The 72,089-nt window shown below is 43.2% G+C and overlaps 3 protein-coding genes and 2 pseudogenes across 3 annotated transcripts; 1 reads left to right on the top strand and 4 right to left on the bottom strand.

Annotated features, from left to right (window-relative positions):
- The first annotated feature begins 10,681 nt into the window (after window positions 1-10,681).
- On the top strand, window positions 10,682-12,086 carry LOC125621464 (olfactory receptor 10A7). The gene is given in 2 exon segments (XM_075119468.1): window positions 10,682-11,352; window positions 11,355-12,086. Coding segments are annotated over 2 exon segments (969 nt in total). The 5' UTR covers window positions 10,682-10,844; the 3' UTR covers window positions 11,816-12,086.
- Window positions 12,087-22,733: 10,647 nt separating this feature from the next.
- On the bottom strand, window positions 22,734-38,086 carry LOC142069097 (olfactory receptor 6N1-like). Its single transcript, XM_075119467.1, has 2 exons — window positions 37,972-38,086; window positions 22,734-24,067 (listed from the first exon to the last, which is right to left on the bottom strand). Exons 1-2 carry the CDS (start codon window positions 38,020-38,022, stop codon window positions 23,096-23,098), a joined length of 1,023 nt encoding a protein of 340 aa, XP_074975568.1. The 5' UTR covers window positions 38,023-38,086; the 3' UTR covers window positions 22,734-23,095.
- Window positions 38,087-38,945: 859 nt separating this feature from the next.
- On the bottom strand, window positions 38,946-52,105 carry LOC125621463 (olfactory receptor 5AP2-like; annotated as a pseudogene).
- A 3,636-nt stretch (window positions 52,106-55,741) lies between these two features.
- Window positions 55,742-56,671, bottom strand: LOC125621462 (olfactory receptor 10A7). Its single transcript, XM_075119048.1, has one exon. It carries the CDS (start codon window positions 56,669-56,671, stop codon window positions 55,742-55,744), a length of 930 nt encoding a protein of 309 aa, XP_074975149.1.
- Window positions 56,672-59,662: 2,991 nt separating this feature from the next.
- On the bottom strand, window positions 59,663-60,595 carry LOC125621830 (olfactory receptor 5G9-like; annotated as a pseudogene).
- Between the last annotated feature and the right edge of the window lie 11,494 nt (window positions 60,596-72,089).

Here is a 72,089-nt window from a genome sequence, read left to right on the forward strand (position 1 = left end):
CGCTTAGTCCAAGCGATCCTCCACAAGACAGAAAGGTACACAGCAGCAGCGCAGTCTACGCTATTAAACTTGTTGGTTCCCACTCTGTTCGGGTAGGGGTCTTTGGATCCAGCTTCTGGAATCAGACGTCTCAGGTAATTATTATTTTTGTGCTTTAACTGGTTTGAGGACTGTCTTGTCTTTGTGTCTATCCGTCTTCCCCGTGGTGTGTGTGTGAATCTGGGAGCCATCTCTGTCCGGAGACTGGCTGACCAAGGGGTCCCCGTCCCCATGGTATGAATAAGTGGAATCTGCACAGCTGCAGCCGCACCACGCCTTGGGTATAACCCCTGGTGTGAAAGCAAGGGCAGTTGAGGCAGTAGCCTGTGGGCTCCTTTCTGTATGTTGCACCGGGTACCGCTCTGCTGAGCCCGAATTTCCTTCTTGTGTGAGTGCTGTGTGAAGTCCTCCTGGATGGGTAATCAGAAGTCTAAGGTAGAACAGTTCCCTAAGGGAACTCCAGCTTATTTTATGTATTTTAGGAGGGGTCCGGACTCTGGTAGGTTTCTTGAAAAATGGTCCAAATTAGCTCTAGAGAACCCCAAATTACAGTGGCCACTGTTAGGTTCTTGGGACAAGGATCGAGTGGACGCTTTAAAAAGCAAACTCGTCCTCCCAAAAACCAAATTGGAGAGAGGAGAAGTAGACAGCTTCATGCAGTGGTGAGAAGAGGCAAATCGTAGATGGACTGAGTCAAAACTCACCTCACTTAAAAATTCTATCAAAAAAAACTAACAGTTCAATTGGATGCAGTCTCTCCCACCACTAGTCCGAGCGCTCCCCTTTGCCCAGTCCTGTGCAATGATCCGGATCAAACCCTACCCCCACCATACTCCTGCGCAAATAAGAAATCAGAAAAGGAAAAATCTTCAGTGACTACAGATAATGAAAGTGAAGAAGATACCCTCATTGGCCTCGCAGCTCTGCAAAATATTATGAAGAAGAAATCCAAAGCAGACTGCAAAGATTCTCTTGACGTCTCTTCTTGGAAAAGAGAAACTGACGGGAGGTTAATGAGAGATCTGACCAAACTGTTGTGGCACCCTTACGAGTCCTTAAGATGGGAGAAAGTGAGTCCATATGGGATTATAAGCCCTGGACTCGTACGGAACTTTTATCTATAGTTAAAAGTTTTCCCAAACCACAGGAAAACTCTGTCAAATTTGCTGAGGAGTCTCTGTTAATCTGTGAAACCTATGAACCCCTGAGACAGATCTCCTCCAACTGTGTAAATTGTTAGCTCCTGCCAGTTATTATGAAAAATGGTTGGCTGCCGCAGACTGGCCAACTGAGGCACGCCACTCAACCATAAAAAGTACTGGCCCAGATTCGGCATACAGAGACCGGTGTATGGCTCTTTGGAAGCGCCTGCATCAAGCCATTCCCAAAGTGTGGTCTCCTAAAACAAACTGGACAGCAATACGTTGCTGTAAGCAAGGGCAAGGAGAAAGCCCAAGCGACTATAGGTCCCGGCTAACTGATATTTTCCTACAACATTCAGGAATACAAGATCCCGATGTAAATGGGCAGGGGGCCTTGGCACATGCATTTGTTGATGGTCTTCTCCCTGACACAGGCAGCATGTTAAAATGAATAAGTGTGGGATGGGAGACTGAAACCATGGACAAATTGCTGGCAGTAGCAGAGCATTGCCACCGCACTTTAAAAGGAAAGGAGGAACAGTCCTCCCAAAAGTTAATGGCTCTGCAGATACAGCATTATTCAGGACTAAGCAGACCACACCGGGGACAGGGACGGGGTTGCGGAAGGGGGCGGGGAGCTGGATTAACTGGGGTTTGTAACTACTGTAAACAGCCTGGACACTGGAAAAAAGAGTGTCCAAGATGACCTAATAATTGTATAGGAAATCAAGTCACCCCCCCCCCCGCTGGTTCCTCCAGCTGATCCCCAACCCTATTTTTCACCCCAACAATGACGGGATGCTGGGGAACCTCACAAAGTTTTAGCTCCCTTATTACCTCTGTCCCCTACTGGAGAATGTGTCCTGACTGTAAATGATCTCTCTTTCCCTTTCCTTGTTGATACTGGAGCTTCTCTTTCTACAATCCGCACCACTGACTTGCCTGAGGTTCCCCGATCTGGAAAATCTGTGTCTGCTGTTGGCATTACAGGGATCCCTACCTCTTTTCCCCTCTCAAAACCTTTGTCTGTTCAGGTCGGTCCCCTCTCTGAGGAGCATGCATTCCTCCTCTCTGATTCCACCCCTGCAAACCTTCTGGGACGGGACTTGCTATGCAAACTTGGCTGTTCTATTTACTGCTCCCCAGATGGTGTCTATCTGCAAATCCCTGAGTCTTCCTTATGTGATTCTGTAGCCTCCCTGCTGTCTGAAACTTCCCTCTCCACTCCGGTCCCTTGCTGTTCCTTAACTCCATCCCTAGAGCACCTAATCTCTCAGGTTCCTTCCTCCCTATGGCCATCTCACCCATCTGAAGTGGGCCGATTAAATACTGACCCAGTTCGGATTACTGTAGACAATTCCAAACCTCTGCCTCGCCTGTCTCAATATCCTTTGAATCCTGAGGCAGAGGCTGGGATTGCTCCAGTTATATCTGCATTAAAAGAACAAAGAATTATTGTCCCTTGTTCCAGCCCCTGTAACACCCCTATCCTCCCAGTTCAAAAGGCTGATGGCAAATCGTGGCGATTTGTTCAAGACCTTCGAGCTATTAACCATATTGTCATACCTTCTTTTCCAGTGGTTCCTAACCCTGCTACAATACTAGTGTCTATTCCTCCAAATGCAACCCACTTTACTGTTGTAGATTTGTGCTCCGCTTTCTTCTCTGTCCCAGTTCACTCTGAATCCCTGTATCTCTTTGCCTTCTCCTACAAGGGTCAGCAATATACATGGACTACCCTTCCCCAGAGGTATACAGAGAGTCCATCCTATTTTTCTCAAGCCCTAGCCAGGGATCTCGCTGATCTGGTTTTCCCATCAGGATCCACATTGATCCAATATGTGGACGACTTACTCCTGTGCTCCCCCTCTCTGTCTGCCTCAGAAACTGATTCACTAACACTTCTCACAGCTTTAGCAAACAAGGGTCATAAGGCTTCTCGCACAAAATTGCAGCTCTGCCAAACCTCTGTCACATAGCTAGGCTTCCTTCTCTCCCAGGGCTCCTGTACACTTTATCCAGCCTGGGTACAAGCCATCCTTAGCTTTCTTTGGGTTGCTCTTTGCATTCTGATTCCCTTTGCCCATCGGTACCTTTGTAGCCCCCCTCTCACTCTACCCGTCTCTAGCCGCCCTGCTACATGGTGTTTCGCATGTCGGCAAGGAGGGGATGGTCTCTGCTATAAGTAAGGCGGGGTGGTGGGCTCCCCATTTCAGCTCCTTTGCAACCCGCCACTGTGCCGCTTGTGTTACTTGTCAAAGCCACAATGTAGGCAAATCTGTAAAAGTAACACAAGGGTTCCAGGGTTTGCCTCAAGCACCTTTCCTACACTGGCAACTTGATTTTGTACAAATGCCAAAGTGTCAGAAATATGAATTCATTTTAGTTATAATATATCTGTTTTCGGGTTGGATTGAAGCCTTTCCCTGTCGCAAAGCTGATTCATTGTCCATTGCAAAATGTCTGTTAAACCACATTATCCCTATCAAGGGAATTCCTGCCACTTTGTCTAGTGACCGGGGAACACATTTTACTGGAAAAATTGTTCAACATCTAAACCAGATATTACATGTCACCCACCTGTTTCACTGCCCTTACCATCCACAGAGTGCAGGGGCAGTTGAAAGGCAAAATGGTGAGCTTAAAAATAAGCTGGCAAAAATCTGTAGTTCCACAGGGTTAAACTGGCCAGCTGCTTTACCACTGGCCTTTATGGAAATTCGGTCATCCCCATCCCAGAGACACAAATTGAGTCTATTTGAAATCATCATGGGACGCCCTATGCAAACAATGGCTACTATTACCCCAGCCCCAGACCTAAACCTAACTCACAGCACGCTCCTCCAGTACTGCAAAGGGTTAATGCAAGCTGTGAGCTCCTTCCATTCGCAGGTGCGAGCAGCTTGGCCGACGGAACCCACCTCTGCTGCCTGTCACACTCTTGAGCCTGGTGAGTGGGTCTGCCTGCGGCACCACCTTCGGAAGAATGCCTTGGAACCCCGGTGGAAGGGTCCATACCAGGTACTGATCACCACCCAGACAGCAGTGAAATTATCTGGCATCGCTGCATGGATCCACGCCTCACAGTGTAAGCCAGCGCCACCTCAAGGGGACCAAGCACCTCTGCAAGACCACGCAGAACCAGCTTCAACCTCAGAAGACAAAGAGGAACAGCCTGCAATACCTTACAATCTGCGCTCTCATAAGGGTTGCCAGAAGCAGAGGGTAAGCAGACAGCAGGACCCAACAAACAAGAAGCAGTAGTGAGCCTAGCGCCTGCTGCCTGGTGGACGTAAAACTGTGACTGCGGTTCCCTCGAAAGGGGTTGTTGGAACCAGAAAGGGTCCTGCTTCCAACATGTGTCCTTTGAGAAGCTTAATCCTCAGCTACTGTGTACTGAGGGTCTGGGGAATCCAGAGTGACAGTGACAATTCTTTCATCCAACAACAGGTGCAGATAGCCCAGATCCTGAATATTTCTAATTGCTGGGTCTGCAGCCACATCCCAGCTCACTCACAAGCTAGTATCCCCACCATGGCAATCCCTTTGAATTCCTCAGAGCTTGCTGGAGAACCCTATCCACTTAAAAGGATATGGAAGGAAAATGACACTTGGGGGCTGGGAAAAACATATGTTCCTAAACTTATAAGTGTGGTGAAAGGAAAGGGCCACTGGTGCTGGGTGTGTAATGGGACAGGGCTGAATCTAGGGAGGAGCAGCTGTCTCCAATACATCGTGTCCCATGGTGTATGGGACTATTCAAACAAGGTTGGAGAATGGCGAACCGGGTATGGAAAGATAAACTTCCTCTCAACCTGGGATCAAACCAAAGATTCAATCTCTTGCTCCCCCTACAGCCTCCCTGAGAAAAACAGCATCATCTACAAATGTCATGTGAATGCTACCTCTTCTCCCAGTGAAAATCATCCTGTGCCCTTTGGGGGATACTATTCCTCCTTCGTAAATTCTTACATGTCAAAGGGTAGCAGTCAACCCTTCCCAGCTTTAATGGGACATCATTGGGCTTGTGGGGAAAATGCTTACACTGTGTTACCAGCAAATTGGTCAGGTATCTGTTATCCTGCTCAGCTTTTCCCACAAGTCCGGGTGCTTCAATCCCTCCCACGAAATCGCCTCCGTAATTTCAGGCGAAAAAGGAGGGACTTGCCAGATGCTAAATGGTATGTGGATAACATAAGCCCCCTAACTTGGGAAGAAGCTGTTGGCATTTGTTTAGTCCCAGTGGGGGGGGGGGGGGGGGTAATCCACCATGCAAAAAGGCTTTTAAGGTTACAAGTGGTGGTTGAGATCATGGCCAATGAAACAGGAGAGAGCTTAAAAGCTCTAGCCAAAGAAGCAGGAGCGGTCCGACAAGTGGCCCTCCAAAACCATCGGGCATTAGATATAATACTGGCAGCCAAAGGAGGGACCTGTGCTCTAATTGGAACAGAATGCTGTGTATACATACCTGATAATACTAATGAGGTAATAAATCGTGCTAGCCATCTGGAGCAAATTGCATACCTTACCCATGAAGAACCAAGTTCCTTGTGAAAATGGATAAGTAACTTATTCAATTTCTCTAGTCTGGGAAACTGGTTGTTTCAAGGAATCCTGACTATCCTATTTGGAATTCTAATAATCTTTGTGCGTTTTCAATTGATTTCTTGTTGTATCCAAAACTGCACAAGACACACCATCCATCAGGTTACCCCTAACCAGAGTGCTAATCTAATGTTGTTTAATGTTATCAGTGAAAGTAATGAAAAAGAACGATTGATGTATGGAATCCAGTAAGTCATTGGTCATGGGCGTAGCCTTGACCAAAAGGTGGGATTGTGGAAGTATAACATTGTATAAGTATAACGTTGTATAAGGGGACATGCTGGATACATTGTATATGAGAGAGCATGCCAAAACATGTTACAAAGTATCTGAGGGAGCACACGTAGGGACAGTTAGCTTTTGAATGCAGAAGCAATTAAGATAGAGCCAGCACATCTAAGAAGCAGGCATCAGAATGGAAGGTGTGAAGGGCAATTAGTTAAGTTAACTGGAAGCTGTTAAAGGAGATTGTTAAGGGTGGCAGGTAATTGAAGATACGTGACTGGTCTCAGGGATCTCGAAGGGTGGTGACTAAAATCTTTTTCCTTCTTTTGTCTGGTTTCAGAGGAACAGCCGTGTTAGTCTGTATTCGCAAAAAGAAAAGGAGTACTTGTGGCACCTTAGAGACTAACCAATTTATTTGAGCATGAGCTTTCGTGAGCCACAGCTCACTTCATCAGATGTTTACCGTGGAAACTGCAGCAGACTTTATATACACACAGAAATCATGAAACAATACCTCCTCCCACCCCACTGTCCTGCTGGTAATAGCTTATCTAAAGTGATCAACAGGTGGGCCATTTCCAGCACAAATCCAGGTTTTCTCGTGGAGGGTGAGAAAACCTGGATTTGTGCTGGAAATGGCCCACCTGTTGATCACTTTAGATAAGCTATTACCAGCAGGACAGTGGGGTGGGAGGAGGTATTGTTTCATGATTTCTGTGTGTATATAAAGTCTGCTGCAGTTTCCACGGTAAACATCTGATGAAGTGAGCTGTGGCTCACGAAAGCTCATGCTCAAATAAATTGGTTAGTCTCTAAGGTGCCACAAGTACTCCTTTTCTTCTTTTGTCTGTAACTTCTGTGTAACTTGTTCTCCAAAACACTGTATAAATTAAAAGACACAAGCCCCACTTGGGGGGCTCACTTCTAAATGTATTAGCAGAGAAGCTTTGCTAATAAAACAGAGTGGTCTGATAAATTGTGAGTCTGAGTCAAACTTTGACACTAGGTAAGCAGATAGATAGATAAGATCTTATTTAATGCAGTGACTGTTCAAAAATTAAGCCAAATCAGATTAATTAGCAGCAGCATCTAGCCAATTAACAGGAGTAGCAGGAGGAGTTCAAACAGGAATTAGAACTGTATACAAATAAGATAAAGTCATTGGCCAGAATGAGGAAATCACAGGCTCAAAAAGAGATTCACTCATTCTGTATTTATGTGAGTGTAAATGAAGTGAATTTCTGAGAGCTGATGCACACTTTTGTTGCACAAGAGGTGAGACTAGATGATCACCATGGTCCCTTCTGACCTTGGAATCTATGAATCGATAAACCTCAAAATCTTACTGGCCCAAGGAGACCCCTTTTTGCTCACTCAGACAGAAACAGATACACCCCTATGTAAATCATTGATCACACACCCACATCTCACACATCCACACAAACCTCTGCTGTTCTCCAGCTTTATGGTGATATGTAAAGAAGCTGATGGCAGCCAATCTGAAAATCAGAGAGATGTGGTTGTGTGTCTTTCAGTGAGTGGTTGTGGGAACAAACACATAAGTTATTCAGCTATAGAGTCCACGAAGCATACCTGGGCTGGAAGACGCATATGTTCGCATATGGAAGACCTCCCTGATTCTTCACCAGTGCAGACTGCCTAGGTTGCTGAAAGGAGACTTATTAATAAAATGTGTGCTTTAAAGGGCTTTTGGGGAAAGGTCCCTGAGGTCCCATCATGGGATGTATGATGCTCACAGAAGGCAAAATCAGAGCTCTGTTTATTTTTCATATTATCATAGCTATGCACAGAAATGACAATGAAAGAAACATCAGGCCAAACTAACTCCTGGAGTTACATTGATTTCAGTGGTGTCAGGGTGGTAGTGGTGTTAGTCTGTATCAGCAAAAACAACGAGGAGTCCTTGTGGCACCTTAGAGACTAACAAATGTATTTGGGCATAAGCTTTTGTTGGCTAAAACCCACTTCATCCGATGCATGGAGTGAAAAACATAGTAAGCAGTATATATATATTGCAGCACATGAAAAGATGGGAGCTGCCTTACCAAGTGTGGGGGGGTCAGTGCTAACAAGGCCAATTCAGTTAAGGTGGAAGTGGCTTATTCTCAACAGTTGACAAGAAGGGGTGAATATCAAGAGAGGAAAAATTACATTTGTAGTGCTAACGAGGCTAATGCAATCAAGGTGGATGTCATCCATTTCCAACACATTTTCTTGTCAATTGTTGGAAATGAGTGACGTTCACCTTGATTGCATTGGCCTCATTAGCACTGACTCCCCACTTGGTAAGGCAACCCCCATCTTTTCATGTGCTCTAATATATATATATATACATATATATATATATATATATTGCTTACTGTATTTTTTCACTCCATGCATCTGATGGAGTGGATTTTAGCACATGAAAGCTTATGCCCAAATAAATTTGTTAGTCTCTAAGATGCCACAAGGACTCCTTGTTGTTTTTGCTTATTTCAGTGGCTTACTCCTGAATGATGCCACTGTGAAACAGATTATATGTGTTTGAATGAACAGATAGGAAGTTTGAAGTGAATATGGTCCAGGAGTGTTTTGCACGTGGGAGAGGTAGAAAGCTCAAGGTCAAAGAGAGGTGGGTTGACAAGAGAAATGTAGTATTAATTATTAATAGCAGATCTATTATGTTAATGGCTGAGTGAGAGGAGAATCAGCCCTTGGAAACCGTGACCATAATGTAATTAAATGTCACATCCTTGTAGGGGGGGAAATGCCAAAGAATTCCACCACAGTAGAATTAACTTCAAAAAGGGCAACTACACAAAAACGAGGAAGCTAGTTAAACGGAAATTAAAAGGAACAGTCACAAGGGTAAAATCCCTGCAAAGTGAATGGAGACTAGTCAAAAACATAACAGAGACTCAAACTAAATGTATATACACACACAAAAACAACACCATGGCTAAAACAGCAGAGTAAAAGAAGTGATTAGAGGCAAAAAAGGCATCCTTTAAAAATTGGAAGTCAAATTTTACTCTGCTAACTTTGGAAGTAACTCTGAGAGTGCCATAAATATAAAGGGAAGGGTAAACACCTTTAAATCCCTCCTGGCCAGAGGAAAAACCCTTTCACCTGTAAAGGGTTAAAAAGCTAAGATAACCTCGCTGGCACCTGACCAAAATGACCAATGAGGAGACAAGATACTTTCAAAGCTGGAGGGGGGGGAAACAAAGGGTTCTCTCTGTCTGTGTGTTACTTTTGCCGGGACCAGAGCAGGAATGCAGGCCAGAACTCCTGTAAAGGGTTAATAAGCAATCTAGTTAGATATGCATTAGATTCTGTTTTGTTTAAATGGCTGATAAAATAAGTTGTGCTGAATGGGATGTATACTCCTGTTTTTTTGTCTTTTTGTAACTTAAGGTTTTGCCTGGAGGGATTCTTTATGTTTTGAATCTGGTTACCCTGTAAGGTATTTAGCATCCTGATTTTACAGAGGTGATTCTTTTACTTTTTCTTCAATTAAAATTCTTCTTTTAAGAACCTGATTGCTTTTTCATTGTTGTTAAGATCCAAGGGTTTGAGTCTGTGTTCACCTATGCAAATTGGTGAGGATTTTTATTTTCCCCAGGAAAGGGGGTGTAGAGCTTGGGGGGATTTTTGGGGAAAAGACGTTTCCAAGTGGGCTCTTTCCCGGTTATATTTTGTTAGACGCTTGGTGGTGGCAGCAATAAGGTCCAGTGACAAAAGGTAAAATAGTTTGTACCTTTGGGAAGTTTTAACCTAAGCTGGTAAAAATAAGCTTAGGGGGGTTTTCATGCAGGTCCCCACATCTGTACCCTAGAGTTCAGAGTGGGGAAGGAACCTTGACAGAGTAACTGTGCTGCCATGCGCGATGTCCCCACAACAGCTAACAGCGCATAAGAGAGAAGTACGGGATCCATCCTGTGTCACTGCAGATTCTGGTGTGCACTACAAAAGAATGACAGTTGGAAAAAAAGCACAAAAGGAAGCCAGAGACCTTTGGAGGGGTGGGACAGAAAGCGATGCACGACGTTACATTTTGCACATCCCAGGATGCGCCATGCTCTGTTTCCGCATTCCCACAACACCTAGTGACGGATGGTGTCGGCAGGCACTGTGGGATACATACCCACAGTCCATTGCTCTCACTGTGGACAAAGATACCCCAAATGTGGACATGATCTGCTGACAGAGGGAGCAAATGTAGACACGCTTTGGTGACTTTGCTTTTGTCAATGTTTCCTTGGTGACATTAGTTTCATTGAAAAAACTTGCCAGTGTAGACAAGCCCTTAGACATTGGTGTAAAAATCAGCTCTCAGTGTGACAAGGTGATGTGTATGGATTTATTTGTGAGTATGTACAGAAAGCTGTCAATGGTCTCAGAGCACTGTGAAGATGTTAAATACTTTGTTTATCAGTAGATAACAAGCCATTTTACAAGGTACCATTAACCTCATTTTACAGCTGTGGAAACTGAGGTACAGAACTACATGGCTTTCTCAAGGTCACACTGAGTCAGGAATAGAACCTTGCTTTCTTGACTCCCAGATTTCACCCATGGCACTAGATTACACTACATAATGGGGGATAATTGAGGTACCAGCCCAGCTGGAGGTGTGGGGTTACAGTATCTATAAACATGGTTTTGGAAGGAGAAAGATGCCTAGAAAAGCAGAGATCCTGCAAAGCTCATCCACAACTACATTTAAACATCAACAAAATTACAATGACACCACATAACCCCAAATTATCTTTTTTTAATGTCATATTTCACAGGTTATTTATTTAATTACATTTCTTGATAGGGCCCATGGCAGATACAGATTGGGGAAATCAAACTTCCATCACAGAATTCATCCTCCTAGGATTCGGGAATCTCCCTCAACTGCAGGTTCTTCTCTTCCTGCTGTTTCTAGTGATCTACATTGTGACCACGGCCGGGAACATCCTCGTCGTTGCACTAGTTGCGGCTGATCAGCACCTTCACACCCCCATGTACTTCTTCCTGGGGAACTTGTCCTGCTTGGAGACCTGCTACACCTCCGCCCTCCTGCCCAGGATGCTGGCCGGTCTCGTGACTGGGGACAGAACCATTTCTGTCGGTGGCTGTGTTGCGCAACTTGATTTCTTTGGTTCTCTGGTAGCTGTGGAATGTTGTCTCTTATCAGTGATGTTTTATGATCGTTATTTAGCGATATGCAAACCACTGCATTATGCAGCCCTTATGAATGGCAGGCTCCGCTGCTGGTTGGCAGCTGGGTCTTGGGTAAGCGGTTTTGTGGCTTGCACCATCACTACATGTTGGATATCACAAATGATTTTTGTGGCCCCAATGAAATTGACCATTTATTTTGTGATTACACCCCATTAGTAAAACTGTCCTGCAATGACACCAGCCTGATGGCTCTTGTGAACTTCCTGTTCTCCTCCATATTAACACTGCCTCCCTTTATATTAACCCTGGCATCCTACATGTGTGTCATTGCCACCATCCAGATAATTTCTTCCACAACTGGGAGGCAAAAGGCATTTTCCACCTGCTCCTCTCACCTCATTGTGGTTACACTCTACTATGGGACACTAATCATTGTCTATCTGCTACCAGACACCAACTCCTTGAGAGACCTGCACAACGTGTTCTCTCTCTTCTACACTGCCCTGACTCCCCTGGTCAATCCCCTCATCTACAGCCTGAGAAACAAAGAGGTCAAGGTGGCCTTGAGAAAAGCTGTTAGTGAAATTATGAATTTCATGACAAATAGCAAACTATTTTGTATGTAATTATTGTATTGTGCAATAAAATCAAGATAAGGGGAGCTCATCTGATGGGGTGATGCTGTGAATCACTGCTTGTGCTGGCAGCCCTTACCCATTAGAGCAGTTCTATTAAATACAATGGGACTCCTGATGTGAGGAAGAGCTACATGTCTGAATAAGGGCAGCAGGGCCAAGCAACCTCTGATTCATGTTTCTCTCTGCTGGTGTGGCAATATCAATTAACATGGGCTTGTTTGTCATAATGAGTTTTATTATTTATTATTATTATTGTTGTATGATTTAGCACAGAAATATCTCTCTTTGTTTCCATCTGAGGCTGTCATTCACACTTCCATGGGGTTCTAGAAATGAGAAATCAGAATGATTTGCTGTTTAACCTTCCCTTTCTTCAAAATGGGGATCATAATAGCTACCCCCATCATGTGGCCTTGTGAATATGAAAACATTCAGATTCAGATTGGACTCTGTGTTTACTCTCCATGATACAACACCTTGCTGTGTAATAGCTTTGACTTTAGTGGGTTTACACCAGTGTAAAATCACAGGAGCAGGTATGGTTTGCTACCACTGTATGAGAGTGTGTGGAAATATTATGATAGGTAGCAGCAGGGTAGCTAGAAATGAACCTAAATTGGTGGTATCTGAGTGGCTTCCTTTCCAGTCAGTAGAATTACATTGGTGCTACTGTGAACAGAATCAATGCAACTGTAGTGTAAGTGGGAGGAGTATCAGACTCCATAATCACGTTATCCAGGTAACGAACCCTCATGGTGTGAGAAAATTGCCTACAGGGTCAGGAAGAATCAATTTTAGCCCACACTATGCGGTCTGGTTATCCTCTCACTTATTTCAGTTTTACACCAGTGTAACTGTGATGACTTCACTGGTGTTACTCATAATTTACACCAGCATAAGTGAGAGGTAGTTTTGGCCCATTGACTTCAGTAGAGTTACTTCTGATTGATATTTGGGTGAGTGAGAGGGGAATCAGCCCCACTGAATCCCATTGAGTTACTCCTGATTTGCACCAAGTTGCATGAGAAGAGAATGAGCCCACATGATTATAGAACTTTGCACAAACAGTGAAGTTTATTATGTGGATTTCCCTATTCGCCAATGCCTGCAGGAGCTCAGTCCATAACAACCCCAACTGCTGCCTCAGTATTGGCCACTCCCACTGAGATTTCCATAGCAACCCAGCAGACTTAGATGCCCCGTGCTCAGACTTCCAATGGGAATTGGGACCTAATTCTCCTAGGCTCCTGCAAAAAACAGAACCTCAGTGAATATCAGAGAGATAATATAGCATTCCCATTAGAGAAATGGGGAGCTAGAGACACAAAGTTTATAGCCAAAATGTTCAGACTAGCTAAATGGAAGCTGAGGAGCTTGGTGACTTTGAAAATCAGGCTTTGTTTCTTTAGGCCTCTCAGCAGATATTTTGGTGCCTATGCTTAGCAACCCCAAGTGTGGAAAAGTTGCTGTTTAACGTTCCTCACTTGAAAACAGGGGGCGATAATATTCCTGCTTTTGTCTGGAGAGCTCAAGATGCTGTATGATGTGAGGCAAATATTATACTACATCTGGAAAACCTTCATTATTATAGTTGAGGCCCTGACAGGGGTGAAAAGTATCATTAAGGTCACCCATGACCTTACTGCTGTTGTTCTTGTTTATGTTATGGTAGCATATAGAAACTATGGCTCTGTTGTGCTGGGTGCTGTACAATCACAACAATGGGACAGTCCCTGCCCCAAACAGCTAACAATCTAAGAATAAACTATAGACAACAAGTGGAACAGACAAACAGATGAGGAGAGTACAAGGAAACAATTAAATATAACTGGTCAACATAAATGTCATAAATATAAAGGGAAGGGTAAACCCCTTTAAAAACCCTCCTGGCCAGAGGAAAAATCCTCTCACTTGTAAAGGGTTAAGAAGCTAAAGGTAACCTCACTGGCACCTGACCAAAATGACCAATGAGGAGACAAGATACTTTCAAAAGCTGGGAGGAGGGAGAGAAACAAAGGGTCTGTGTCTGTCCGTACGCTGCTTTTGCTGGGGATAGAACAGGAATGGAGTCTTAGAACTTTTAGTAAATAATCTAGCTAGGTATGTGTTAGATTATGATTTCTTTAAATGGCTGAGAAAAGAATTGTGCTGAATAGAATGACTATTTCTGTCTGTGTGTCTTTTTTGTAACTTAAGGTTTTGCCTAGAGAGATTCTCTATGTTTTTAATCTAATTACCCTGTAAGGTATCTACCATCCTGATTTTACAGAGGTGATTCCTTTATTTCTATTTACTTCTATTTCTATTAAAAGTCTTCTTGTAAGAAAACTGAATGCTTTTTCATTGTTCTCAGATCCAAGGGTTTGGGTCTGTGGTCACCTATGCAAATTGGTGAGGATTTTTACCAAACCTTTCCCAGGAAGTGGGGTGCAAGGGTTGGGAGGATTTTGGGGGGAAAGACATGTCCAAACTACGTTTCCCAGTAAACCCAGTTAGAGTTTGGTGGTGGCAGTGGATATTCCAAGGACAAAGGATAAAATTAATTTGTACCTTGGGGAAGTTTTAACCGAAGCTGGTAAAAGTAAGCTTAGGAGGTTTTCATGCAGGTCCCCACATCTGTACCCTAGAGTTCAGAGTGGGGGAGGAACCTTGACAATGAAAAACATGAAAAACAGTGTGTCCAGTGACACAGCTGCCTAACCATTGCCAGGGTATTTTTGCTGGCATCACAGCAGAGAAGAGTTTTAAGAAGGAGATTTTTGTGTCATCCACAAACTTTACCAGGAATGATTTTATATTTAAAATTCTTCACAAATCAAAGGGAAGAACTTCCTTCCCATAACTTTTCTCAGGGCGGTTTTTATCTCCTCAGGCTGTAGATGATGGGATTAATCAAGGGTGGCACCACTGAATAAAATGCAGCCACCAGATGCTGCTCCAGAGCAGAGTCAGAGGTTGATGCCATTGGTGAGGAATAAAACAATGACAGTGAGGTGGGGTAGGCAAGTGGAGATGGTTGTACGGTGACCTTCCACAGAAGGGATTTTCTGCACTGTTTAGAAGATCTGAACATACGACAACATTATCAAAACAGCTTGAAGCTAAATACACACCAAAGGCGATCAGTGCAATTTCACCAGTGTGAGATTCAGAGGATGAGATCCTCAGCAATGGCTGGATGTCACAGAAGAACTTGTTGATAATGGACCCACAGAAGGGTGATGAAAATGTGTTAGCAGTGTGCAAAACAGAATAGAGACCACCATCCACCCATGACCCGCAGGTTAACTTAACACACCTCCTCTTGTTTATGATCATTGCATAGTGGAGAGGATTGCAGATGGCAACATATAGGTCAAAAGCCATGATTGTGAGGAGGAATAGCTCTGTAGCTAAGAATGACATAAATAAAAATAAGAAAAGGAGTACTTGTGGCACCTTAGAGACTAACCAATTTATTTGAGCATAAGCTTTCGTGAGCTACAGCTCAATTCATCGGATGCATACTGTGGAAAGTGTAGAAGATCTTTTTATACACACAAAGCATGAAAAAATACCTCCCCCCATGCTTTGTGTGCATAAAAAGATCTTCTACACTTTCCACAGTATGCATCTGATGAAGTGAGCTGTAGCTCACGAAAGCTTATGCTCAAATAAATTGGTTAGTCTCTAAGGTGCCACAAGCACTCCTTTTCTTTTTGCAAATACAGACTAACATGGCTGTTACTCTGAAAACTGTCATAAATAGAAATAGTTGTGCAACACATCCCTGGAAAGAAATAGATGAGTTGTTCATGAGGGAGTTGATGAAGGACTTGGTTACCATGACAGAAATGAAGCAAATATCCAAGGATAGATTTCTCAGGAAGAAGTACATGGGGGTGTGAAGTAACCATGGGGCAGTCCAGGGTTATTGCCATGATGATGTTAAGATTCCCTGACAAGGATACAATGTAAATAAACAGAAACACCACAAAGGGTAAAAGCTGCAGCTCCTGAACATCAGAGAACGCCATTAGAAAGAATTCACTCATGGCGATTTGACTGGCCATGATTTTCCTGGCAGTAACATTTTCTCTCTGCAGAGGGAAGGATAAAGAGAATGGTATAATATCAATAACGAGAACAGCAGGAGTCATACATACAGATATCTCCAGGTCTTAAATTCAGCTGGAGCTGTCCAGAGCCGACCTCCGGTAAATATTTTCAAACCCCTTGGAGTTTTTATAGAATGTTGGGGGTGGAGGATATGGGGGGCTTTGGGAAATACTCTATAGAATAAGCCCTGGATATCTCCCTATATTCTACTCCTGAACACAGTCCTTCAAACTGCTGCATACAGCCAGCTGGAAAACAGAGTAATCACCCAAACTATTTTCTGTTTCGCATCCAGGATTGTTTTGATGGAAATTTTCCAGTCATCTCTAATGCTCAGTGATTCCTAGGTGGAACCCACTAACTACAAGGAATCTCCCTGTTTATTATTAATTTTTTTTGTAAGGTTCTCAAAAACTAAATGAGTGTGAGGTAAATGCCTGGAGGATTCATAGAAACAGGAAAGATAGATCTAGCTATCCATCTATCTAACTATCTGCGCCACTCTTTCACCTAGCACATTGAAACATCAGTAGATGGCCCTACTGTGGGTGGGTAAACTAGTTCTAGCAGGAATCATTTAAAGAATCTAGAGTTCATTACATCTTATGGTCCTTCAGTTTGCAAGGGGATGACAAGGTTTTCCAAAAATAAATTGCCAAACCCTCTGCTCTTTACCCTGTCCTTTCTTAAGTAATAATTAAGGATGCCAAAATGTAAGTACAGATGGCAGGTCTTGGGCCAATAATAATAGCAGAACTAATAACTGAATCAAAATAATAAGAAGGTAGCGCATACAGTAAGAAAATGAACAAAAGTTATGAAGACTATGAGTAGGAAATATCTGAGATTGCCTGCCTCCCAGAGGTTCTCATATCCCACACCTCTCTGTAAGTGTTAAAGAGCTGGCTTCTGTTCTCAGCAACACTGGTGTAAACCTGGAGTCACTAGAGGAGTTTGGGGTTTACATGTTTGGTGTAAGTGAGGTCACAAACTGGGCCAATATCTTATTTCAGTAACAAATCCTGATTACTGCTTAGCAACTCCAACTTCAACAGACACAAACATCACGCACCCTCTCAGACTCAGCAACGCAGAATAGAGGGAGTTCAGCTCTCGGAATTTCCCCTGCACATCTATCTAATCTGTCTATATATCATTTCTGGGATGCCTAGCAGTATGTTATCTATGGGGGGTGGGGGTCTTGTCTGGGCCAAAAAAATAAAGCTAGATCTATTGCAGTGGAGCTGAAGATATTGTACGTTCAAAAGTCTGAGGGAATCGTACCATGCTAAAACAGGTGTCTTCCTCTCCGTTTGTGACAGTCTCATTCTTCCTCTGGCTTCACGCTATTTGCTAAGAAGGAAATAATGGTAGCATAGACATGCCCTTATATCCCAAGGCTGAAATAATGCTGTGGACCAATATATGAGGAAACAAACCCCAACAGAAGTAATTTAACTGCACAAACCATGCTACATACATGCAAACAAGGGTGCCTATTCTCCTCCATAATCCACCTGCATGGAGTGAATGAAGTACCCCCATGGAGATAACTGTTGCCATATAGCCTTCAAAGGGCCTTGGGAAAATGTCTCTGGGGTCCCGTAATGAGATGTATGCTTACAGCAGACACTTCCCCACCCTGTATACTATTGTATGTTCACAGCAAGGCACAACAATAGATGTAGGAGCTAACTTCCTCCTGGGTGTAACTCCATCAACTTCTGGGGCGTTATAGCAGAGAAAACTCTGGGCCATGGTTTCTTGTAAGCCTTTCTGCAGTAGCTTAAACTGACTGATTCAAAGATTCATAGATTTGCAGAATTCAAGGCCAGAAGGGGCCATCATGATCTAGTCTGACCTTCTAAGTGTCTGTTGCATTTGGGTCCACCAGATTCTTATCACTGGGGTCACTCAGGAATAAATAGCCATGAGGACAATATAGTTACTCTGCTTTTAAACTGCAGAACAGGATATGGCCCTGTCAAGGTTCCTTCCCCACTCTGAACTCTAGGGTACAGATGTGGGGACCTGCATGAAAGACCCCCTAAACTTATTTCTACCTGCTTAGGTTAAAACTTCCCCAAGGCACAAAGTCTTTGCCCTTGGATTAGGTAAAACGCTGCCACCACCAAGTGATTTAACAAACAATCCGGGAAAGGACCACTTGGAGTTCCTATTTCCCCAAAATATCCCCCCAAGCCCTTACATCCCATTTCCTGGGGAGGCTTGAGAATAAACAAGATGAGCACAAACCCCTTGGATTTTTAAGACCCAAAAAACCCAGTCAGATTCTTAAAAATAAGAACTTTATTAGAAGAACAAAAAAAGATAAGAGAACAACTCTGTAAGATCAGAATGGAAGATAAGATAATTCAAAACACCAAGTCCCTCTAGGCAAAACCTTAAGTTACAAAAAGACACAAATACATGAATACACATTTCCTCCAGTACAGCGAATTTACAAGCCAAAAAACAAAGAAAACATAACGCATTTTCTAACTAGATTACTTACCATTTTTACAGGAGTTGGAGAGCTTGCATCCTTGATCTGTTCCTGGCAAAGGTATCACAGACAGACAGAAAACTTTCCCACCGCATCCAGATTTGAAAATATCTTGTCCCCTCCTTGGTCATTTTGGGTCAGGTGCCAACCAGGTTACCCGAGCTTCTTAACCCTTTACAGGTAAAAGGACCTTGCCTCTGGCCAAGAGGGATTTTATAGCACTGTATATAGAAAGGTGGTTACTCTTCCCTTTATATTTATGACAGGCCCTGTAGCAAATTGCCAGCACTGTTGTGGTGGGTCTCATGCTTTTTCTTCTTATGGGAGGGGGGAGTCAGGGCATTATCTCTCGCCCTGTTCTTGGGCATCAACTGCCTCGCTAGTGTCCCAGAGAAGGGGGAGGGACCTGAGCCCCACCCTCTACTCTGGGTACCAGCCCAGGGGTCCTAGGAATAGTGGCAAAGTGCTTGAAACTGTGATTCCTTCCCCTGAGCTACTTCCCTCTTCGTCCCTTCAGTTTCTTGGGCTTCCCGCCCTCTCTCCACTTGGGTAGGGTTTCTCCCAAACCCTTGTGTCTGGGGTAACCTGATGAAAGTAATAGGCAACAGGTTTAAAAGAAACAAGAGGAAGTGCTTCTCCACTTAACGCACAGTCAACCTGTGGAACTCATTGCCAGGGATGTTGTGAAGGTCAAAACTATAACTGGGTTTAAAAAGAATTAGATAAGCTCATGGAGGATAGGTCCATAAATGACTATTAGCCAAGACAGTCAGAGATGCAGCTTCAATTCCCCCGTCTCTGCCAGAGGTGGAAAAAAGCATTTGAATGGGGTGTCCCAGCCTCAGTCTCTACTGTTGAAGCTCTTCAACTGTGGATAAATAATGAAAGAGTCATTGGAGCAGGGGAACTGGATCTGAGGTCTTCCACCTTCCTGGACTACAAAATCATTCAGACTCTCAGTCTCTCTCTCTTTGGCCCAAGGACTATTTAAATATTTATCCACAATGGAACAGTCATTGGGCCAGAGAGAGCGATGATGGACCTATTTATGTTACTTTACATTTTGCCAACACAAAAAAAAGGCATCACCAGGAAAAGCTTTACTCATCACCATTGTGATGAGATTTGATAGTGAAGTAAAAACCAGGAGCTTACAGGAGCTTGATCAGGCCTGCACTGCTCGGGCATCCATACAACACTGATGGAAGTCTCAGGCATCAGATCTCCAGATTGTAGGGTAGTTCTTTAATGGATCTACTCCAGTTCACAACAGCAGAGGATCTGGGCTCATACAGTCTATCCATCATGCTAGGGAATTTTGCCATCAGTTAATGTTAACATGATTAATTACTCACTGAGTTAGTGGTCCTGATTCCCCACTTTGTAACACCTATTTATAATCAAATAATTCCTAATTTACACTGGTGGGATTGTAAAGAGAATCAGGCCACTTGAAGTCTTTAAATCAAGATTTGAGGACGTCAGTAACTCAGTCAGAGGTTATGGGTCTATTAAAGGAGGTTCTGTGGCCTGCGATGTGCAGGAGGTCAGACTAGATAATCACAATGGTCCCTTCTGAACTTAACTCTATTATGGAGTTAGACCATCATCGCCTCTCACCTATTACTTCTCTTCTTCATCATTTCAGGATCTCCCTCAATCTTCTTACATCCTGGAGGGAAGGAAGCTTGTTTCCTCTCTATCTTCCTCCCCTTGAATGCTGAGTATCTTCTTTCTGCTGTCATCTCCCAGCCCCTTTTTGGGTGCAATTTTCCCACCACAATGCATGAATAGTTCAAACCACATTGTACACTGTGGCAGACAGGAAGAACATGGTCCCTGGGCGGTATCTGGGTGGAGCTGGGCTGTTTCCTCCATGCCCCCTGTCCATTCCCATATATCACACTCGATAATAGGGATTGGTTCTCTTTAACAGCCAGTCATTACTCTGCTTCAATTCTGCCATGGCCTGGAATGAGGCTCTCCATGACAGCCATGTATGGCAACTCCAAATCCTTGAAAAAGTAAATACCAAACATTGAGGGACTTACTGAATTCTTACTGAGACAAAATTCCAATGACGTTAATGGGGCTACTGACATGGGTCATGATGATGCCCAGTGATTAACAAACAATTGAATTTAACCCCTGTCCTGACCCTAATCCCCACACCTAATGTAAATAGATTTATAGCATGGAGTGACATCACTCAGCTCTAGAAACTTATTCCATAGCTGAGTGCAGTTGGAAATGTCATGCATGCTGCAACCATGCTGGCTGCCATCTCTCCTCTTTGACAGATCAGTAAGACCTCAGCAGTTCAGTGACTGTGGTATCCTAGTGTAAATATACACCATCTATGTGCAGAAGATCAAAAAGTCTGCTGCAGTTTCCACGGTATGCATCTGATGAAGTGAGCTGTAGCTCACGAAAGCTCATGCTCAAATAAATTGGTTAGTCTCTAAGGTGCCACAAGTACTCCTTTTCTTTTTGCGAATACAGACTAACACGGCTGTTCCTCTGAAACCTGTCTCCCTCTAGTGTCTGGACAAAGCAAGTATAGCAGCCTGCCATTAATTGACATGCAAAGATGTTATTCCTTTAAGTCAAGTGGCAGAGTCCTCAGATTTTATTACAAATGATTCTGGATTTAATATCTTAGAACTAGCTAGCTAGCTACCAAACAATTTATCCTATACATATCTATCTTATATGCTAAGTGTTAAAATATTTGCAGATGACACCAAACTGAAAGTGGTTGCAAGCACTTGGGAGAACAGGTTTAGAATTGTATGAGTCATTGGAGCTGGCATTGTCACTCTGGGCATCTTATTGATCTGGGTACTTTTTAACCAGGTCCTTATTGACCCTTCATTGCACTCAGACAGGGAGATGACACAAACATCTATGTTTTTTAGGCTGCCCTGAGCGCAAACTTAACCCTTTCCCCCTGACTGGGTAGTCATGAATCCTATAGGGGAAAATGTGGTAACCTAGTACAAATATGCACCATTTATGTGCACAAGATTCTGTCTCTGGACAAAACAAATATAGAAGCCTGCCACGAATTGACATGCAAAGAATGTTATTCCTTTAGGTCAAGTGTTAGAGACCTGAGTTTTTTGTTACCGGTGATTCAGGACTCTATACGTTTTGTAGATAGATAGATAGCTTCTACATATCCCCATACACATCAGTCTTATATGTTTTTGTTTATAAAATATAAAATAAAATATCAAATATGACACCAGACTGGAAAGGGTTTGCAAGTACTTGGGAGGAATGCTTTAGAATTCCATGAGTCATTGGAGCTTGTATTGTCTCTCTGACCCCCTTGTTGATCTGGGTCAGTTTCAACCAGTTCCTTAATGACTCTTCATTCCACCCAGACAGGGAGTGACACACACACCTATGTTTCTCAGGCTGCCGTGAGAGCAAACTTAACCCCTTTTTCCATGACTGGGTAGTCGTGAATCGTATAGGGGAAACTGAGGCACACATAGGGCTCATAAAATATTACAAAAAATCCCACTTCATCACAGGCATACTAACAGGAGTATTATATGCAAGACATGAGAAGTAATTGTTCTGCTCTACACGGTACTGGTGACCATGCAGATGGAATATTGTGTGTGCATTTGGGCACCACACTTAAAGAAAGAAGTGGACAGTTTTGGCAGACAGTGGGTGGAAAGGATCCAGGAATGGTAGAATTTTAGTTTCCAGCCCCAATGACCTGTCCAGAAGCAAATTTCTGCTGCCAGGGAGCAAGAGTGGGGAAGCAGAGAGGAAGAAACTGCATCTTCCTGAATCAGAAATCCTTCACATGGCTGGTTCTGGGATAGAGTAGCAGAGAACCACCACCTCTCTCATGAAGCATAGGAACAGGTTGCTTGTAGCCATGGAGCCTTGAATAACACCATTGGGGGCCAAGTCATCAATGAGAAGCCTTGGCCCACCTGTAGAGTTACCTTACCTAGGAGTCATTTCACCTAATAGAACTGTAGTATGCAAATTATCAGCAGGGAAAGACTGAGGATTGGTTGAGTTACCTCTGATGTCACCATGGCCCAACTTTAGAGGAACCTGATCTACTGACTTGGCCATGTGGAAAACTTATTCTGAATCTAATGATTAGACACAACTTTTCTTAACAATTTAGCTTCATTAAAACCTAATATCTTCAAATGTAGCCTACAAACTTATTTGAAATGAGGATGAACACTGTGGAAAGTGTGAAGAGTATGTTTATTCCAGTTTTAAGATCACTTGGGAGAAAGCAAGGAGATGGCAAAAGCTCAGTTTCAAGCAGACCACTGTCTTAATTATAATATACTCATGAACTAATTAAGGTATTTGCTTGCAAAGTCATTCAAACTCCAAGAATAAGTAAGCCAAGATCAAGGAGGATACACAGTATTCTTCAGAGCAGGGGTGCAGTGTATTTTTAAGGCTTTGGCTTGGTGTTCTAATTTTCCTCCAGAATGTGTCCAATGGCCAGAGGTAGACAACACCGAGACTCTGCACTGCAATTCAGGGAGTCCTGATTCTGATATGCATGAGTTCAACAGGCACACAAAAGGAAGATGGACTATTCATGTGAGTCAGTTTACAAGCTCATATTTCCATGATTGGTCCATATATATATATATATATATATAGGTTTAAAATATCTGTATTCTTGGGAAAGAAAAAAATCTACAGACAGCTTTTCTGAAGGCTTCCTTCACCTCCTTGTTTCTCAGGCTGTATATCAGGGGGTTGACCAATGGAGTCAGGACTCCATAGAAGACAGAGAACACTTTGTTCCGGTGCCTCAGTGTATCAGAGTCTGACACCAAATACACAATGACTAGTGTCCCGTAGAAAATTGTCACCACAATGAGGTGAGAGGAGCAGGTGGAAAAGACCTTTTTCCTCCCAGTGGTGAAAGGAATTCTCAGGATGGTGGAGATGATACAAACATAGGATGCCAGGATCAACAGAAATGGAGGCAATGTAAAAATGGAGGAATTTATGAAAGCAGTAACTTCCACTGTGTGGGTATCACTGCAGGACAGTTTTATTACTGGGCTTAAATCACAAAAGAAATGGTCAATTTCATTGGGGCCACAGAATGTTATCCGTGAGGTCATAGATATACAGATGGCCATACATATAAATCCACCTATCCATGACCCAACCACCAACTTGATACAGAACCTGCTATTCATAAGGGATGCATAATGCAGAGGTTTGCATATCGCTAAATAACGATCATAGGACATCACAGATAAGAGAGAACATTCAGCGGCTGCCAGAGAACCAAAGAAATATAATTGTGTCAGGCAGCCACTAACAGAAATGGTTCTGTCCCCAGTCAGGAGACTGGCCAACATCCTGGGCAGGATGGTCAAGGAGTAGCAAGTCTCCAAGCAGGACAAGCTCCCCAAGAAGAAGTACATGGGGGTGTGAAGGTGCTGATCAGCCACAACTAGTGCAATTATGAGGATGTTTCCGGCCAGAGTCACAATGCAGATCACTAGAAACAGCAGGAAGAGAAGAATCTGCAGTTGAGGGAAAGTCCCAAATCCCAGGAGGATGAATTCTGTGATGGTTGTTTGATTTCCCTGGCATCTGTTCATTGTTGGTTTCATCTAGGGGAAATAAAAGAAATTCTGCAATTTATAGCGTAACTTCTATTTCAAAACACTAAGCATTTCAATTCCGACTTCTCCCTGCTGGTTCCATCCCAACGGGTGAGTGAAGACACCAGATGGTGATGACATTTTGGGAAAAATTTTCCTAAGGGCCTAAGTGTAATCACCTTGAAAACGTTCCTATTGTCTGGTATCTCTATGGTTGAACACATCTCAGCTGCAGAACTCCTGACCATACTTGTATATTACTTTAGCCACAATGTCTGAGATTATAGGTGAAGACTAAGAAAATTAAATGCCACTTTCCTGGCCTCCTATGAAAATCCCAGCCAAAGGCTCATACCTAATTTGGTATGTTGGGCTCATACCTAGTTTAGCCATACTTACATTTCAGAGTCCAGCAGATTCCAGGGGAGCGGACACTAGAATTCAATTTCAGAAACTTGGGTTTTATTCCTGGCTCATCCACTCCCAGACCTTGAGCTTGTCCTTTCCTCTCTCTGTGCCTCTGTTCCCTCCTCTGTGAAATCGTTGATGACAATACCACTTACCGTTTTCTTAATGTGATTTGAGGTTTATGAAACAAGAGCTCTCAGCATATGCTCCATTGCTCTTGTGTAAAATAGAGATGCTACTTAAGACACTTGACAAAGTTCTTTAATATCTCTGTTCATGAGTGCTGTATAACTTAAATGCTATAAAACTGCTATGCGACCATGCATAACTTTCAATACAGAATAGGAAGAGAACCTAACCATGCCTCACAGTCACAGCATATGTTTATATTTCCATCTCAATTTCTGCAGAAATGGCATCAATTGTTCTTTTAACAGCACTGAACATTTCTAGACATTTCCCTTTTTCCCTTCATTCTGCAGGGATATCTCTCTCAAATCTCTCCTAAATAGAATCAGATAGTTTGTTTGTTTATCTTCAAGGATATGCACCATTATTTCTGAGAGCCACACATCAATAAAAAATTGATGGATAACATTTTCAAAAGTGCCCAAAACTATCCATGCACATAAACTTGCAGACAGGACCCTCAGTACCTTTGAACATCTGGCCCTGAGACAGCATGCTAATGAGCATAGGGGGGATAACTACATTAAGGAGGTCTGCCAATACTTCCTTGGCTAAGGCTGCTGTGACAGTTTGGGGAATATATGCTTTTCCAGTTGTTAATTCCATTTGGTTTTATGAATGTTATTTCTACTGTAATCATCTTTCTGGATGAGATCATCTCTTTGGTACCAGGAAACATGTACCTGGTTGTGGAGAAGCTATGCCTGGAAAGCAGTGAGAAAGCCATTAAGGACCATCAACACTGAATGGCTCACCGCTGGTGAAGCAGTGGGAGTGTGCTGAGAGATACAGAGCTAGGAACAGTGACCAGTTACTACCTAGATCAGGGGGCTCAGCAGCACATGGGATTCAGAAGCTGGAGCCAACGACAACAATCCAGTGTCAGTTCAGAGCGGGGAACAGGACCAGGATGTCACAGTTGCATCTAGGTTTCCGCTGTGACTAAAATTTGAAATTGTCCCGTAGACAAACCCATAGGGAATTCTGTCATCCAAAGAAGAGAACTCACCCCTCGCAGGATCTGCTGATTTCTAGAGTCACCTATGAGACACAAGGATTCTGATGACCATCAGAGATTTGCTACTAAAAGCACTGTTGTCATGGTTTGTTATTTGACTCTCACTGTTTTTGTAACCTCGTTGCTACTGCCAGAAAGCACAGATAGGGTTGAAATTTGGCAATATGATGGAATGACGTCACATATGTGGAAATATGTTCTTGATCTGTTCAACATAACTACAGATATAATCTGACACACAATTAATGCCCAAGCCCATACATGCCCTCACCCACCACTCTCTCTCTCTCTCTCTCTCTCTCTCTCATTCAGGTGTATATGCCCTAGTCATGAGAATCTAATAATTTTCCAGTGGGTGCAGGAGAATGACTCACATACAGTGGGAACATGAAATGCAAGAAATGGGATCACTCAAAAGGAAATTAACCCAGTTTGGAATGTTGCTTAAACTAGAATGAATGGACTGAGGTTTCTGAAATGCTGAAAGTGTTTCAATGGGACTTATTCACCTAATTGACATAAAGGGAGATTTTCAATGGCAAAAATAGGGCAGACAGGTTGAAATTCCAAACATTGGCCATGACTGACTCAGTTGAACGTAAAATCTATATAGTAAGATTCCAGGAGAGTGACTCTGTGTGTCACTCTAAAGCATACTAAGCCTGAAAAACCAAAGGGATCCTGTAAAAGGTGGCAGCATAGACCAAGAGCTAAGGATGAATACAAAAGAATACCGTAAGTACGTAGGGACAAAATCAGAAAGGCTAAGGCACAAAATGAGTTACACCTAGCAAGGGTCATAAATAAGAAAAGGAATTGTAAGTACATTAGGAGCAAGAGAAAGATGAAGAAAAGTGGGGGTCCTATAGCTGTCAGGAAAGGAGAGCTAATAATGGATGACATCGAGAAGGCTGACATATCAACACAACCATGTACACAATAAAACAACTACCACACACAATAACCCCAAGCACACATAGCCCCTCACTGCAGTGCACATCTACAAAAATGTCCCAGTACAACACGAGAAATACACAAATGAACACAACCACCCACACAACTCAACCAGCACACACAATAACCCCAAACACCACTCTGAACACTAGAATTTCCGTTGAATCCATATGAAATGATGGAAATGGTTACAAGCATGGTTCACAGCTCTTTCTGTTTAGATTATCACCTGGTTCCATTATCATTGGGATAAACGGTCTGTTATTGTCCAGTTTTTAAATTCTCAGCCATTTGGGTTTTTTTATCACATGTGAGTTTACAAATTACACTCTTGTGACAGCACAGGCTTTCAGATAGTAGAGAAGAAGTGACCAGATTGCCTCCAGGAATAGAAGCTTGACAAGCGACCTGGCTGACATGGCAGCTAAATGGCAGGTAACATTTAGAAGAAGAAGGATCTCAGACATATTCGAAAAGATTAGCTATAACTTTTAAAAGCTGTTCATTTATCCCTAGTGGATAGAGATCAAGATGTTGCCCTCCTTTGCCCTCCTTACTCTGATTCCTCCCTTCTTTACCCTCACACTTTTCTGTTCTTTTTTTTTTATTCTCCCATTACCTTTGTTTGTGTGTGTGTGAAATCAATAAAATATAAATAAATCAATAAATAAAAAGAAATGTGCACACTTAAAAGTGAATTACTGTAACTCAGTTAACATGAAAAATAAAATGAAGATTTAAGCTTTTTGAGGAGTTAATAAGGAAACAATTCTCCTCTCACTTACCCTAATATAAATCAGGAATAATTGCACTGAAGTCAATAGAGATGCACTGCTATAAACCTGGGATAGATGAGAGAAGAATGACACCAAAAGAGAGGCATCGTCTTCAATTTTTAATGTCTCTCTATAAATTCATGCCCAATGCACCTGCACAGACACAGATTATCACTTCCACAGCACCATTCCCCATGTGCTGTGTTGCCATCACCTCCATATATAGTCTGGTGACCACGTGGGAATTATTCCCAAAAAGCATCTGCTGCGATGTTGCCCAGCAACTGGAGCCATCCTTAGTAACAGCTGACCAAGAGGTCAGCCTTCCATAACAACACAAGGTTTTCTTCTCCATCTGATACAGGGATGGGTTTTAGAACAGCGAGCTTCAATCTGAGGAGACTGCAAGAGCTGAGGAGGGGGCTATTGGTCATCAGACAAAGCATCAGAGAGGTGCAATATGATCATCATTCCGTAGCCATTGCCAGTCTGGAGCACCAGGGTTATTGGTGACCCTCCATCATCCTCATTTCATGCTAGGAAGCAGATTCAGTCCTGCTGTATTTCCAATATCTTTGATGGAGCTGGACCATCATTGCCTCTTTCTTATTACTTCTTTCGTTCAGCATTTCAGGATCTCCCTTGTCTTTCCGCATGATGGAGAAAAAGGAGATTTTTTCCTCTCTTCCTCCTCCTAAATGTTGTATATCTTTTTTCTGCCTTCATCTCCCAGCTCTTCCTGGGGTGCGATCCTCCCTCCACAATACATGAATAGTTCAAAGCTGTTGTATACACTCTGGGATTCAGGAAGAACATGGCCCTTGGGTGGGATCTGGGTGGAACTGTTCTGTTTCTTCAGCACCCCCTGTCCTTTCCCATGTATTACACTCAATAATAGTGATTGCTCCTCTTTACCAGCCATTCATTACTCTGCCTCCATTCTGCCATAGCCTGGAAACAGCCTCTCCAATATGTGTTCTCCGCGACAGCCACATATGGCAACCCCAAAATCCTTTCAAAGTTAATGCCAAAAAGTGAGTGACTGAATTCTTATTCAGGCAAGCTTCCTGTGACGTTAATGGGGCTACTCACATTGAGGATCGAAGATTCACAGGCAATTGAATTTTGACCCCTGTCCTCACCCATACCCCCCACCTAATGCAACTAGATTTATAGCAGAAGAGTGACATCACTCATCTCTAGACACATCTCCCCAGAGTGCTGCTGGAATTGCCTTGCACGCTGCAACTATGCTGGCTCTGGTCTCTCTTCTTTGGTGGATCAGTAAGACCTTAGCACTTTAGTGGGTGTGGTAACCTAGTGTAAAGATCACCATATATATGGGCAAGATTCTGTCTCCCTCTAGTGTCTGGACAAAACAAAGACAGCAGCCTGCCACAAATTGACATGCAAAGAATGTTATTACTTTAGGTGAAGTGAAGAGGCCTGAGTTTTTGTTACAGGTGATTCTGGAGTCAATACATTTCAGAGAGAGAGAAAGTATCTATCTACCCCCATACACATTTGCCTTATACATTTCTGGTTATAAAATTTGCAGGTGACACCAAACTGAGAGAGGTTGCAAGAACAGCTTTAGAATTCCCTGAGTCTTTGGAACTTCCCTTGTCTCCCTGACCCCCTTGCTGATCTGTGTCAGTTTCAACAAGTTCCTTCATGACTCTTCATTCCATGCAGACAGTGAGTGACACACACATCTATGTCTCTTAGGTTGCCTGGAGAGCAAATTTAACCCTTTTCCCCCCAACTGGGTAGTCACTAAGCTTATAGGGGAAACTGAGACATGCATAAGACATGCATATTACAAACATTCCCACTTTGTCACAAGTGTATTAATAAGGGTATCATATGCAAGATAGGGCATATAATTTTTCAGCTCTTCTCAGAACTGGCGAGGAGTTAGATGGAGTAACCTGCAGCACTAGAACTTGGGACCACAAGGGTTCTAGGTGGCTGAAGCCTCCACAGACTGCCCACTGATCTTTCTTCAGACCTGCTTCTGAGAGATCATAGACTCCAGCTTCTGACCCAGCCTGTCTCCTGGTTTGCACTCTGGCCTGTCTCGGATTCTGACCCTCGAGTACCTGACTCCCGACTGCCACTAGGTCTGACTGCTCATGACCCAGGGGCGACAAGTATTGTGTCCAGATTTGAGTACCACACTTTAAGAAAGATGTGGACACATTTTATCAGGCTGTGGGTGGGAAGGATCAGAGAATGGCAGAATGTTAGTTTCCAGCCCCAGTGACCTGGCCAGCAGCAAACCACAGCTGTCACGGAGCAAGGGGGGAGAAGAGAGGAGGGAACTGTGTCTTCCTGAGTCAGAAATCCTTCCCTTGGGCTGGTCCTGGGACAGTGTAGCAGAGAACCACCCCATCTCTGATGAAGCACAGGAACAGGTAGCTTGTGGCAATGAAATGCTGAATAACACTGATGGGGGCCAAGTCATCAGTGAGAACTCTTGGCCCTCCTGTAGAGTTACCTTCCCTTTTTCTCAAAAAGAAAAGGAGTACTTGTGGCACCTTAGAGACTAACCAATTTATTTGAGCATGAGCTTATGCTCAAATAAATTGGTTAGTCTCTAAGGTGCCACAAGTACTCCTTTTCTTTTTGCGAATACAGACTAACACGGCTGTTCCTCTGAAACCTTCCCTTATTCAGTCATTTCAGGTAATAGAACTGCTACATTCCAGTTAGCAGGAGATGAAGAGTGAGGATTGGTTGATTTACCTCTGATTTCACCAAGGTCCCGACACAAAGTGACCTGAGCTACTGACTTGGCCATGTGTAAAATGTATTCCTAATCTAGTGATTTGACAAAATTCTTTTTAACAATTTAGCTTCATAAAAACATAGTGTCTTCAAATGTAACCTACATACATATTTTAAATGAGTTCTTACATTGAAGAAAGTGTGAAGAGAATGTTTCATTCCAGTTTTAAGATCACTCGGCCCAAAGCTAGATATGACAAATGCTAAATTTCTTAAGGATCTTATTTTAATTATTTTATTGTAATGAACTAATTAAAATATTTACTTGCAAATTCATCCACTCAAAGAATAATAATCCAAATTCAGGGAGGATGCACAGTATTCTTCAGACATTAGTGTGGGAGTGAGGGTCCAGTGAATGTCTAAGGATATTCCTTGGTGTCCTAGTTTTCCTGTAACACGAGTCAGATGGCCACAGTAGGCAATACCTAGACTCTACACTTGGATTCAGAAAGCCATGATTCTGATAATCATGAATACATATATATAAGCCTAAAATCTCTCTATTCATTTAAAAGACAAAAAATATAGGACAGCTTTTCTCAAAGGCTTCCTTCACCTCCTTGTTTCTCAGACTGTATATGAGGGGGTTGACCAATGGGGTCAGGACTCCATAGAAGACAGAGAACACTTTGCTCAGGTCCCTCATTACATCAGAGTCTGATACCAAATACACAATGATTAGAGTCCCATAGAAAATTGTCACCACAATGAGATGAGAGGAGCAGGTGGACAAGGTCGTTTGCCTCCCGATGGTGGAAGGGATTCTCAGGATGGTGGAGATGATACATACATGGGATGTCAGCGTCAATAGAAATGGAGGAAATGTCAATATGGAGGAATGTATGACACTTCCAGGATGTGGGTGTCACTGCAGAATAGTTTTATTATTGGACTAAAATCGCAAAAGAAATGGTCAATTTTATGGGGGCCACAGAATGTTAATTATGACATCGTAGATAGTAAGAAGGCAGCAGACATAAATCCAGTTATCCATGACCCGACCACTAGCTAGAGGCACAACCTGTCTCATTCATCCAAACCACCTTGGTCTTCACCTCCCCATTCTGTGGCCCCAACAAAATCGACCATTTCTTCTGCAATGTGCTGTCGGTGCTCCAGCTGGTTTGTGCCGACACATCCCGCAACAAAATGTCCAACATCACAGTCACTGTGGTCTTCCTCGCCACCCCGTTCATGCTCATCCTCACCTCCTATGCCCACATCATCGCCACTGTCCTGAGAATGTCCTCACCAAGGAGCAGGCACAGAGCCTTCTCCACCTGCTCCTCACATCTTGTGATGGTGACACTCTTCTACGGCTCTGGCATGGTCATATATCTGCATCCCAAATCAAACTACACGCTAGAGAATGACAAGCTGCTGTCCCTCTTCTATACCGTGGTCACCCCCATGATGAACCCCAACATCTGCAGCCTGAGAAACAAGGAGATGAAGGGGGCACGGAGGAGGAGGGTGGCTGGGAAGAGGTTGCCCCCATTACAAAAAGGGTTTTGCCTCAGGCTAAATTAGAACCCAACCCTGAAGCCACTGGAGTCAATCACAGTGTTCCCATCGACTTGAAAAGCAGCTACTTTTCACATGCCCAATTTAAAACATAGGGGAAGGATAAACTGGTGGTTTAGAGGAAGTATAATCTGGTGGTTCTCACCCTACCCTGAGATTAAGAAAACCAAGATTAAATTCCTTGCTCCACTAAAAGCTTGCAGGGTGAGTCACCTACGGCAAGAATAAATCCTTTTTTAAAAAGTCATGCAGGGCCAGATTTTCAGCAGTATTTAGGTGTCTAAAGAGGCAGATAGTTGCCTAATGAGATTTTCACAAGTGCTTAAGCATGTTAAGCAACTATGGCCAGATTTTTAAAGATGATTAGACACCTAGTGGGACTTTCAAAAGTGCCAGGGAGTCTAACACCCATTGGAATAAATGGGATTTAGGCACCAATCTACATCTTTAGGCATATAAATATCTTTTAAAACCTGACCCCTAACTCTCTTTGATTTCTGTGGGAGATAGACACCTTGTAAGATTTTCAAAAGTGCCTATCTGAATTATTAGGTACCTAAATTCCTAGAAAAATCTGGCTCTCTCTTCATCCCTTCTGTGCAATGGGGACTGACTCAGAGAGGATGTGGATAAAATGGGGATAAAAAACACTTCCTAACCTCACAGGGCTTTTAAATAATGATAATAAAATAATAAATAAATAATAATAATAATCCCCATAGGTATGAATGAGCAGTTCAGGAACACGTTAGGAGTGCAAGACATCACGATCCATGACATCCAGAAGACAGCGACTTTAGGCACTGTGAGAATTTTAAGGAAAGTCAAAGAAGAACGAGTGCATTTGAGCATCTAAAATGCAAGAATTTTGCAGAGGTTTTAACAGAAGTACTGACTACCCAAACCTATGTTTGTGGTCAGAATTTATTGGTGACTCGTGGAGGTACACTTTAGACACTAGCTTTCCCTTATTTTTTTATTCTAAAAGATCTTGTATGTTATGAAGGCTATTGTTAAACAAACAAACAAAAAAACATCACCAGGATGTAACATTGAGGGAAAATATTAAGAATAATAATTGGAGCACTCATGAAAAAGTATGCATGTGTTTAAATTTAGTAATGAGAAGTCATTACTTTCCAGAATCCTACACATGATGATATGTAATTTGGAGAGGATAGCTAGATAGATAGATGGATATTTAAAGGGTCTGGATTTTCAGAAAGTGCTGAGCACCTGCCTTTTGGAAATCAGGCACCTTTAAGGCTTTTGAAGTTGGGATCCCAAATTCACTAGTCCCTTTTGAAAATCTTAGCCCAGCCTGGTTTCTAGGAACATAGGCCAGATTCACTGATATCCTCTGACTACTCCACACCACTGATGGAAATTGAGGGTATCTCTACACTACAAACACCAGAGTGACATAGCTGCAGCACTGGTAGTGTAGACACTTGCTACAGTGACGGAAGGGTTTTCTCTGTCGCTGTAGTAAATCCACCCCCTTGAAAGGCGGTAGGTAGGATGATGGAAGAATTCTATACCGTGCGTCTACACTGGGGCTTAGGTTGGCTTAACCATGTCTTTCAAGGCAGTGCACACAGCAGCCGGAGAGTTAGACCCAATGGTCAGATTGCTGGAAGGTCTCAAAACATTTTCTTGCGTTTGAATGTCCCCAGGCTTTGGATCTGGATTGTGCACCTTGGAATCATTACTGCTGAAAACTGAAGTGAGGAGATTTTCACTGAAATATCCAGATTTCTTCTTCTTCTAATGTTCTGTGAACAATAACAGCCTTCACTCCAATCACTTACAGGCTTAAAACCTGAGCACAGAATTAAGAAGTTAGAACTGATCAGATTTGTTTTAATGTCTTCATAAATATGTAAACAAATAAAAACGCACAATTCAGATTGCTTTGATTCCTTGGGAATTGTATTATGTCTTTCTTCTGATTATTTAGAAATCTGCACCATGTTTGTGAATACATTTATGAGTGTCATGGCTGTGCAGAAATCTGTAAAAGTTGAACCAAGAGTACAGAATAGCATCTCCCTGAGTCTGCAGGGAGCCTGAACCAATCTCCCTGAGAGGGGAAGCTTCCCCGAGTCTGACCAATGCAGCAACATCTACCCGAGTCTACAGGGGGCTTGAAACAATTGCTCTAAGATGGAGACATTGTGTTGTTGATAAAATCCTATTTTCCGAAAATCCTTTTGTCAGGATATTTTTCAAAAATTCTAATTTAGGCATCTTTGAAAATCCACCCCCTGTTCCAATTTAGTGTGAAGTATTAGGAAGCCATGAGACATACCCAGGAGATTCCTGATGCATTTATTGAATGTTCAATGGACAGCACAAAAGAAGGTTGTGCTGTCTTATTACAAACATCCCAGGGCCAGTGATACAGAAATTAACTAGCAAAAGAAGAGGACTTCATTACAAATAATAGGTCAGATTGTGATCTCAGTAGGAAGACAAAGGGACAGCTCCCCAGATGGCTTAAATCATTGGCTTCTTTGGAGTCAGTTGGCCAGATCCCCACCTGGTGAAAATCAGTGACACTCCACTGGAGGCCAATGGATGAGCTAGATAGAAAAAAACAAAAATGTATATAGCTCGAGTCCCAGCTACAAAAATGCACTTGCGCCACTGTAGCCCTTCTGATGAAGACACTAAACTGATGGGAGAGAGTTTGCCCAATGGCTTAGTAATGCCACTGCCACAAGAAGCTCTCCTGCCAACATAGCACTGTCTACACGTGGGAGTTAAGGTCACTATAACTACATCGCTCAGGGGTGTGGATTTTTCACACCCCTGAGTGACGTTGTTATACCAAAGTAAGTGTGTTGTGTCGACCTGGCCTGCGACAGCATGAGAATGACTCTATAGTCTGGTGGTTTTAGAGCAATTACCTAGGAGGGGAGTGGCCCAGAATCCCATTCCTTTCCCCTTTTGTTATTCAGCCACAGTGGAACAGCTTCAGTAGGAGGACTGAGGGGGCACCATGTCAGAATATCCCATAGCCCAGTGGTTCGGGCACTCACCTGAGAGGTGGCAGATCTCTGTTCAAATCCCTTCTTCCCCACAGGCAGTGGGGGGACTTGAAGAGGAGGGTCTCCCGCATTCCAGGGAAGTGCTCTAAGATTTGGGCTAGAAGTCACTATGGCATTCCTCTTCTTCCCACCCCAGCTTCTTGCAAGAAACATGTTAGGCTCCTAACTCAAAGAGAAGGTTCACAGCTGAGCATCCCAATCAAAAGTAGGCACTGAACTCCCTGCAAGGGGCTGGGCTTAGCACACAGCCCTCTCCTTGGCATTTCCCGTGGACTAACTCCGTCAGCTCCTAGCATGTGCTGGCTTTTATGGATCCCATTCTAAGTGAGTTGTAGCTCACAAAAGCTTATGCTCAAATAAATTGGTTAGTCTCTAAGGTGCCACAAGTACTCCTATTCTTAGGTGTCTATCCCTCCCATTCATGGCATAGGGGCCTGGGCACCTAATTCAGGCTTTGTGATCCCAGTGATTTTCTAGACACCTAAAAGTTCAGTGTGGTGACTCACCTAATACTCAACAAACAGAAGGAAAGAGGGTTGTAAAGTGTTATTGTCACACACAGGACAAGAAAAATTATTTGGAAATTAACAAGCAAGAAAAAACTCACCATTATAAATAACAGGCCAGATTCTAACCTCAGTGTAAATGTGGACTAACATCATCAGCTTCAGTAAAGTTACTCCACATTTACCGGGGGGTGTAAATGAGATTGTAACATGACTCACAGCTGGGCCCAAAATTCCTTTCTTACTTCTTTCCCTTTGTAAAGTAGGAAAGGCCACAGAGAAATCTTGCAGACACATTTGTTTTCCAGGCAGCTGTAATATGATTCTGCACAGTGTACATTTCTGTGTTAGAGTGGTGTCATGTGAGCACTGACTAACAAACATGTATGTATATGTAGCTTACAAATTCTGCGTATCTATCTAGGGTGGGATTCCCAAAGTATTGAAGACAGAGGAGTTAGGTGCTCAAGTCACTTTTGATGGAATATGCTCTTTGTACTCCCTTAACACATTTTAAACATCCCACCCCTTAGGGCTTTGTTTATGGGCCATTGATAGAGTATCTAAGCAGCCTCTCTTGCCAGGGCTCATGATTTTACTGCCAGTCTCATGAAATTTGGCGTTTCTCTTAAAGCCCCAGCTTCAAGAGTCTTGAGATTTCCAGCGAACCTCACCTTTCAAAGAAGTAAGATTCTAGCCGTCATGGTTGCAGAGGAAAGCTGGAACGTGACATCTAAATGCTCAGGAGACAGAAGATGAATAAGCCTCCCCCCAACAATGTATCTTTTTTCAATATCTCAGGATTTTTAAGCCATTCTCATCATTTTTTCAGACCTGTCTCATTAAATTTGCATTCTTGGGGTGGAGTTTATGGGCTTGTTTTTGGGTCAGTCTACCCTGTGATTTCAGCTGGTGTAGACAGTCCCCAGCGAGCTTTATTCTAGCGACCAAGTACTGGAGCATTAACGCTGCGGCAGGGCTCACTTCAGCTGCGACTAGCCATGCAAGTAAGTTCACCGGGTTCCAGCTGGGCTGCTACAGCCCAGCCTGAAGCACACGCTGCTGCAGCTCCATTGCTCGGGTACCTGAGCTGGCTAGATTAAAGCTGACTCGGGTGTGTCTACATGAGCTTCAATCACACCCCGTCATGGCCGCGCAGACATCCCCCTTGCTGCAGCGTTAGCTTGAGGCCCAACTCGTTTTTAATTCCGGGTAATTTGTTTAGGCAAAACTTTAAAAAACAAAGTAACAGTATTTTTGTAAGAGCTCCTTTAAGCAGTTAGAAAGCAATAACATGTTTTTTTATATTTTATTTTATTATTGTAAAACCCTTCTTTGCATGAGGGTTTTGTATAACATTGTTATTTCTCAGGAACTTATTTCTTCACAGTTTACATCCCCTTAAGCTATTTTTACCGGGTGTTTTCTTACTGTGCAAGGCACTTCAACAAAGAATTACTAAAATCTTCCTTTGTATCAGAGATGATAGTTAGTTAGGGAAATTAAGTAAACAGCATCCTTTTAAAATGTAAAAACATGCTTATATTATTTTTAAAATTTGTGATAGTAAAGACTGGGAATGTCGTGGGGTTCTACCCTAGAGAGGTGAAGAACAGGGCCTCAGAGAGACTGAGAGGGCTCCATGGGGCAGCTAACCCTGAACCGTGACAATGTACATCAGTAAATAAGCTCCATAAACTAAGGCTGGGTTATTTCACTGGTTTCTGTGTGCGGGTTGCTCCTGGGCTTGTGACAGCCCAATGCTGGGTCCTTGATCATGTGCAAAAGACAGAAAGGTTTTATTTAGCATCGCCTGCTGCAGGGGAGGTGCCACTTTCAGCCATCTCACTCAGCAGCAACAGGCAAGACACTGGGAGCAAATTAAAACAATAGCCCCGTATCACGCCCACCTTCCCTCAGGGAGGGTCTGGCCAGCACCAATCTCTAGTGAGTTCCTGCTCCCAGCCAGGCCTCTCTCACATACTGAGAGCTGGAGATCTGCATCCCCTCCCAGCCAGCTCCCAACTGAGCTGGGCTTTCCCCTGTTAGCTCCTCCCTCCAAGACTGACACCTCTTGCAGGTGTAGTGGTATATAAGCGTTGTATCAACCAGGCAAGGTACTAACAAGCTTCAACAGGACTTTATTTTCAAAGTGGAAACTTCTTTACCAAGCTGCTTCTGCACCCTCTGTAGCTCTCTCCCAGCCTCTTAATTCCTCCCCCATCCTTCCTGTTTCCTGTCCTTTCAGACTCCCAATTCTAATAATTACAAGCAACATCTAAACACCACAATAAGAACATAAGAATGGCCATACTGGGTCAGACCTATGGTCCATCTAGCCCAGTATCCTGTCTGTTGACAGTGGCCAATGCCAGATGCTTCAGAGAGAATGACCAGAACAGGGAATCATCGAGTGATCCATCCCCTGTCGTCCAGTCCCAGCTTCTGGCAATCAGAGGCTAGGGACACTCAGAGAATGGGGTTGCATTCCTGACCATCTTGGCTAATAGCCATTGATGGACCTATCCTCTGTTACCCTTCCAAGGATTTCACTATACTAGGGTGGTCTCAGGAATTCCCCGAGGATATGGCATCTCTGTCCGATAAATGATTGACACAAGCAGTTCAAAACACACAACACAAAACTCCCTATTGCAGTAAGCTAGAAGCACCCCGAATTCCAAATACATACCATCAGAGATGATGCTGAATGGGCAGCATCCCACTTCCGAGGACCAATCATCTGCAAGTCATCTGGGGAGAATGATTTGTGACAGCAGCTCTTGCTAGCAGTTCTCAAGCAGCATCGTCTCTCTGTCTCTGTGATTTCTTTGCTCTTCTTAAACTCTATGATTAAGACTTTGGACACGTGCCAACATTGTGGTTAAGCACCTGCTGCTTTACTGCTGTTCACTATTTTTGCATGAGTTTGTTATTTTTCTACCCCAACTTGATGTCTACATGATATGCCCGCTTTCAGTTAATGGTGTTTAGGGCTATCTCTTGTTTTCCATTATCATCCTTCATGAACTGATGTAATTATTTTTTTAATCCAGTTATACTTTTGGCCTTCACAACATCTCCAGGCAATGAGTTCCACAGGTTGACTGTGTGTTGTTTGAAGAAGTACTTCCTTTTGTTTGTTTTAAACCTGCTGCCAATTAATTTCATTGGGTGACCCCTGGTTCTTGTGCTATGTGAAGGGGTGAATAACACTACCTTATTCACTTTCTCCACACCAGTCATGATTTTATAGACCTCTATCATTCCCCATCTTAATCATCTCTTTTCTGAGCTGAACAGTTCCAGTCTTTGTAATCTCTCCTCATACGGAAGCTGTTCTATACTCCTAACCATTTTTGTTGCCCTTCTCTGTACCTTTTCCAATTCTCACATATCTTTTTTGAAGTGGGATGACCAGAACTGCACACACTATTCAAAGTGTGGGCACACCATGAATTTATATAGTGGCAACGGAGGGGACAGAGTGACTGAGCCCACAGCAGCTCATTATCCTCTTCCTGGCCAGTGTGGGTTTGTATCACAGTGTCTAAGTGATGTACATAATCAAATTCTATTGAGATCTGGGCTAGATTATTCAAAGTGGCCTAAAGGAATTAGGCAATCATCTGACACTGGGAATTGGGCAGCAAACATCTTTAGGTCCTTCTGAAAATCACAGCTTAATTATGCTAAAGTTATGCAGCACGACTTTCCTAAAGGCCCTCTTCACCTCTTTGTTCCTTAGACTGTAGGTGACGGGGTTGAACATCAGGGTGACGACCGTGTACATAGGGACAGAGCTTTATGGAAGCCTGGGGACTGCTCTGTGTATGGCACCACATACATGATAATGATGGTCCCATAATACAGACTCACCACCAGTAGGTGAGAGGCACCGGTGGAAAATGCCTTCTGCCTCCCGGCAGCGGAGACAATTTGCAGGATGGCTGAGAGGATAAGAACGTAAGACACAATGATGAAGAGGGTTGCCAGGGAGCAGGAGACCAGAATGATCATTTCCACCAGTGGGCTTTTTGCCCAGGATAATTTGAGCAGCTCCTCCATGTCACAGAAGAAATTATTAATTTCACTGGAGCTGCAGAAGCTTAGGTGGGGCACCATCCCCACTGCTAATGCACTGACTGATATACCAGTTATCCAGGAGGCAGATACCAACTGAAGGAAGACCATGAGGTTCATTATAATCTTATAGCTGAGTGAGTTGCATATGGATAAATAATGGTCAGAAGCCATGACTGCAAGAAGGAAGCACTCTATGCAAGCCAAAGCACTGAAGAAGAACAACTTCGTGATACAATCCCTGAAGGAGATTGTCCCATCTTCTGCCAGGAACCCAGGCAGCATCTGGGGACAAAGACTGAGGTGTAGCAGGTTTCAAGGAAAGACAAGTTCCCCATAAAGAAGTACATGGGGGTATGAAGGTGCTGATCAGCCACAACTAGTGCAACAATGAGAAGGTTCCTGGCCATAGTCACAATGTAGATCACTAGAAACACCACAAAAAGCAGAATCTTAACTTCATTCAGGTTCCCGAATCCCAGGAGGATGAACTTGGTGATGGATGTTTGATGTGTCCATTGTATATGTGCCACGTGTTTTCTGAAAAGAAAGAAAGAATTTAATTAAACAAGAAAGATCTTCTCTCTCCAAATATGTCCTTGTTATTCCATCCCTTTTAACTTCATTCAATATTTACTGAGGGTCAAATTTTCAAAATGTATTTAAGGGCCTAAAGATTCAGTTGGGCACCTAGTGGGATTTTACAACACTTCAGTACCTAAAATTCATTGATTTCAACAGATATTAGTTGTTTAGATGCTTTTGGAAATCCCACTAGGTATCTAAATACCTTTAAAAATATGGCCCATAACTCATTTAAGTGCATTAGTAAATCCAATTAGGCACCTATCTGCATCTTGAGTCACCTAAATACCTTTGAAAATCTGTCCGTTAGTGTATAATACATTTTCACCCGACCTGATGAAATATGACAGTTGTTACAACAATTAAAAATACGTCTGCTAATATGACACCAGAACTTCACAGGAGGACTCTTTTTGGTTACCTCTGTAAAGAGGAAAAAAAAAACAACAACAGAGGCATGTGTCAGCAAACCCCAGAGTGACCTACCTATAATTTCTTCAGCAACATACATAACACATATTGGTAAAATTCTCACTCCACACCCACTGTATTGGTATAATGGGGTCTTAGTTGAACTGGTCCAAAACAGTTTTTTCAATGGGAAATTTTTAAGTTTTCAGAAAACAAACAAACAAACAAATAAAAAGGCCTTGACAAGAAAGTTTCTGTCCAAAAATTAGAGTAGGAGTGCCTCCTGGGATACGTAGTTTGCTCCACAGGTCTCCATTCTCAAGGGTCTGGGATTCCCCTGTCTGGAATACACCTTCCACAATGCAGGAGGAACAAGGACTCCATCTTGCACAGCTATCCCTCACTAAAATGGCAGACCATGATGCATTATGGGGGATGTAGTCCAGCAGGGGAATCCCAGCTTGGAAAGGAGAATAGGGACACTAAGAGCAAACTACAACTCCCAGAAGGCACAGCAACTCCCATTATTTAGGTAAAAACTTCTCAGTTTATGGCCAAACTGTTTTGATTAAAAAAAAAAAAAAAAAACGGAAATTTTCCTGCCTTGAGACTGCATAGAATCATAGAATATCAGGGTTGGAAGGGACCTCAGGAGGTCATCTAGTCCAACCCCCTGCTCAAAGCAGGACCGATCCCCGACTAAATCATCCCAGCCAGGGCTTTGTCAAGCCTGACCTTAAAAACCTCTAAGGAAGGAGATTCTACCACCTCCCTAGGTAACGCATTCCAGTGTTTCACCACCCTCCTAGTGAAAAAGTTTTTCCTAATATCCAATCTAAACCTCCCCCACTGCAACTTGAGACCGTTACTCCTTATTCTGTCATCTGCTACCACTGAGAACAGTCTAGATCCATCCTCTTTGGAACCCCCTGTCAGGGAGTTGAAAGCAGCTATCAAATCCCCCCTCATTCTTCCATTCCGCAGACTAAACAATCCCAGTTCCCTCAGCCTCTCCTCATAAGTCATGTGTTCCAGTCCCCTAATCATTTTTGTTTCCCAATTTTTCCACAACCTTCTTGTAGTGGGGGACCCAGAACTGGACACAGTACTCCAGATGAGGCCTCACCAATGTCGAATAGAGGAGAATGATCACGTCCCTCGACCTGCTGACAAAGCCCCTACTTATACATCCCAAAATGCCATTGGCCTTCTTGGCAACAAGGGCACATTGTTGACTCATATCCAGCTTCTTGTCCACTGTAACCTCTAGGTCCTTTTCTGCAGAACTGCTGCCTAGCCATTCGGTCCCTAGTCTGTAGCGGTGCATGGGATTCTTCCATCCTAGGTGCAGGACTCTGCACTTGTCCTTGTTGAACCTCAGATTTCTTTTGGCCCAATTCTCTAATTTGTCTAGGGCCCTCTGGATCCTATCCCTACCCTCCAGTGTATCTAGCTCTCCTGCCAGTTTAGTGTCATCTGCAAACTTGCTGAAGGTGCAATCCACACCATCCTCCAGATCATTTATGAAGATATTGAACAAAACCAGCCCGAGGACCGACCCCTGGGGCACTCCACCTGATACCAGCTGCCAACGAGACATGGAGCTATTGATCACTACCCGTTGAGCCCGACAATCTAGCCAACTTTCTATCCACCTTATAGTCCATTCATCCAGCCCATATTTCTTTAACTTGCTGACAAGAATACTGTGGGAGACCGTGTCAAAAGCTTTGCTAAAGTCAAGGAACAACATGTCCACCGCTTTCCCCTCATCCACAGAGCCAGTTATCTCGTCATAGAAGGCAATTAGATTAGTCAGGCATGACTTGCCCTTGGTGAATCCATGCTGACTGTTCCTGATCACTTTCCTCTCGTGTAAGTGCTTCAGGATTGATTCCTTGAGGACCTGCTCCATGATTTTTTGCAGGGACTGAGGAGAGGCTGACCTGCCTGTAGTTCCCCGGATCCTCCTCCTTCCCTTTTTTAAAGATGGGCTCTACATTAGCCTTTTTCCAGTCTTCCGGGACTTCCCCCGATCACCATGAGTTTTCAAAGATAATGGCCAATCGCTCTGCAATCACATCCGCCAACTGCTTCAGTACTCTCGGATGCAACGCATCCGGCCCCATGGACTCGTGCTCATCCAGCTTTTCTAAATAGTCCCGAACCACTTCTTTCTCCACAGAGGGCTGGTCACCTCCTCCCCATGCTGTGCTGCCCAGTGCAGTAGTCTGGGAGCTGACCTTGTTCGTGAAAACAGAGGCAAAAAAAGCATTGAGTACATTACCTCTTTCCACATCCTCTGTCACTAGGTTGCCTCCCTCATTCAGTAAGGGGCCCACACTTTCCTTGACTTTCTTCTTGTTGCTAACATACCTGAAGAAACCCTTCTTGTTATTCTGAACATCTCTTGCTAGCTGCAATTCCAGGTGTGATTTGGCCTTCCTGATTTCACTCCTGCATCCCTGAGCAATTTTTTATTTTCTTCCCCGGTCATTTGTCCTATCTTCCACTTCTTGTAAGCTTCTTTTTTGTGTTCAAGATCAGCAGGGAGTTCACTGTTAAGCCAAGCTGGTCGCCTACCATATTTACTATTCTTTCTACACATTGGGATGGTTTGTCCCTGTAACCTCAATAAGGATTCTTTAAAATACAGCCAGCTCTCCTGGACTCCTTTCCCCCTCATGTTATTCTCCCAGGGGATCCTGCCCATCAGTTCCCGGAGGGAGTCAAAGTCTGCTTTTCTGAAGTCCAGGGTCCGTATTTTGCTGCTTTCCTTTCTTCCCTGTGTCAGGATCCTGAACTCTACCATCTCATGGTCATTGCCTCCCAGGTTCCCATCCACTTTTGCTTCCCCTACCAATTCTTCCCGGTTTGCGAGCAGCAGGTCAAGAAAAGCTCTGCCCCTAGTTGGTTCCTCCAGCAGGAAATTGTCCCCTACACTTTTCAAAAACTTCCTGGATTGTCTGTGCACTGTTGTATTGCTCTCCCAGCAGATATCAGGGTGATTGAAGTCTCCCATGAGAACCAGGGCCTGCGATCTAGTAACTTCCGTGAGTTGCTGGAAGAAAGCCTCGTCCACCTCAAGCCCCTGGTCCGGTGGTCTATAGCAGACTCCCACCACCATATGTGCCCCTGGGTAAAATGGGTATGAAAAGTGTCTCACATGCCTTGGCACTCACTTTGCAGAGGTGTAAATGATCGCACAAAGCACAAGTAGCGCTGCTCCCAACATTATTTGGGCTATGGAAAAGTTCAAGTTTCTGCTGAAAACCAAAAGATTTGGGGCAAAAATGCAATTTGCAGTGGGCTCCTGAGGTCCCCATTCTCCTTTATGAGTTGGGATTCCCAGCTGGACTCCATCTCCCACAATGCACCACAGTCTCCCTTTTAGGTGAGGGGAAGCTGTGCATCATGGAGGCCCTGGCCCATTGTGGATGATAGAGGTGTGAGGAGCAAAGTACAGCAAATTGTGTTTCAACCAAAACACAATTTTCCACTGTAAACAGTTTTGATTAAAACATTTCAACCAGCCCTATATACACAAGGCAGTTGTGAATCAGGCCTTGAATACCCGTGGCATAGCACTGTTTTTAATGTGTGTCATTTGCAATGGTGTGTGTGTCTGCCTGTCTGTAGATCCTGCCCACAAATGATTCTTGAGCGTGTACATGTCAGCACCAATGGCATGGGAAGGATGAAGCCAGGCTTATACCAATAGGAAGAAGGTTTCAATCCAGATCCTCTTTGACAGCCTTCACCTAAATGTGCCTGCTCTATGGCAGGGCAATCTTGGAAGGAATAAGGGGAAAGTACGGGGTCAAGTGTCCCAAAGCATGCATGAAAAGATTGTGGAGATGAAAGCTTTATACTGTTGGTTTTCCCCCTCATCCCAAGAATTTCAATATCGCTGTCAGATTTAAGCTATAGTGCATTGTTCTGGATTTGTGATTCTATCTGAAAGAGATCTCAACACACTCTCCAAAAATATCAGATTCAGTTTGAAGACTTAACCTTTTCCAGACAGCCCTTTACGAGTACCCAAAAGGACACGTGGAATAGAGTGATGTCAATGTATGAACATTTAACTCTGCTGTGCTTTCCAAAGTATCCTTCAGAGTTTGTTTGGTTTTCCCCTAGACAAAATCCATGGCAGACGCAGAATGGGAAAAATCAAACATCCATCATGGAATTCGTCCTCCTGGGATTCAGGAATACCCCTAAACTGCAGACCCTTCTCTTCCTGCTGTTTCTAGTGATCTACATTGAGACCGGGAATACCCTCCTTGTTGTGCTGGTTGTGGCTGATCAACACCTTCACACCCCCACGTACTTTTTCCTGAGGAACTTGTCCTGCTTGGAGACCTGCTACATCTCGGCTATCCTGCCCAGGATGCTGGCCAGTCTCCTGACAGGGGACAGAACCATTTCTTTCTATGCATGTGTCACACAAAATTATATCTTTGGCTGCTTAGCAGCTACAGAATGCTGTCTCTGAGCAGAGATGTCTTAGGATAGGTATTTAGCAACATGTAAACCCCTGCATTATACAATAATTATGCATCTTAGGTTCTGCCTCCAGCTAGCAGCTGAGTCTTGGATCAGTGGGTTACTGGGTAGTTCCACAGTAATGGGAATGATGTTACAATTAACTTTCTGCGGCCCCAATGAAATTGACCGTTGTTGTGGTTTTTTTTGAGATTTCAACCCATTGCTGAAGATGTCCTGCAGTGACACTCGCAATGTGGAACTTTTGGCTTCCATCCTGTCCTTTATATTCACCCTGCCCCCATTTCTACTGACTGTGACATCTTATGTTGTATCATCTTTGCCATCCTGCAAATCCCTTCCACCACTGGCAGGCAGAAGCCATTCTCCATCTGCTCCTCTCACCTTACTGTGGTGACAATTTTCTATTGGACCATCACTATTGTATATGTGTTACCAAAAACTGATACATTGAGAGACTTGAACAAAACGTTTTCTCTCCTGTACATGGTCCTGACTCCCCTGGTCAATCCCCTCATATACAGCCTGAGAAACAAAGTCAAGGAGGCCTTGAGAAAAGCTCTCAGTAAATGTATGGCCTTCAGAACAATTCAGGCCTCTCTCTGGATGTCCTGCCCAAGCCCCAGAGTGATTCATGAACTGGGGGAAGACAGGCAGAGGAGTACTTATCTTGTAGTTAGGGGTCCAATCAACTAGAGTGCTCAGAAGCGACCTTGCCCCACACAAAATGTCCAGGGGGAAAGGAGGAGTTCATAACTCTTAGCCCGGTGGTTTGGGTACTCGTGTGAGAGACCCCCAGTTCAAGTCTCCCACGTGCTTGAGGCAAAGCAGGATTTTGAGAAAAGATTTGCTGCCTTGCAGATCAGATTCCCAACCAGCTACCTGCAGGATATTTTGATGTGGGACTTTCACAGTCTCTCCTGTTGAAGCTTTGCATTAAATATTTAAAGAGGCATTGGAGCAGGGGGACTGGATTCAGAGATTCCACATCCCAGGTGAATGCTCTAACCACCAGGCAACAGAGTCATTCTTTCTCTGTTGCCCACTGAATAGTATCTCTCAATGAGCCTCCTTCACTCCACCCCTAGTTTCTTGCAAAACTGATTTCAGGAGAGCATTCTCTGCTGGGAATCCCAAGTACAGATGGGGTCCTCCCTCCAGCTCAAGCTTAGGCACTGAGCTCCCTGAGAGAGGCAAGGTTTAGCACTTCTCGGCTTAGCATCTCCCTCTCGCTAGCTTAGGTGGCTCCCCGCCTAGTGTGCTGGATTTTGTGGATCCCCTTCTTAGGCATCTCTCTCTTCCCCCCTTCATTGTATAGGGAACTGGGGTGCCAGTGATTGTGAATGGCAGCGATTTTCCCAAGTGCCTAAAAGTTAGACGCTGAGACACCCTGTATCCCAATGTCTAAGTTCTTCATGAATTGAGCCCCATGAATCTACCACCTCGGCAGCTTGTGAGAAGTAATGAGTTAAACTGTGTGGATCCCTTTGAAGATGAAAAGTACCAGGGCTCCAATCCTGTGCAAATGAAGTCCATGGGAGTTTTAATATTTAGTAGTATTGGAAAAGAATACCAAAGGCATAAAGGGGCAGTCAGGTGCCCAAATTGCTGATAAGTCAATGGGAGTTGGGCACTAAACTCCCATTTCCAGCTTTGAAAATGTCTCCCACCAGGTTTTCTTTAGTTAAGCTTTAGACCAGCTTCCTGTTTGAAGCTCAGGTCTCCGAGTGTTTTTTATGGACCACACTGTGATACCCTAGCTCCCACTGTATAGTATTTTGCACTGTTTATTTCAACAGAATTGCTGATGGAATAAGGTATTACTTTGCTAGCAAGGTCATTGCAGAATCTGTTAAATATTTAATGGTGGTGGGGGTGGCGGCTCTTGGACACTAATTAGTGTCCGTTTTGGCCAAGATTGTCAAACATGACCAGTGATTTCGGATGCTGAACTTGAGATGCCTGTAAGGGCCCTGAAGTACTGAGCACCCTTCTTTTGAAAACTGGGCCACTTTAATGTGTCTCAAGCTAGACAGCTAAAAATGGAGGCATGCAAATTCACAAGTCCTGATTATGAAACGTTAGCCTCTTGCTCTTAAAAATAAGGCCCTTCATTTTGTTGTTTACCGAAAACCTCCAAAAAATCCCTGGGTTTTGTAAAGTCCACTATTTGGATTTTCTGATTTCTACCTGGATTTTCTACCTCCTCTAACTCCTCTGATCCAGGTCCCTGCTTGCAGACTCCCTACCGGATGGCACAGCCTGCCTGTGCAGAGGAGGGTAACTGGGGTTGGTGGCTGATGCAACCACACAGAGGGGGAGTGAGATGGGCAGAGAGCCTGTGGAGACCACTCACTGCTGTAGGGAGCGGGAAGCTGCACATGTGAGAATTGCCCCCCTCCTGAAAACGGTCCCTGTGAGTTCTGGGCAACCCCTCCGCCCCGTCCCCCTCCCCCTGTGATAGCCACTGTGAGAGGCTGGGCCCAAGAACGTGACACTGCCTGGAGAGGAGCCCCAGGGAGCGATGCTGATGGCTGCATGGTGTGGGATGGAGGATAATGAAACCACTTAGTTCAAGTGTAAGCCATGCCTGCTCAGTGTGACACTCTGTCCCCCTCCCCTGGTGGCTAAGCCAGCTACAGCGTGATGAGTCTGCTACAGCATTGGCTGAGAGGAGGCTTTTTTAGCTCCAGCAGGAGAGGGTGATGTATTAAAGTCCAGAGGACCAAGTTTGATCTCTGATGATAACGCACCCAGGGGTGTCAGCATTGCAAGTGATGGCCTGTATGGAGAACTGAACTGGGAAGTCTCTGATCTCAGGACAGGCTTCCCTGGCCAGGGGGAGTATGGAACTGTCAGCATTACCCGCTCAAGCTGACAGTCTGGCCCCTGCGACTGGTGACTAGGCCAACTACAGACTGATGAGCCTACTACACCACTAGCCAAGAAAGCTGGGTCTTTTGGCTCAGGTGTTATGATCCAGAGATCCCAGATTTGAGCCATGTTGGCATTATGCAAATATAATTGTACAAGTCACCCACAGTAGAGTGCTTGGTTTATATAATCTCCTCACTGTATTTTCCACTGAATGCATCCGATGAAGTGAGCCGTAGCTCACGAAAGCTTATGCTCAAATAAATTGGTTAGTCTCTAAGGTGCCACAAGTCCTCCTTTTCTTTTTGCGAATACAGACTAACACGGCTGCTACTCTGAAACCTAAAAGAAGATGGTTTATGTTTGTAATGGGGGCTCCAAATAATGGTTTTATTTAAAAAAAAAATCTGACTTTTCTTGATTTGTTGCATCACTGACAATTTTTAAATCAAGATTGGATGTTTTTCTACCTATTTCTCTCACATTATTGTGTTTACCATTTTTATAGGACTTTGATTATTGTGTATATAGTACCTAAAACCAATGCACTGCGAGGCCTGAACAACACAGTTATATTAACCTAATTTCCTAGTGTAGACCTGGCCTTGCTTTGTAATGATTTCTGGTTCTACCCTGGGGTGTTATGCAATTTAGCTGAATTGCATATCTGATTTATTTATTTTTTTGGATCCCTCTCAAGGTCACAATATTTAAGGTACTTAGCTGGCCCCCATTGATGAGTATGGAAAAAATTCCTAGGGTAGGTAAAGTTTTTGTATGATACATATATACATGTATCGTTTGTCAATGCTCACAAGAGACTACTCTAACACAGAAATTTGCACTGTGCAGAATCACAGAATTACTGCTGCCTGACAAACAAATGTGTCTGCAAGATTATGCAGTTTTTTTTTTCTAGTGTGCAAAGGGGAGGAAATAAGAAAGGAAATTTGTGCCCAGCTGTGAGTAAGAGATATTGGGCCACATTCCAATCTTATTTACACCATTGGTAAACATGGAGTAACCTTACTGAAGCTGATGATATTACCTCAGATTTGCACAAGTTTAACTGGAGGTTAGAATCTGGCCTGTTATTCCTAATGGTGAGTTTTTATTGCCTGTTAATTTCCAAATCAGTTTTCTAGTGCTGTTTGAGATAACACTTTGCAACCCTGCTTCCTTCTGCACACTGAATATTAAATAAATGAGCTATGTCTCATCATTTTAACCTTCTAGCCTCAGTGCTAGAATAGCCTGAATATGTTCCATTCTAATCTGATTGTTCATTGTAAGTAAGAGCACAAAATGGTTAACACACCTAATACAAAATTCATACCAAGGTCAAACAAGGCTAACATCTATAGAGATGGCTGAATAATTTAGAGCAAGTGATGCATGCAGTGTTTTTTTCCAAATTTTCCATGGAGAACCCACAATGTTCACAGATGCACTCATTCAAAATTACTCAAAGAATTTCAATAAATATTTGACCTCAGGTGGTTCACAAGCAACCGGGGTTTATTACATTTTTATTCATTGTGGGGACTTTTTCCTAAAGTGCTTAAGTGGCTGAGGAGCCTAACCTTGGAATAATGAGATCCAAGGGCAAGAAGCTCAAACCCCACAAATTCAAAATTTGGCACATCTTTTTAACAGTGATGGTGATTAACTATCGGAACTAACTCATACTAGGTGCATTCCTGGAGGATAGGATTTAGTCAAACATAAGTTATTAGACTCAATCCAGGGACAACTGGGTGAAATGTAATGCCCCCTGTTATACAGGAGGTTAGAATAGATGATCTAATGATCCCTTCCAGGTGTAAGGCGACTGTTGCCCCCTTACTAACATTCAGTGGGGGTGTTTTGGTTGGCTAGCTCCCAGTACTAAAAGGGAAAGGGTCTATGGGTAACCAGGACCCTGAGACTGATAGTCCTCAGGAACAATGGGGAGAGGCCAGTGCTCCAGGTCAGCCTGAATGACAGGGCGGGAAGGCTAATCAGGGAGTCAGGAGGCCAAGGAGGTCCCGTCCTCCATGTGAGCTGGATTTGCCTGGGTCAGACAGAGTGGGGCCAAGCGAAGGAGGAAGCAGGGGCCCGAGCTCAGCTGGGAAGCAGAATTGTGCCAGATCTAGAGGGGCCAGAAAAGCAGCCCAGAGAGAGCAGACCCTGTCCTGGGAGCAGAGCTGCAGCAACCAGAGCCAGAGGGGCCAGAAAAGCAGCCCAGGAAGCAGGTCAGTGCTGGGAGCAGAGTCACAGAAGCAGCCTGCAGCGCAGACCTGTCCTGGGAGCAGAGGAGCTGCAACAACCAGAGCCAGAGGGGCCAAAGAAGCAGCCCAGGGAGCTGGAGGCAGAGCAGCAGCAGCGCAGAGACCGAGTGGAGCAGCTGGGGCTGGAGCTGGGTGCGGTGAGCAGCTGGGGAGAGCTAGGGGGGCCCTGGGCAGTGGGCCCAGCATAGGAAGACGCCTCAGCCAAGAGGCTCTGCAGGCCAGGCTTGGATTGTAACCCCGACAGGGCGGGGGCGACACTGGGAAGAAGAAAAGGAGTACTTGTGGCACCTTAGAGACTAACCAATTTATTTGAGCATGAGCTTTCGTGAGCTACAGCTCACGAGCGTGTGGCCACCACCAGAACGAGTGTCCAACCCACAGCATCCCTGCAGCACAGCCAGGGCCTGAAAGGAAGGCCTGGGACTTACAAGGAACAGACTGTGAACTGCCCTGACGTTCCAGGGACACTGTTTGTGATGTTCCCTGCCACAGAGCGGGTTGATGTGTTTCCTTTAACCTTTCCCATTTTTCCTTATTCTTTTTAAAATTAATTGTTGATTAAATAACTTGCATTTGCTTTAAATTGTATGTAATGATCAGTGGGTTAGAGAAGTGCCCAGTGCAGAGAGAGTACCCTGGAGTGGGGACACCCTAGCCCTTGTCCCAGGTGACTACAGCAGGGTTGGGGGTCAAGCCCCCCAGGGATCTGGGGCCCAGCCTTGTTGGGGTTATGAGGACTCTGCCAGACAGGAGAGTGGGAGGGGAGTCCTCAAGGGCAGGGAGGCCACTGGGTAAAGGAAGTGGGAGCGAGGACTCAGATCCTTTCGCTAGCCCACTTCACTGGGGTAGTGCAGAAGCCAGGAAAGTTCCCCACAATAGCAGGACTATTCTCTGTTAGGGGGCTTATTCCTTCACACACTTACTTCCCTGGTCCTTCTCGCATGAACAGAGAGCAACAATACCCGAAGTCCAAAGGTGCAAACAATTCGATGTTTATTGGGGTGAACTTCCAGCAAGCATGATTCCAGTTTCCTTCCTTAGTATCCTCCTTCCCAGCTCTGACACCACAGAGCCTTACACCTGTGTCCCTGTTCCCATTCCTGCCCTTAGCCAAACATGATTCCAACTTCCTTACTCCCATTCCCTGTTCCCATTTCCCCCTTTAGCAAAACATGATTCCAATTTTCTTACCCCCATTCCCTGTTCCCATCTCACACACCCACATGCCCACCCCCACCCACACCCAGTCACTTCCTCATTGACTACAGATTATATAGTAAAACTTGAGTTCTGCTTAGCTATACCTTAACCAATCATTTTCCTGAAATTTAACTAACCCATCCTAACATATTGTAACATGATTATGTAACCAATTATATCCCACCACCTCAATTAGTTTACACCCAGCAAAATTAATTATACAGCAGACAGGAACAATCACAGAACCAGACAGAGATTATACAGACAAACAGCAGCAAAGTGGGAACTATAATGACAAAACAATACAGAAGTGAGGATTTCACATCCCAGCTATTGATAAGTGAGTTCTTGCCAGACAGGATGCCATCAAACTAAGTTTCCTTTTACATTTTCTAGGCACTTCCCTTTCTCTGGAGGTGATAGGAATACAATCCTGTCCTGATAGTGCCTAACAGCCCAATAGCACCTTATTTCAATGTGACTAGTTTGGAATGCGAGGATGTGACCGTTCGCTTCCCAGCTTATGGCTGCCTCTGCTGCTTAGCCAAAGGCCTGAGCCTAAGCACAGGGCCACAAACTGTCACAGTAAGAGAAGGCCCTTACACTGGCAGACAGTGGTTTTGATTCTCTCTTTTATACCTCTATCACTAGCCAAGTGATAACAATACACCTAAATTCTTAGAGTATAGGCCTTTACAGACAGGCCTGAATATCTATATCCTAACATTCTCCTGCTTATATAGGATTTAAAACAAAAATCTGCAAATCTGGGTGTCATAGAAAGTCAAAGTCATTTGGGCACTTTAGATTAGAGACAGAGACAGGTCAAAGCTATCTAAACCTGTGTCACTGACCACATGGCAGAGAGAAAAGAAAAGCATCTTACCCCTGCATCTACCGCTAGTCAAATGCCAGCAAATCCAGGGTCAGCCAACCTGGCGCAAACTATGCCTCTTGGTTGAGCCAATCAGGAGCTGTTCTATAGCAACACCATAGAATATCTTGTCATGAACCAATCACAACATCCCAAGAGGAGTGGTTTTTGACCAGTGGTCTGTTTAAAAACGCAGCTCTTTAAACAAAGGAATGAAAAGACGAATGCGGTACCGAACACAAGTTTTTGTAGTAATATACCAGCCTTTAGCTTGCTTTTTAAATCTTTGCCAAAAGGAAAACTGCTATATCATAGAATCATAGGATATCAGGGTTGGAAGGGACCTCAGGAGGTCATCTAGTCCAACCCCCTGCTCAAAGCAGGACCGATCCCCGACTAAATCATCCCAGCCAGGGCTTTGTTGAGCCTGACCTTAAAAACTTCTAGGGAAGGAGATTCCACCACCTCCCTAGGTAACGCATTCCAGTGTTTCACCACACTCCTAGTGAAAAAGTTTTTCCTAATATCCAACCTAAATCTCCCCCACTGCAATATAAAATATATAAATATAAAAAGCTTTAAATTTACACTATTTATGCTAAACACACACAGGCTATCTTAAAAGAAAAAAAACAGCTTATGTAAAACAGTTAATAGGAGATAAAAGAAGCTGTTTCTCCCCCACATCCTTTTTCTTTCATAACTTTTTAAAAGTCTAAATGCTGTTAAACCAAGTAAAATTTTAACAATTACACCAGCCTTTAAAGTTTTGCCTAAAGGAAAACTGTTCTAAAAACTTATTCTTTGTAATCTGTAAAGAAAGCTTTAAATTTACACACTTTATACAAAGCACACACACAGGCTAACTTAAAAGAAAAATCATCTTATTTAAAAACAGTTAACACTTTATAGCAGAGATAAGGCTTTCCCCCCCACCCCCTGACTCTCTTAATTTTTTTTTTAAATCAAAACAATTAAACCAAGTAAAGTTTTAACAAACAAACTTTTAAAACACCAATCAAAAGAAGCATTTCTGTAGATTTTTATTTACCAAATTTATGTAAATTTATAGATTCATAGATACTAGGGTCAGAAGGGACAATTATGTTCATCTAGTCTGACCTCCTGCACAACGCATCTCACCCACCCACTCCTGCGAAAAACCTCACCTATGTCTGAGCTATTGAAGTCCTCAAATGTGGTTTAAAGACTTCAAGGAGCAGAGAATCCTCCAGCAAGTGACACGTGCCCCATGCTACAGAGGAAGGCGAAAATCCTCCAGGGCCTCTTCCAATCTGCCCTGGAGGAAAATTCCTTCCCGACTCCAAATATGGCGATCAGCTAAACCCTGAGTATATGGGCAAGATTCACCAGCCAGACACCCAGGAAAGAATTCTCGGTAGTAACTCAGATCCCACCCCATCTAACAAACATTTAGCAAACATCCTTATTTGTTTTCAGTTTTGTACCAGAAGTTAAACTACTTTTTTTACACTATGCATTTACCCTTGGTCTTTAAAAATGGAAGAAAGACCCTCATGAAAGTTATGGCTAACCTTTATATCAATTTCTCTTATTCCATCTACTTAAAGTAATGTATTTTTATAGTCTTTACATTTATTGGAAATTAGCACCCATTGACTTTAGCTGAAAGGAGGCCTTTTAATTTAAACTTTGTAACACCGCTTTACAGGATATCCTTTCTAAAGTGTGAAGATTTTGGGGGTGAATGTAATATTCCCTCCATTTACAATAAAAGCTTAAAAAAACAAAAGCCATGTGGCTTGAGTAATTGCATGAAGGAGTAAGATACTGCTCCCTCTCACCCCTGTTATCTGAAGCTGTTATTCTTTTCTTGCAGAAGTTTAGAAATAAAGTTATATTAGCATGCTTTTATATTGGATCTAAACATGACACTAGGCAAGCAACATTTTGCAACAAGGAGACACCCCTTTGTCATGAAGCTTTTCTAACTGTATGAAGGAGAAAGATAAAGACAGACCCCACTCACCCTGTTATCTGAAGAAACAATAACCCCCACCCCCTTTTTGAAAAAAAAACTTATCTTTTTCAGTGAAATATTTTTAATCACAGGATTACAATTGAATAAAGTGATTAAAAGCTATAGTATCACAAATTTTACAAATAATGTAAGCTTGTTTTTACATTTTAAAAAGATGCTGTTTACTCAACTTCCATAACTAAATAACTACCATCTCTGTGACACAAGTTAAAGAAAGATTTTTAGTAATTTTTTGTTGAAATGCCTTGCATAGTAAGAAAATCCCCTGTAAAAATAGCTTACAGGAATGTAAATTGTGAAGAAATAAGTTCCTGGGGAATAGCAATATTATACAAAACCATCATGTAAAGAAGAGTTTTCCAATAATAAAATAAAACATAAAAAGACACATTATAGTTTCTAAATGTTTAAAGGAGCTCTTTCAAAAATAGTATTAGCTTGCTTTTTAGAGTTTTGCCTAAACGAATTGACCAGAATACAAAAAGACAACGCAACAAAAAGTGCTCTGCCTTAAATTGTTAAAAATCCAGGGTACAGTAAAAAAAAAACAAAAAAACCCCCAAACATAATTGTTGGGTTTTACAATTATATATAAAAATGACAAAAGCCACAGCTTGAGTTAAACTCAAGTTGGGCCTCGAGCTAACGCTGCAGCGAGGGGGATGTTTGCACGACCATGACGGGGTGTGACTGCAGCTCGTGTAGACACACGTGAGTCAGCTTAAATCTAGCCAGCTCAGATACCCGAGCAATGGAGCTGCAGCAGTGTGTGCTTCAGGCTGGGCTGTAGCAGCCCAGCTGGAACCCAGTGAACTTACTTGCATGGCTACTCACAGCTGAAGCGAGCCCTGCCGCAGCGCTAATGCTCCAGTACTTGGTCGCTAGAATAAAGCTCGCTGGAGACTGTCTACACCAGCTGAAATCACATCCCATGATTGAAGGGTAGACTGACCCAAAAACAAGCCCATAAACTCAACCCCAAATGTGCAAACTGTGGCAAATTGCTGGTACAATTGTGATGGGTCCCGCACTTCCTCTTCTTGGGGGTGGGGTTCAGGGTGCAGTTTCCTGCCCCTGAACTAGGGTATCTACTGTCCCACTAGTAACCCAGAGAAGGGTAGTGGAGAGGGAGGAACCCAGGCCCGCCCTCTACTCCGGGTCCCAGCCCAGGGGTAGTGGTAAACCACTTGAACTTGTGCTTCCTTCCCCTGGGCTACTTCCCTCTTCAGCTTGTGGGGCTTCCTGCCCCCTCTCTTTGCACAAGCCGGGTGTCTCTTTACCTAGGGTCTTGGTCTTCTAGCCAGCCATGACACTTCTCCAAACTCTCCTCTACTTCAACTCCTCCAAACTGCACTCTGTTCCAACTCCTTTCTCTGGCTGATTGAAGCAGGGGTTTTTTATCAGGTGACTAGCTTCAGGTGCTCTAATTGGCGTCAGGTGCTTGTAATTAATCTATAGAAACCTTTCTTCCCTCTATAGGGAATAAGGCTTCTCCTCATCCTGGGACTTACATATCTCTCCTAGATCACTCTCCTGCTGCCTTCTGGCCATGCTGTATCACAAAACTTAATGAGACAGGTCTGGAAAAAATGATGAGAATGGCTTAAAAATCATGAGATATTAATCAACACATTTACTGGCATTTTTTTCTCAGAGCCTCTTTCACCTCTTTGTTTCTCAGGCTGTATATGAAGGGATTGGCCATAGGAGTCAGAACTGTGTAGAAGACAGAGAACACTTTGTTGAGGTCTCTGAGTGTGTTGCTTTTTGGTAGCAGATACACAATGATCAGGGTCCCATAGAAAATTGTCACCACAATGAGGTGAGAGGAGCAGGTAGAAAAGGCCTTTTGCCTCCCGGAGGTGGAAGGGATTCTCAGGATGGTGGAGATGATACACACGTAGGATATCCCAGTTAAAGCAAACGGGGGCAAGGTGAATAAAGCAGACAGAATAGTAATTAAAAGTTCCAGGTGGTAGATGTCATTGCAGTAGAGATTTATTATTTCTGTAAATTCACAGAAGAAATGATCGATTTCATTGGGACCGCACAAAGTCAATTGTAAAATCATACCCATTACTATGGAACTAGCCAGTAACCCATTTATCCAAGACCCAGCTGCTAACTGGAGGCAGAAACTGCCATTCATAAGAGTTGCATAATGCAGTGGTTTGCATATCGCTAGGTACCGATCATAAGACATCATTGCTAGGAGATAACACTCGGTGGCTGCAAAGAAGCCAACAAAGTAAAATTGTGTGATGCAGCCCCCCACAGAAATGGTTCTGTCCCCAGTCAGGAAACTGGCCAGCATCCTGGGCAGGAGGGCGGAGGTGTAGCAGGTCTCCAGGCAGGACAAGTTCCCCAGGAAGAAGTACATGGGGGTATGAAGGTGCTGATCAGTCACAACTAGCACCATTATGAGAATGTTCCCAGCCATGGTCACAATGTAAATCACAAGGATCAGCAGAAAGAGAAGGATCTGCAGTTTGGGGATATTCCCAAATCCCAGGAGGATGAATTCTGTGAGGGAGGTTTGATTTCCCTGTTCCGTGTCTGCCATGGCGGAAATGAACGAAACTCTACAATAGAACAAGAACGGCATTTGTTAAATGTCAATATCACATTGTCAATTTAAATGCATTAATGTTCAAATGCTCCCTCTCCTTCAGGTCACACGCCCAAATACTAGGCTGAGCACACAGAATGGGGGCTTGGAGTCATATAATGGAGGCTTATGACATCTGAGAGTGAATGAGAAAAACTGACACACAAACATGCTGCTAAGGCAAGCTCAGACCTGTGTAAAAACCCTAATGTTTCTGATTGGCAAAAGAATAAGCCTTGCTCCTTTCATTCTGCTCCAAAGAGCAGACACTTGTGGTGTGCAGTGAGAAAACCAGATCACCAGGAGGAGTCTGGCAAATGAAGGTGTAGGCACTGGATTCCCTGAATTCTGACAGCCTCGTTTTGGCTGGTAAAACACCCCACAATTTTGCTGGCTGTAAATCGGCTTGGTTTGGACTTCAGAAGCTTCCATTGTCCCTGACAGACACCAGTGCGCCATGAATGAGGTTGTGCCAGTCCAAACCCTAACCTCCTAAGCCTTTTTAGGTGGTCATCATTTGATTTCATTTGTGCTGTACCACGTAGATCAGTTTTTATGCTGCTTTGTGATCATCGTATATTAACTTCTGAATTTCTCTGCCAAGGGATATCGTTGATTCAAACTGCTTAGTGACATTCTGAAAACTGAATGATTTTCTCAGTATTGATTACATAGGCTTTGAATACAGGGGTGAGGCAGTGACCTCTCGGTTACAGTCTAGAGTGTGAGGGATTTAGGGACCTGAAGTTGGAGGTTTGGGTGAGGGCATCTCAAAGACTTTTCCTCTGCCTAGAGCACCACATAGGGGTTTCTGTGGGCCTGGTTTTAATGGAAATCAGGCTACTGGAAGCATCTCACATCCCCATCATCATTGCAGTCATCAGCCAGAGAGATGGCCATAGAGTCATTCATAGAGGAAATTCTCAGTCTCTTTATATGGCCAAGCACGCACTGCAGGTAATTAAAAGCTATTATTGAGGATAATCTGGATAAGAGATAATACTGCAATACATAAACTGGGATTGTAGTTGAAGCCCACACCTTGACTAGAGCACTCAATGGGATGCTGATTGAAAATTTTCTGATACAAATGTGGATTCATCAAAATCAAAACTTTCTACTGGGATGTGTCATTTTCAGTGACATTTAGTTTTGCAAATACATCAAACAAAATAAAAAGAAATAAAACACTATTATAAAAGAAATAGAAATGAAATATAAAAAAGTAAGTAAAATAAGCCAAAATGTAAAATTAAAATAAACACTATAAAACAAAAAATATGAAATGCAATAAAAATATAAAGATATTAAAAAGAAAAAAATATAAAAAAATATTTTCAAAAATGGAAAATTAAAAAAAAATAAAATTAAAAAATAGCATTTGAAAGTAAATAAAAGAGTAAAAAAAAGAAAAAAGTCAAAATTGAAGTGAAATGTGCTGGGTGAGAGTCAAGAAGAGTCCCAAGAAGAGGAACCTAAGACATAAACCAGAAGTGAGGGCCCAGGGCTGCTAAGCCATGCCCCCCAATATCTCAAAAAATACCATCCTACAGTTGTACTCATAAATTTATCCAGCTCTCTCTTAAAACTAATTAAGTTGTGCATCCCTACAGCTCCTGTTGGAAGGTTGTTCCAGAATCTCACCCCTCTGATGGTGAGAAACCTTCTAATTTCCAGCCTGAATTTGTTCATGGCCAGTTATATCCATTTGTTTTTATGCCAACAAGGGGAGGGAATTAGGAGAGGAGCTCCAGCATAACTTTTATCCCAGTGGTTATGGTACTCATCTCTGATGTGGGGGACCCCTACTTCAAGTGTCTGATGAGGAGAAATGATTGAAACAGGGATCTGCCCCCTCCCATGTGCGTGCCTTGACCCACATTATGGGATATTTTGATGTGGGTCTCTCTAAATCTTTCCTGTTCAAGTCTAAATCCCTTTGTGAATCTAGCCTCAGCTGGAGATCTATGACTGATTTACACGCCCTGGGAATCTGGGCAATTGAATTCAATGGATCTACACTGATTTAGACCAGTGGAGGATTTGGCCCAAAGTGTCAGTCAGATACCTGAGTCAGTCAGGTTCCCTACCAGGCCCTCCATACAGTTTTGCAATGCTGATGTGGCCCTTGGGCCAAAAAGTTTGCCCACCCCTGCTCTAACCCCACCTAAGGTGGCAAGAAACCATGGTGATAGAGGGGAGAGGAGAAGAAGGAATAAGGTGGAGGAAACCCCTCAACTTTTACCCTAGTAGTTAGGGATGTAGCAGACCCTACTCAAGTGCCTGATAAGGAGAAAGATTTTTAAAAGGGATCTGCTTCCTCCCATGTGGGTGCCGAAACCACTGCGATATGGGATACCTGATATGTCTCTCTCTCAATCTCTCCTCATAGAGCCTTAATTCCTTTGTGCATCTTGACCCAGCTGGGGAATCACACTCATTATTAATTATTGTTATTAGTGGAGACAGAGACATTAATAGTGATGTGTCCTATAAGATACTACGGATATTAAATAGGGTTTTCAACAAAATACTCGAGAAGAACTACAGAATGCAATAGACAAAGATGTTCTTTTCATAGAACTGGCTAGATCCTCTAGTGGTATAAATTAGCCAGAGCACCGTTGAAGTCAGTGGGTCAGATTGAAAGAGATATTTGCCCAAAGAGAGCGAGAGAGAGAGAGCGCGAGCGCACGAGTGCATGAATGGCTCTAGATCCTGGTGCTTCTAGTATTCACCCTTGATGGAGACCCAGGATCCTGTCCCCTTTGCTCCAGTGTCTCTTCCACCCAATGGGGACGTGGCCTGCTGAGTTCAATGGAGCCACACTGATTTAGACCAGCTGAGGCTTCGGCCAAAGTGTTAGATACCTGAGCTGAGAACCTCCCAAACACAAGTTATCCACAGTTCTATGTTCTTTGCTTTTTAAAAAAAATAAGATCAACACTACTTGAGAAATTTGAATTTCCCCAACATTTTCCCTACAGCTGTTTTCACCTCCTTGTTTTTCAGGCTGTAGATGATGGGGTTTAACATGGGGGTCAAGATACTGTACTGGATGGAGAATATTTCATCCAGAACCACAGGGGAGACTGAGCTGGGTTTTGTGTACTGGAAAAAAGCTGTCAAGTACAACAAACCAACCACAGTAAGGTGGGAGCTGCAGGTGGAGACGGCTTTATGCCTGCCCCCCGCAGAGCGTAACCTCAGGATGGTGGAGATGATGTGAATGTAGGAAATCAGGGTGAATACAAAGGTGCTTGATCCAAATATGAAAGCAGAAGTAAGAAGCACCACTTGAAAGGTGAGGGTCTCAGTGCAGGACAGTTGTAACAGAGGAGGGAGCTCACAGCTGAAATGGCTGATTTGATTGGTCCCACAGAAATGCAACTTGAGGGCAAAAACAGTGTTAAGCAGCGCATGGAAGAAGCCTATTGCCCATGCACCACTCACCAGCTGAACACAGATCCCTTTCCTCATTGTGTCCATGTAACACAATGGGTCACAGATGGCAACATAGCGGTCATAAGCCAGAGCTGAGAGAATAAAAGTTTGAGTAGTAGCCAGCAGGAAAATGAAGAACATCTTTGCAATGCAACTATTGACAGAAATGGTTTTGTGCTTTGCTAGGAAATGCACCAACATCTTAGGGACAATGGCTGAGGAATAGCAGATATCAACAAAGGATAAATGAGACAGGAAGAAGTACATTGTGGTGTGAAGGTGAGGATCAGCCCTTATCACCAGCATGATCACCATGTTTGCCAAAAGCGTGATTAGGTAGACAACTAAAAATATCAAGAAGAGGAAAATCTACATCTGTGGGTCATTGGAAAGTCCCAGGATAATAAATTCAGTCACTTCGGTTTGATTTCCCATTGATCCTTAATCAGGAAAACTGACCTGTCAGACTGGAAAAAATGAAATTAACACACAAGTAAATTGAAATGGCTTGTAGAGATCATCAGATCAGTAGGATGAATGTAAAGAGAGGCCTACTACATCCTATAAAATGTGTGTTCAAAATAGACAAAACTCTGCTCAGCTGTGATATTGGGACAATCTAGGGTCATCAGACAGCATGAGAAATTGGGATGGGGGTGGGGGGGTGGGGAAATAGGAGCTTATATAAGAAAAAAGACCCAAAAATCAGGACTGTCCCTATAAAATCAGGACATCTGTTCACCCTAGGACAGTCAGACATAGCGCTCCCTCATTCTCTCCTGTTGAAGCTGTTCCACTGTGGTTAAATAATAAAAAAGCTTTGGAGCAGAGGCACTGGATACTCAGCCTCCTGCATCTGGAGTTGAGTGCCCTAACCACCAGGATATAAAGTCACTCTCTTGCTGTTTCTCTCTGTCCTAATACCTCTTTAATCTGTCCCCTTAACTTCAATAGAGCTACAGCTGATTTACACCAGCTGGAGAATTGGGCCATTGATGCCTATGGAGTTATGGCTGATGCACACCAGCATGAGATCTGGCCAATTCTACATATACTCTACAAAAACTACACAACGTAATATCTATAGTATCTTATTGGATTGATCCCCATTAAAATCTCTAGAATTCTAGAAGAGGAAGAAACCACCGAGGCCTAGAAATTCTGGTTTCCCACCCAACGGGGTATAGCCCGTCAACACAAACCAGTATGGAGAATATGGCATTCATAATATTATCGATTACCTCTAAAGTGGGCCTCAGAATACCTTATCTGGATGACAGCCTCCTCCCCAGTAGAGTGTTTTGTGTGGAGGTGGGCAACCTCATGTATCATGCAACTGTCCAAAACAACCAGAGATCATTTGTGACAACAGAGTGAAAATGACTTGCCTTATAAACCAAGAAGTGATCTGAGGTTGTCTTTTGGCAAAACCAGAAGAGAGCCTGGAGCAAACAAATGCTCCAACACTGGAAGGAGAGAAACGACAGCACCGAGAAAGAAATGACTGAGCATAGATTCACTGCACAACTAAGAGCTTTATTCCAAATAGGAGAATTGACACAAATGGAGATTGAAAGCCTGAAAAGGGAGATTAGTCATGTAGAACTACATACAAACATTTTGGTGGGAGCAGTGACATAGGATAAACAGAAACCAGAAATGGAAGAAAATTTGAGGACAAATGAAGGAGGGAAAGAGCACCTGAGGAAAGTACAGAAAATATGAAAGATTTGTTGATCGAGATCATGCAGAGTGTAAGAGACATTGAGCACCAGTGCTACCAACTGTGAAATTTGTAGACCATCACACACTGGATGATATAATGCAAGTAACTTAATGAAGTGCTCAAGGAAAGTGGAGAAAAAAAACCAACAAGGATTAGCCAGTACAATTATATAATTTATGCTACAGTAACAGTAGCAGCTCAGATGGCTTGATGTTAAACCAATGAACATATGAACCATTGGAAAACTTCCTATATCTAAGAATCTCCATGGAAATGAAGGTTAAAACAGAAGAGTATGCTTTTTTGTTGAGATACCAGCCTACTGGATGAATATGAGAAAAATCATTTGTCGAGAAAAGAACAGCAAACAGCCTTGGAGATGAAATATCAGTGGAATGAAAGGATGTGAAAGTTATGAAGGAACAATGTAAAGAGAAGCTGATCACTTAGTCATGGACTTGAAATATTTCAGCACAAAGTTATTAGTATAAAGAGAAAAGTCACTTCACCAGAGACCCTAGGAGATTCTTTCATCTGATTGATGTTAAAAAACAGAATAGGCAAAAATAGAGAGCAGATGAGTTTCACTGCTTCTGGAAGGAAATCTGGTCTGAGACTGTACAACATAAGCAGATAGCAAACCAGATTAAAAATGAGAGGAAAAGTTTACAAAACACACCACAGAGGAATACACAAAAAGAGCAAAGAAAGAAATGAGATACTGAGATAAATGAAAAATTGGAAATCATCTGGACCAGATGGGATGCATGGATTCTGGCTGAAATGCATTACAACACTCCATGATTGTTTATTTGAACAACTTAATAAATGTTTGAAGAATGGATTTCCAAGATGGATGGTGACAGGGACAACTCTTCTCATACAGGGAAAGAAAGAAAGAAAGAAAGAAAGAAAGAAAGAAAGAAAGAAAGAAAGAAAGAAAGAAAGAAAGAAAGAAAGAAAGAAAGAAAGAAAGTTGTAGTGATCCTATGAATTATAGGAATTATAGACTGATTACGTGTTTACCAACTATATGGAAACTTCTAACAATAATTCCGGCAAAGAAGATCTGGATAGTGCTAGCTCACAATGGAATGCTGATTCCTGACCAAAAAGGCAGCACAGTAAACATGAAAGGAACAAAAGGCCACCTCTGGCTCAAGAGGCGGATCACAGAAGATTCAAAACAAAGAAAGAAAAAAGTTAGCAATTGTATGGGTAGACTACCAGAGAGCATCCAACAGTGTCTCACAATCAAGGATCACTGAGACACTGAAAATGTCCAAGGTTCATCCACAGATCATTTCCTTTCTACAGCAATCTATGTTTAACTGGAACACTCGACTCTATCTGGAAGGGACTCATTGGTGAGGTTCAAATTAAAAAAGAAATCTTTCAAGGGGATTCCTGAGCACCAGTGCTGTTTGTGGTAACCATGCTGCCACTGACATGGATGCTTGTTGAGATAACCACAATTTACCATATCAGCAAAGAGCAACAACCATTTAAGAATTTGTTAGACATGAGCAATCTGAAATTTCATGAACAGTCACAAAAAGGAGCTGTAGATATCAATGATGTGTGGAAAAGTTTGATGAAGATATAAATCTACAGGCTGGCTTAGCTAAATGTGTGTCAGCATCTGTAAAGATGGCCAGACTGGTACAATCTGATAACATACAAGTTAATGAAAGAACAATCCAGGATATTTCAGCATGACCTCTACAAATATCTTGGAATCAGGGAAATGTCGGAGCTACAACATAAGAAATTGGGGAAAAAAAGTGAGGAAAGAATATTACAGTTGTATAAGATCTACTCAATGAACAAAACTCAAGTCTAAGAATTTGATCTGAGCTACTATTATGTGGGGGATGCCTGTAGTACAGAATATTGCTGGAGTGATCAAGTGGAATCAAGAGGAGAAGGAAAAAATTGACATCCAAAGAAGACAGCTGTTGGTGATGCACAGATTATTAGATAGCAATCAAGTCATGGACAGGATGTTCATCCCATGATGTGATGAAGGAAAACCTCTGCTATCTGTGGAGGAAGCAATTGATAATGAAGATTATAATATCAAAATATATGAGGAGTCAACCAGAATAAAGATCATCCAGTCACAATAACAAGCAATGACTGTGCTGCATCCAAGCCCAAGAAAGCATGAAAGAAAGGAGAAAGCAAACTGCCAAAAAAGATTTGAACGATTTACACAGAGATCAATGCATGGACAGTGGTGGAGAGAGATCAAACCTATTGGTGATAGAAGAATAACAAACTCATGACTTGTAGAAGGATCCCTCAAAAAAGAGACAGAGCATCATTATGAGTGGACAAGAAAAATCTTTAAGGGGCTTAATTATTTAAGAAATAAAATTGACTGACAACTGCTCCCCGAGCCGCAGGATGTGTTCTAAAAAGGAAGAGCTGGCGGAGCATGTATTGAGCAACTGCTAGAGCCTATCTGGGAGAGAATATATGAACAGATACAGTGAGGTTACCAAGTGTCTGCACTGGAGACTCTGTACAAATCCATGCTTGTCACAAACTATGTGCTATTACGAACACCAAACTGAAAGCACTCTAGAAAATGAAGAGGGTAAGTTTTATGGCATCTGGCAATTGTCACAGACCGAATGGTGCAGTCCGACAAAGTGGTAGAAAAGACAACAAACAAGCCCATGTTAATTGATATTGTCATGCCAGCAGACAGAAACATCAAAATAAGAAGGAGAGAAGTATGAAGAACACTGCCTTGAAGGCGAGCAATTATGGAAAAGTAGACTAAAGACAATCCCAGCAGTTGTTGGGGCACATGGTGCAATCCCTAGGGATAAAACACGTTAGGAGTGCAGGACATCATGGTCAGTGACTTCCAGCAGACAGCACTCTTAGGCACGGTGAGAATGTGCAGGAAAGTCAAATGACAAGGAATGAATTTGAGCACCTGAAATGCAGAAATTCTGTAGAGGTTTTAACAAAACTCCTGACCACACAAATCTACAGAGTCCGTTCAGCCAGGATTCATTGGTGACTCATGGGGATACATTTTAGACAGCAGCTTTCTTCTTTTTAAGTGTAAAGATTTAATATGTTGTGAAAGTTATTTCTTTTTTAAAAAAATCCGCCTTGTATAATACTGAGGGACATTAATAATTATCACAATAAATTAATGTCCCCAGAAAACACTTTCAAGGCATGTTGACATGATTTGAAAAAGAGGGGTCTGATGGAAAATTAATGGGACTTTCGTACCTAAAAATCACTAAAGGTCCTTTGAAAATCTGATCTAATGGGACTTTTGACTCAGTGTCCTGCACATCTGAATATCAGGCTGGTCATACATAAGAGAATCTGTCCTGCCCTCTTGGAAGTGTGTGACTATTTTGACACTGATTTTTTAGTGGAAATGGGAATGAAGCCAGTGTTCTGTCCAACGTCAAATTGATGTTTAATCCTGTATGTACCCCAGAGAGAAATTAAATATCCCCCCCCCATCATCAGCTAATCAGACAAATACCCAAACAAAGATATCTTGTACTAGAACCTGAATGTCAACATAGGCAAATTGTGTGAAAAGTGAATTCCAAAGCTGTTAGAAGAAGGAGCAGCTTGACCCAGAGGTAGATTTGAGTACAGGCTTCTTTATTGTGATACTTGTTCCCCTCGACCCAATTGTCGAGTAAGCACTGGATTATTTACAGCACACTCTTTTTATTTGAGTTAGTATGTAAATGCCTACATCTGCAACAACACCCTAAAATCCCTTATTAAGTAATAGAAACTCCCATACTATGATCATACCCACCCCTCTTGACTGATGACAGCATTATGCATGTTATACACACATCTTTACCTTGAAAATACATTTCTTTGCAGTCATTTGTTGCTACAAGTTCCCTTAATCAGCAGTTCTCAGGGGAGGGAGGAAGGGGCCATGACCCACGGCTCGCTTATGTAGCTGGAGGGAGGAGATAACACTGCTTTTCCAAAAGGTATCGTTTAGATCCCACATTTCTGATGCAGCTGCAAAACTTATTAATCCTTTACAAGGAGAAGGGAGAGGAGACACTTTATCTATCAAGCAAAGGAATAGTGTATGCCCGTGCCTACTCCCCAATACCATGCCAGCACACCAGCGGTTTTCCATGTCTTTACTTAACCCATACATACCCCCACAAAAGCTAAACTCCTTCTCCAGAGAATGCCCATCATACACACACATACACACTCATTTGTCTCAGTGCTGTTGTGCATGAGAGAGCGAGCTGGATGATTCAAATAGTAGCTGGGTTGCCAGCCATGGCCCCAGTGCTGTAACTGACTCTGTGTGAGCAGACTGCAGCATCCAGGCAGAAGTCAATGGGACTCCGCAGAGAGACCCACCCCTAGATAAGTGGGGCAGAATCTGATCCTTTGAAATTGAAAGAAAAGGGATTAAAACTATGAATCAACTCACCTCCCTATTAAACACGGATCATAAATATGGTGAGATGATTTTGACCTGTGATTTTCTCTTTCTGTTTTCTTAGCCAAAACAGAACGTAGGTAGGTAGACTATCTAGTCTGTCTATCCGCGTCTGGAATACAGCATCTCAAAACATCCAATAGGTCCTTTTAGTCGGAACAGTGAAACCACTCAAGGTGTGTAGGGTTATCTGTGGGAATGGAGCAAAGTGCCTTTCCTGAGCTGACTCCAAGACTAAAAGCTAATTTCTTGAGAAATGTTTAAATGCTGTTTTGTTCCCCCGGGACAAGATCCCTGAAGTTCAGCCTCTGTAACAATCTACCAGTAACACTGGGCTAGGTCAGCACTTAAGCCATGCTCTGTAGTGCCTAAAAATGAGAGCAATGAGGCTTGGATTATCAAAGGATTTAGGTATCCAATCTCAGCAACAGTCAAGAAAAAGGCATGTATTTAGACTCCTATTTTCAAAACAGCCTAAGGAGCTTACATCCTAATTGCAAATCATTTCATCTCCCCTACATTCCTTTGAATCTCCTAGCCATAATATATAATTAACACAAGAAGACAACATGGCCAAATAGCCTTAAACTTCCCTAATAAATGGACACAGGCTAGGGAATGGGAAAAAGGAGTAAATAGACTGTATATGATGACAGTAAATAGCCGATGAGAAAAAGGAGGAGATAAATTGTAAGTTTTTTCAGATGAATAGTTTATTCGCCAAAAAGGAAGTTTTGGTCAACTCAAAATTATTCATGATTTTAACAGAAATTTTGCTGAATTGTTTCAACCAGAAAAATAAATATTTGGCTAAATTCACAAAAGAGCAGGAGGAAGAGGAGTCCCTCTGCTGCTGCTTTTTTTGTAAATTCAGTCCATTGGTTAGGTCACTCTCCTTGCATGTGGGGGACCATGGTTCTCTTCCCATGTCTACCTGTTGTGGGGGCAGAGATTTGAAATGAGATCTCCCATCTCTGCCGAAAGTGCCTTAATCTCTGGGCTATAAGGTATTCCAGAGTTTTGAAGCTGTGCCACATTGTATAAATTAAATTAAATACTCAATGGACCACGGCGTTGAACCTACCAAAGGAGTCCCCTAACACTGGGCAACAGTGTAATTTTACTCAATCTTTCTAACCCAATGACTAGCCAAGTATTTTATATAAAGTGGGATAGCTTCAATAGGAAAGCTTGAGAAAACTCCACTCCAGTGTACCCTATACAATAGGGATTGGAGCACTCAACTGGGAGGTCAAAGTTTCAGTCCCTGCTCTACAGGAGGTAGAATGAGGAATTGAACCTAAGTCTTCCAGAACACCAGTAAGTGACATTGGGCTAATGGTCAGAAGAAGGGGCACCACCTCCTCTTTCAGACATTTTGGTCAACCAAGTCCCATTGACTTGTGCTCTAAATAATTCAGGTGCTTCTGGCAATGCCACCTGCAGTTACCATTTTATGAGGAAAAATGCTGTAGTTTGTTATATAGGGGAAACAACCATTATGCTCTCTCAGGCAACTTGACTTTGTTCTTCCTTAAAAAGAAAAGGAAGACTTGTGACACCTTAGAGACTACACGATTTATTTGAGCATAAGCTTTCATGAGCTACAGCTCATTTCATCGGATACATCCGATGAAGTGAGCTGTAGCTCACAGAAGCTTATGCTCTAATAAATTTGTTAGTCTCTAAGATGCCACAAGTACTCCTTTTCTTTTTACAGATACAGACTAACACGGCTGCTACTCTGAACCCTTTGTTCTTCCTTGTTTTGTTGTTCACCTTAAGGTCCTCCTGAGAAGAGTGTGATTGTGATTTGTATGTGTAAAGCAATGGAGACTGGTATTTTTCAGAAGAGCCTAAAGGAGTTAGGCACCCAACTTGCATTGAAATGCAATTTTCACTCAGTCAGTGGGAGTTTTACAGTGAGTAAGGCCTGAGTAAAAGCTGAGATCAAACCTAAGGATTTGAGTATTAAAAATTACAGTGGATAGGAATCTTGTTCATGAAAGCTTGTCAGTCAAGGAAGAAACCAATATCTATTGTCCAGCACAGCTGACCTCAAACAGTGATTCATTGTCCTCCAAAGGTCTACGGGCCAGATTTTTTAAAGGTATTTAGGTGACTGAAGACACAGATAATTACTTGGAAGTGCCTAGCTCCCATTGATTTCAAAGGGAGTTATGTGCCTGGATGCTTTTGAAAATCCTAGTAGACATCTATCTTTGTAAATCAGGCCCTATGGTACTCTTCCTTCTGTCCTGGAGATAGGAATATTTTGAAAACCAAGAACTGGGGAGACTGAAGTATTGGAAGAAGTCTCTCTCTCCCAAAGCGGTACAGAAATGAAGGAAGTTGGAAGATCACTGGCCTATAAGGCTCAGAGGGAGGAAGGCATGATTATATTTGAGAAAACTTTATAGGGAACAATGTAAAGAATTTAAGGAGAATATTTAAAGTCTGAGGCTAAGGGAGACCACTTGGGTATGGTCTTACATTTTCAATGGAGCTTAAGGGAGTTAGGTACCCAAATCCCATTGACTGTCAACTAACTCCCTTAGGCTTCTTGAAAAATCCCAGCCTGTGTATATGTAGGTAGACAGGTAGATATCAACAGGGTGAGTGGGTAGGTGCGTTGGCCTACCAGGAGGCTATAAAATGGTATAAGTTAAAGTAGGCTACTACCTATTGTAATGTTCACCTTTTATGGCTGTAGGATCTATGCTATGTCCCAACTTTTGAACAGTCCCTTGGAGGAACCCCTTCAGTGTGCCAGACCCCCACAGTGTCCCACTTTTCTTTAAGTCCTTGTGGCCTTTCACACCATGAGCTCTGCATAGCGAGTCCAATTGAGAGAGACTCCTGGTCACACAGACTTTTACATTCTTCAGGGACCTATGTGCCTCAGCAAACATTCACCGTGATGCCAGGAAGCCTTTTCAACTGGAACACAGCCTGGGGAAGTCCTTGTGTTGGCATAGAGAAGCGCAGCTAACAGTCCATCCTGGCCCAGCCAGCGCTCCACCCAGCCAAGCTGCCGTGGAATCCATTTTTGTCTCTCTCTCTCTGTCAGTCCCAGGTGAGGGTTGACGAGCTGCCCTTAACCCAGCCACCTGACACCTCTTGGCCCATTGTTCTCCTCCTGCAGACCCATGCTGAGTTCACATGTCCCGCCTGCCCAGAGTTGTTCATGGGCACGTGTCAATTGTTCAATCCTTGGGGCTCCCATTGTCTTTCTGGATCCTCCATTGAAATGGGTCAGTTCCAGGTGTTCCTTAATGACCCATTCCTACCCCCCAGACAGTGACTACAGCTCAGCCCCAAGAGCATTTTAACCCTTTTACATCCACTTGGTAGCAATGCCGAGGCAAGTAAGTCACTGCCATACATGACATTTATTAAAATATTACAGAAAACTCCCACTTCATCACAAATAAACTCTGACTACGCCTCATGAAATACACCCAGATCACTGTACACAACCTGCCCAGTCCCCAGTGATATTTGAAAGACTATCAATGTCAGGATCTCAGCAAGGGCAGTCAGGGCCAAGGGGCAAAGCAGGGGCAAACCTGAGGCTAGGAGTAGCCAAGGAGTTCATGGTCAGTTCCAGGCCAGGGTCGATACCAAGTGTCAGAGTCCCAGTCAGGTTTCAGGGTCCGAGTGAGGAGACAAAGTCCAAGGTCAAGACAGAAGTTCAAGAGCATAGAACAAGAACAGTCATAACAGCTACAGAAGATCCGCACTGTTGCTTGGACACTTCCTGGAATGGCCCTTGGGTTTATATAGGGCAGGGAGCAAATGAGAAGCCATGGGGCTGCTGCCTATCAAACCCTGGAGATGGAATGTCCCATGGTCTGTGCAGACAGTGGGTATTGGGAAGTGGAGTGCAAGCTGGTTACAGCTACTGCTGGGAGCCAGCCTGGAGCTGTTAACTGCCTGGTAGTTTTAAGACCTGGGTTCTAGACCCATGGGGCTTTACATTCAAAGAAAGAGAAATAATAGACTTGTTCTGGTTTAGGGTTTTAAAGTCATTGGGAGAATTAATAGGATTTAGGCACCTAGCTCCCTTACAAACCTTTAAAATCCCAAAGTTGAGCTCTCTAACAGTGTAAATCTTCGTTGCTCATGTAGGCTGAGCTGAGTGTGTTATCCAACGTTTTTAGTGCAAATGGCTTTTTAGGTTTTTTGAAAACAGAAAACCAAACAAAACCCCCACACATACACAATAAGAGTCGATGGCTGTGACCTATTACTCTGCCATGGGCCAATGACCCCATTTGGGACCTCCAGAACACAAAACCTAGCTGGATGGGGCTGGCCAGAGTGGGAGCAGAGGGCTTTGCTGCAGCGGGTGGTCTGAGTGGTGGTGAGGGGCCTGGGTGGGGAGGGTTGGCTGGAGTGGGGGCCCAGGGCCCAGCTGGGTGCACTGCTCCATCACTGTAACCAAAGAGGCATGCAGCCCCCTAAGTTTCTGCCTGTGACAGATGTAGGGAGCAGCAGAGGGTACCAGAGGCCTTCTCATAGACTCAGAATTTAAGGTCAGAAGGGACCATCGTGAGCATATAATCTGACCTCCTGCACATTGCAGGCCACAGAACCTCACCCACCCACTCCTGTAATAGACCCCTAACCTCTGGCTGAGTTACTGAAGTCCTCAAAACATGGTACAAAGACTTCAAGTTAGAGAGAATCTACCATTTACACTAGTTTAAACCTGCAAGTGATCAGTGCCCCATGCTGCAGAGGAAAGTGAAAAAAACCCAGGGTCTCTGCCAATCTGACCTGGGGGAAAATTCCTTCCCGACCCCAAATATGCCCACCAGCCAGACACCTGGGAAAGAATTCTCTGTAGTAACTCAGAGCTCTCCACATCTAGTGTCTCGTCTACGGCCATTGGGGATTTTTGCTGCTAGCAGTCGCAGATTGGCTACATGCCATTGTAGGCAGTCTCAGCATACCATCCCCTCCATAAACTTATCAAGCTCAGTCTTGAAACCAGTTAGTTTTTTTGTCCCCATTGCTCTCCATGGAAGGCTGTTCCAGAACTTCACTCCACTGTTGGTTAGAAACCTTTAAATCATGATTGGACATCTCTTTCTAAAAGATAAACTCTAGCTCAACCACAGTATATGGGATTGATGTAGGAATGACTGGGTGGCTCTCTCTGGTTTGTGTTACACAGGAGGTAGAGTTGAGATGATTGTAATGGTCCCTTCTGGCCTTAAAATCCATGAATTAACATTGATATTGTCATAGCTCCTAGAAGCCAACCACAATGGTTCCCCATTGTGCTAGATGATATACAGAGAAACAGAAAATGGCAATCCCTAGTTCTGATTTGCTAGAGTTTTACATTGCATTACATTGCAAAGGGACAATGCACAAGAGGGAAGGCCAGGCACAATCAAGACCAATACCTATAAGACTGGTGTGCTCATCCCTCATTCATCTTAATGTGGTGTCAACTCTGAGATCTCATTATTTCAAATTACATACCAGAAATGTCATTTTTGCAGAAACATCAAACTCAGTGGACTTATCTCATCACTTTGGGGTGTTAAATCTGAAACATAATGAGCACAACATTAATGTCATTGCTGGTCATTTTTGCATATGTGTTTATCAGTGGCTGCTGAATGTAATAACAAATATTGGGGTGCAGGAAAGTAAGGCTACTGGTTGCAGCAAATAGGAAACTAAGGCCCTTCTACAAATTGCTTAGTTTAGGTGTA

This window comes from Caretta caretta, chromosome 14, assembly GCF_965140235.1.
Source record: "Caretta caretta isolate rCarCar2 chromosome 14, rCarCar1.hap1, whole genome shotgun sequence".
NCBI classification, from domain to species: domain Eukaryota; kingdom Metazoa; phylum Chordata; order Testudines; family Cheloniidae; genus Caretta; species Caretta caretta.

What these genes read in the sequence shown, in the direction of transcription:
- LOC125621462 (XM_075119048.1), bottom strand. Translation starts at nt 56,671, where the DNA reads ATGGCAGACACGGAACAGGGAAATCAAACCTCCCTCACAGAATTCATC.
- LOC142069097 (XM_075119467.1), bottom strand. Translation starts at nt 38,022, where the DNA reads ATGATTGGTCCTCGGAAGTGGGATGCTGCCCATTCAGCATCATCTCTG. An exon ending in ATTCAGCATCATCTCTGATG is followed by an intron (nt 24,068 to 37,971) that starts GTATGTATTTGG and finishes TATTTCCCCTAG; the next exon opens with ATGAAACCAACAATGAACAG.